Source organism: Hyla sarda, chromosome 10 (genome assembly GCF_029499605.1).
Source record: "Hyla sarda isolate aHylSar1 chromosome 10, aHylSar1.hap1, whole genome shotgun sequence".
NCBI lineage: Eukaryota > Metazoa > Chordata > Amphibia > Anura > Hylidae > Hyla > Hyla sarda.
In genome coordinates this window covers 135,632,690-135,704,778 of record NC_079198.1, presented here as the reverse complement: position 1 = coordinate 135,704,778, position 72,089 = coordinate 135,632,690, and the positions used below count along the sequence as shown (strand labels likewise).

At 44.8% G+C, this 72,089-nt stretch overlaps 1 protein-coding gene and 11 non-coding genes across 13 annotated transcripts; 6 read left to right on the top strand and 6 right to left on the bottom strand.

Annotated features, from left to right (window-relative positions):
* Positions 1–2,167: 2,167 nt before the first annotated feature.
* TRNAF-GAA (transfer RNA phenylalanine (anticodon GAA)) lies at positions 2,168–2,240 on the top strand. The gene has a single exon. It is a non-coding gene; the product is annotated as a tRNA-Phe (tRNA).
* Positions 2,241–6,084: 3,844 nt separating this feature from the next.
* Positions 6,085–6,157, top strand: TRNAF-GAA (transfer RNA phenylalanine (anticodon GAA)). Its single transcript has one exon. It is a non-coding gene; the product is annotated as a tRNA-Phe (tRNA).
* Positions 6,158–8,999: 2,842 nt separating this feature from the next.
* On the bottom strand, positions 9,000–9,082 carry TRNAL-CAG (transfer RNA leucine (anticodon CAG)). The gene has a single exon. It is a non-coding gene; the product is annotated as a tRNA-Leu (tRNA).
* A 263-nt stretch (positions 9,083–9,345) lies between these two features.
* TRNAR-CCU (transfer RNA arginine (anticodon CCU)) lies at positions 9,346–9,418 on the bottom strand. Its single transcript has one exon. It is a non-coding gene; the product is annotated as a tRNA-Arg (tRNA).
* A 3,242-nt stretch (positions 9,419–12,660) lies between these two features.
* Positions 12,661–12,733, top strand: TRNAF-GAA (transfer RNA phenylalanine (anticodon GAA)). The gene has a single exon. It is a non-coding gene; the product is annotated as a tRNA-Phe (tRNA).
* Positions 12,734–20,025: 7,292 nt separating this feature from the next.
* On the bottom strand, positions 20,026–20,108 carry TRNAL-CAG (transfer RNA leucine (anticodon CAG)). Its single transcript has one exon. It is a non-coding gene; the product is annotated as a tRNA-Leu (tRNA).
* A 4,014-nt stretch (positions 20,109–24,122) lies between these two features.
* Positions 24,123–24,195, top strand: TRNAF-GAA (transfer RNA phenylalanine (anticodon GAA)). The gene has a single exon. It is a non-coding gene; the product is annotated as a tRNA-Phe (tRNA).
* A 3,533-nt stretch (positions 24,196–27,728) lies between these two features.
* On the bottom strand, positions 27,729–27,811 carry TRNAL-CAG (transfer RNA leucine (anticodon CAG)). Its single transcript has one exon. It is a non-coding gene; the product is annotated as a tRNA-Leu (tRNA).
* Positions 27,812–33,158: 5,347 nt separating this feature from the next.
* Positions 33,159–33,241, bottom strand: TRNAL-CAG (transfer RNA leucine (anticodon CAG)). Its single transcript has one exon. It is a non-coding gene; the product is annotated as a tRNA-Leu (tRNA).
* A 5,392-nt stretch (positions 33,242–38,633) lies between these two features.
* TRNAL-CAG (transfer RNA leucine (anticodon CAG)) lies at positions 38,634–38,716 on the bottom strand. The gene has a single exon. It is a non-coding gene; the product is annotated as a tRNA-Leu (tRNA).
* A 429-nt stretch (positions 38,717–39,145) lies between these two features.
* On the top strand, positions 39,146–39,218 carry TRNAF-GAA (transfer RNA phenylalanine (anticodon GAA)). Its single transcript has one exon. It is a non-coding gene; the product is annotated as a tRNA-Phe (tRNA).
* Positions 39,219–49,512: 10,294 nt separating this feature from the next.
* Positions 49,513–68,776, top strand: PRXL2B (peroxiredoxin like 2B). 2 transcript variants are annotated; one of them, XM_056542568.1, is made up of 7 exons: positions 49,513–49,667; positions 57,712–57,916; positions 60,385–60,436; positions 61,900–61,963; positions 62,053–62,128; positions 65,026–65,144; positions 68,145–68,776. In XM_056542568.1, the coding sequence occupies exons 1-7, from the start codon at positions 49,641–49,643 to the stop codon at positions 68,169–68,171; spliced, it is 570 nt and encodes a 189-aa protein (XP_056398543.1). In that variant the 5' UTR covers positions 49,513–49,640; the 3' UTR covers positions 68,172–68,776. The 2 variants fall into 2 exon arrangements, with proteins under 2 accessions (XP_056398543.1, XP_056398542.1); XM_056542567.1 differs by having other exon boundaries at positions 49,667–49,798.
* Positions 68,777–72,089: the final 3,313 nt, after the last annotated feature.

Genomic DNA, 72,089 nt, shown 5'->3' with positions numbered 1-72,089 from the left:
TTGTTACGTTCCTCAAGGGGTCTAGTTTCCAAAATGGTATGGCATGTGGGTATTTTTTGCTGTCCTGGCACCATAGGGGCTTCCTAAATGCGACATGCCCCCGAGCAAAATTTGCTCTCAAAAAGCCAAATATGACTCCTTCTCTTCTGAGCATTGTAGTTCGCCCATAGTGCACTTCAGGTCAACTTATGGGGTACCTCCATACTCAGAAGAGATGGGGTTACAAATTTTGGGGGGTATTTTCTGCTATTAACCCTTGCAAAAATGTGAAATTTGGGGGGAAACACACATTTTAGTGAAAAAAAATATTTTTTTTTTTACATATGCAAAAGTCGTGAAACACCTGTGGGGTATTAAGGCTCACTTTATTCCTTGTTACGTTCCTCAAGGGGTATAGTTTCCAAAATGGTATGCCATGTGTTTTTTTTCCTGTTCTGGCACCATAGGGGCTTCCTAAATGCAACATGCCCCCCAAAAACCATTTCAGAAAAACGTACGCTCCAAAATCCCCTTGTCGCTCCTTCCCTTCTGAGCCCTCTACTGTGCCCGCCGAACACTTCACATAGACATATGAGGTATGTGCTTACTCGAGAGAAATTGGGCTACAAATAGAAGTATACATTTTCTCCTTTTACCCCTTATAAAAATTTAAAAATTGGGTCTACAAGAACATGCGAGTGTAAAAAATGAAGATTGTGAATTTTCTCCTTCACTTTGCTGCTATTCCTGTGAAACACCTAAAGGGTTAAAATGCTGACTGAATGTCATTTTGAATACTTTGGGGGGTGCAATTTTTATAATGGGGTCTTTTGTGGGGTATTTCTAAGATGAAGACCCTTCAAATCCACTTCAAACCTGAACTGGTCCCGTAAAAATTGTGATTTTGGAAATTTTGTGAAAAATTGGAAAATTGCTGCTGAACTTTGAAGCCCTCTGATGTCTTCCAAAAGTAAAAACTCGTCAATTTTATGATGCAAACATAAAGTAGACATATTGTATATGTGAATAAAATAAAATAATATTTGTAATATCCATTTTCATTACAAGCAGAGAGCTTCAAAGTTAGAATAATGCTAAATTTTCAAATTTTTCATCAAATTTTGGGATTTTTCACCAAGAAAGGATGCAAGTTACCATAAAATTTTACCACTAAGTTAAAGTAGAATATGTCACGAAAAAACAATCTCGGAATCAGAATGATAAGTAAAAGCATCCCAGAGTTATTAATGTTTAAAGTGACAGTGGTCAGATGTTCAAAAAATGGCCGGGTCCTAAGGTGTAAAATGGCTGGGTCCTTAAGGGGTTAATACCACCGCCTAATATGTTTCATCAGCCATAAAATAATTACCAGCTCCTAATATTGTGTCCCATGAGCTATAATATTAACACTAGAGATGAGCGAACTTACAGTAAATTAGATTCGTCACGAACTTCTCGGCTCGGCAGTTGATGTCTTTTCCTGCATAAATTAGTTCAACTTTCCGGTGCTCCCATGGGCTGGAAAAGGTGGACACAGTCCTAGGAGACTCTTTCCTAGGACTGTATCCACCTTTTCCAGCTCACTGGACCCCCTGAAGGCTGAACTAATTTATGCAGGAAAAGTCATCAACTGCCGAGCCGAGAAGTTCGTGACGAATCGAATTTACTGAAGGTTCTCTCATCTCTTATAACACCACTGCACAATATTGTGTCTCTGGACTCAATAGCCTCTTGTCTTTTTTCAACCTTACAAACTGTTACTATGTTTCCCTTTGGGAAACAGCATAAAGATCTGCAGACAATGGTTAACTCCTTGAGGACCAAGACAATTTTTATCTATCATGGCTGATAATGTTATTTGCACTGTTATACTCGGGGTTGTACCATAAGGATTTATTACAAAACTCCAGATTGGCTGTAAAGATCTACACTACATGTAAAGCAGCGTTTTCCAAATAGTGTGTCTCCAGCTGTTGCAAAACTACAACTCCCAGCATGCCCGGACAGCCAAAGGCTGTCCGGGCATGCTGGGAGTTGTAGTTTTGCAACAGCTGGAGACACACTGTTTGGAAAACACTGATGTAAAGACTGTTCCGGAAATAATAGATAAGAAGTTCCCTCTAGGGCTACATGTGAGCTGGTTGTATATTTTTGAGCTTTTCCACTGTCCCTTTAAGAAAAACACTCAGCCGAAATAGCTCAGTTGGGAGAGCGTTAGACTGAAGATCTAAAGGTCCCTGGTTCGATCCCGGGTTTCGGCAGATTGTATTTTTCTCAACCTTTAGAGATGTATAAAGTCCAGATGAGTATAATTGATCTGCAGGCGATGAACAGTTAACTCCTTCAGGGCATAAGCAATTTAGAATTTATAGTATAATAGTATTCTGGGGGTCATTACTTTTTATGTCGCTGTATGAGGCCTTTTTTCTTCTTTCTCTTTTTTTCTTTCTTCTTTTGCAGGAGCTGTAATTATGGTTTAGAAAATGTTTTCAAATCAACTGGTGCCAGAAAGTTAAACAGATTTGTAAATTACTTCTATAAAAAAAAATCTTAATCCTTTCAGTACTTATGAGCTTCTGAAGTTAAGGTTGTTCTTTTCTGTCTAAGTCCTCTCTGATGACACGTGTCTCGGGAAACGCCCAGTTTAGAAGCAAATCCCCATAGCAAACCTCTTCTAAACTGGGCGTTTCCCGAGACACGTGTCATCAGAGAGCACTTAGACAGAAAAGAACAACCTTAACTTCAGAAGCTCATAAGTACTGAAAGGATTAAGATTTTTAAATAGAAGTAATTTACAAATCTGTTTAACTTTCTGGAGCCAGTTGAGATATATATATATATATATATATATATATATATATATATATATATATATAAAAAGTTTTTTCCTTGATAACCCCTTTAATTTTATGGCTGCTGGGACACAATTTTAGGCGGTGGTATTGCTGTTATGTATGATGGGACATAACATTAGGCTTTGGTATTAAAGTTATGTCTGATGGGTTTATAAAGCTTTATTAATAGAACTAATCATGTATTCAAGCACATTTCATAGAATAATTATTTATATAGCTAAATGTATTATAGAAATCAAGAGATGCAACGCGCCACAAATCTCTTTTTCAATTAGGTGTATAGGGCTCTATAGTATAAATGCAACATTTACCTAATTTTAAATTTTAATCTAGTTTTAGGAATGGGGCATATTGTAAAGTGTATGGTAAGAAATGACAGAGAGCTAAATAAATACCAGATGTTTAATTATAGCACAAGGCGCGTAGTATAGCATCAAGCATTCATTGTATACTGTGAAAAATGACAGAAGCGAGAACAGCTGCCGTAGAAGTATTGTAGTCTGCTGCATGTCCACATATTACACTTGGGGCCCCACACTATAAACAGTCACATCCATTTAGGAGTCTATGTCAGTGAATGTGGGAGAAAGGGGGGGGAAGCTATGCAAGGAAGGGGGTACATATTACTCGGGGGGCCCCACACTATAAACATTCACATCCATTTAGGAGTCTATGTCAGTGAATGTGGGAGAAAGGGGGGGGGGGAAGCTATGCAAGGAAGGGGGTACATATTACTCGGGGGGCCCCACACTATAAACATTCACATCCATTTAGGAGTCTATGTCAGTGAATGTGGGAGAAAGGGGGGGGGAAGCTATGCAAGGAAGGGGGTACATATTACTCGGGGGGCCCCACACTATAAACATTCATATCCATTTAGGAGTCTATGTCAGTGAATGTGGGAGAAAGGGGGGGGAAGCTATGCAAGGAAAGGGGTACATATTACTCGGGGGGCCCCATACTATAAACATTCACATCCATTTAGGAGACTACATCGGTGACTATGGGAGAAAGGGGGGCGAAGCTATGCAGGGAAGGGGGCATGGCCTAGGGATGGAAGGGGGCGTGGTCTAATGAGGCTCTGCTAGAAAAGGGGATGTGGCACCTGTCCCTTTACTTCCGGTGGGCGGTTTGACGAAAGGTATCCCCCCCCTCACTACTCCAGGGATTAAGCATACTCCAGGAACAGATGAAGAAAGGAAAAGGGGACAACTCTGATCAGAGAAAACACCCCCGGTCAGTTACTGTTTGTACCTGCACTGTAATCACTTACATAATCTGCAGAGCCTGTGTAGGGCTTATATCTACTTCTATATGGTCCCTGTATGTGAGAATATAAATCTTTGTATAATAGATGTTATTCAGTAACAGTGTAGCAGTATTAGTCAGTCATTAGTCAGTGGTAATGGTTGTGGTCATGGTGTGGCAGTATTATTTGTCCCTTATTAATAACACACAAAGCTAGCAGTGTGCCCCTGAAGTTTTGTGTGTGCGGGTATGTTCACACGGTAGTAAAATGTGCGAAATGTCCACCCGGAAAACACGGGCAGACATTCTGCACATTTGCACGATCCGGCGGGCAACTAGGACTGTTTGGAAATGTGCCGTATCATAGACACCAATAGATTTCCCATTAAAATCAATGGGACCATGCTGCAGCGGAATGTCTGTGCGGAATGTTCCGGCGGAATTCCGCACTGACATTCTGCCGCGTGAACATACCCTTAGAATTTTCCCTGGGGCCCAGGGGACTCTACTTACACCCCTCAGGGTATTCCTCATAATGCGGCCAATGCATGAACCCAAAAAGTTTCTTCAGTCTTAAAGGGGTTGTGCGCTGCCCTAATTTTCGGAGCTCCCCCTTCCCATAGACTTTCGTTGAGGGGGCGGGCGAGGCGTCACGAGGGGGCGGGCGAGACGTCGTGAGGGGGCGGGCGTGACGTCACGGAAGCCCGCACACAGCGTTCGGAGTAATGAACTTCCGGACGCTGTGAGCGGAGCTCCGAAAGTCAGGGCAGCGCACAACCCCTTTAAGTGCTAAAGACAATAAACTCTACAGCTTAAAGGGGTACTCCGGTAGAAAACCTTTCTTTCTTTAAATAAACTGGTGCCAGAAAGTTAAACAGATTTGTAAATTACTTCTATTAAAAAAAATCTTAATCCTTCCAGTACTTATTAGCTGCTGAATACTATAGAGGAAATTATTTTCTTTTTGGAACACAGAGCTTTCTGCTGACATCACGAGCACAGTGCTCTCTGCTGACATCTCTGTCCATTTCAGAGATGTCAGCAGAGAGCACTGTGCTTGTGATGTCAGCAGAGAGCTCTGTGTTCCAAAAAGGAAAGAACTTCTTCTGTAGTATTCAGCAGCTAATAAGTACTGGAAGGATTAAGATTTTTTAATAGAAATAATTTACAAATCTGTTTAACTTTCTGGCACCAGTTGATTTAAAAAAAAAAAATGTTTCCGACGGAGTACCCCTTTAAAGCAGTACTCCACAACTAGACATGTTATCCCCTATCAAAAGGATAGGGGATAACATGTCTGATCGCGGGGGTCCGGCAGTTGGGGACCACCGCGATCTCCTCCGCGGCACCCCAGTCATCCGGCGTGGCATGACATCACGGAAGCCCCAGACTTCTGTGACCGTAACGCCTCAGCGTCGGCACAGAGATCGCGGAGGATCCCAATGGCCGGGACCCCCCCCCCCCCCTGCAATCAGACATGTTATCCCCTATACTTTGAATAGGGGATAACATGTCTAGGGGTGGAGTACCGCTTTAACATTAGAGTCTATTGAAATAAGAATCATATTGTATATAAAAAGACCTAACCAGCATAAAGATCTGCAGACAATGGTTAACTCCTTGAAGACCAAGACAATTTTTATCTATCATGGCTGATAATGTTATTTGCACTGTTATACTCGGGGTTGTACCATAAGTCCCAAAAGGATTTATTACAAAACTCCTGTCTGGCTGTAAAGATCTACACTACATGTAAAGCAGTGTTTTCCAAACAGTGTGTCTCCAGCTGTTGCAAAACTACAACTCCCAGCATGCCCGGACAGCCTTTGGCTGTCCGGGCATGCTGTGAGTTGTAGTTTTGCAACAGCTGGAGACACACTGTTTGGAAAACACTGATGTAAAGACTTCTGGAAATAATAGATAAGAAGTTCCCTCTATGGCTACATGTGAGCTTGTCGTATATTCTTGAGCTTTTACACTGTCCCTTTAAGAAAAACACACAGCCGAAATAGCTCAGTTGGGAGAGCGTTAGACTGAAGATCTAAAGGTCCCTGGTTCGATCCCGGGTTTCGGCAGATTGTGTTTTTCTCAACCTTTAGAGATGTATAAAGTCCATATATGTATAATTGATCTGCAGGCGATGAACAGTTAACTCCTTCAGGGCATAAGCAATTTTTTAATTTATGGTATAATAGTATTCTGGGGGTCATTACTTATTATGTCGCTGTATGAGGCCTTTTCTTTCCTTTCTCTTTTTTTTCTTCTTTTGCAGGAGCTGTAATTATGGTTTAGAAAATGTTTTCAAATTAACTGGTGCCAGAAAGTAAAACAGATTTGTAAATGACTTCTATATAAAAATATGAATCCTTCCAGTACTTATCAGCTGCTGTATGCTGCAGAGGAAGTTGTGTAGTTCTTTCCAGTCTGACCACAGTGCTCTCTGCTGACACCTCTGTCCATGTCAGGAACTGTCCAGAGTAGGAGAGGTTTGCTATGGGAATTTGCTCCTGCTCTGGACAGATCCTGACACAGACTGGAAAGAACTACACAACTTCCTCTAGAGCAGTACAGCAGCTCTACTGAAAGGGTTAAAGGGGTACTCTTTTTTTTTTTTTTTTAATCAATTGGTGCCAGAAAGTTAAACAGATTTGTAAATTACTTCTTTAAAAAAAATCTTAATCCTTCCAGTACTTTTTAGGGTCTGTATGCTACAGAGGAAATTATTTTCTTTTTGAAACACAGAGCTCTCTTCTGACATCATGACCACAGTTCTCTCTGCTGACATCATGAGCACAGTGCTCTCTGCTGACATCTCTGTCCATTTTAGGAACTGTCCAGAGCAGCATATGTTTGCTATGGGGATTTTCTCCTACTCTGGACAGTTCTTAAAATGGACAGATATGTCAGCAGAGAGCACTGTGCTCGTGATGTCAGCAGAGAGCTCTGTGTTCCAAAAAGAAAATAATTTCCTCTGTAGTATTCAGCAGCTGATAAGTACTGGAAGGATTATGATTTTTTTATAGAAGTAATTTACAAATCTGTTTAACTTTCTGGCACCAGTTGATTTAAAAAAACAGTTTTCCACCGGAGTACCCCTTTAAGATTATTAAATAGAAGTCATTTACAAATCTGTATAACTTTCTGCCGGCAGTTGATTTGAAAACATTTCTTTTTTTAATACATTGTGAGTATATTCCACATGATACAGATACAAGTATATTCCACATGATACAGATACAAGTATATTCCCCATGATACAGATACAAGTATATTCCACATGATACAGATACAAGTATATTCCACGTGATACAGATACAAGTATATTCCACGTGATACAGATACAAGTATATTCCTTATAATACAGATACAAGTATATTCCACATGATACAGATACAAGTATATTCCTTATAATACAGATACAAGTATATTCCACATGATACAGATACAAGTATATTCCACATGATACAGATACAAGTATATTCCACGTGATACAGATACAAGTATATTCCACGTGATACAGATACAAGTATATTCCCCATGATACAGATACAAGTATATTCCCCATGATACAGATACAAGTATATTCCCCATGATACAGATACAAGTATATTCCCCATGATACAGATACAAGTATATTCCTCATGATACAGATACAAGTATATTCCCCGTGATACAGATACAAGTATATTCCACGTGATACAGATACAAGTATATTCCACGTGATACAGATACAAGTATATTCCCCATGATACAGATACAAGTATATTCCACATGATACAGATACAAGTATATTCCACATGATACAGATACAAGTATATTCCACGTGATACAGATACAAGTATATTCCACATGATACAGATACAAGTATATTCCACATGATACAGATACAAATATATTCCACATGATACAGATACAAGTATATTCCCCATGATACAGATACAAGTATATTCCACATGATACAGATACAAGTATATTCCCCATGATACAGATACAAGTATATTCCTCATGATACAGATACAAGTATATTCCTCATGATACAGATACAAGTATATTCCTCATGATACAGATACAAGTATATTCCACATGATACAGATACAAGTATATTCCACATGATACAGATACAAGTATATTCCCCATGATACAGATACAAGTATATTCCACATGATACAGATACAAGTATATTCCCCATGATACAGATACAAGTATATTCCCCATGATGCAGATACAAGTATATTCCTCATGATACAGATACAAGTATATCCCACGTGATACAGATACAAGTATATTCCTCATGATACAGATACAAGTATATTCCTCATGATACAGATACAAGTATATTCCACATGATACAGATACAAGTATATTCCCCATGATACAGATACAAGTATATTCCACATGATACAGATACAAGTATATTCCACATGATACAGATACAAGTATATTCCTCATGATACAGATACAAGTATATTCCTCATGATACAGATACAAGTATATTCCTCATGCTACAGATACAAGTATATTCCACATGATACAGATACAAGTATATTCCCCATGATACAGATACAAGTATATTCCACATGATACAGATGCAAGTATATTCCACATGATCACAAGTATCTGTATACCAACCAAATACACAGTGTTGTTGCTGCAGTGTGTGAGGGGATGTGGTATTGTTACTTTTCCATGAACTCCCCACTGTATAGATTTTTTAATTTTGACAGTTGATCCTACATGTCACCCAGTCAGAGGTGTTATGTCCAGCAGAGGTGAGTACAGTAAGTGTGTTAGGGTTCCGTCTGAAGTGAGGCCGCCTCCGATTGTTGGATGTGGGACACGTTTTGATGAAAATATTTCCTTAGAGCCTTTTTTATCTTCCCTTATGATGCAGATACTCTGTGGGTTTAAAAATATTATTGTCAGAAGTGGGATTCGAACCCACACCTCCAGAGGAGACTGCGACCTGAACGCAGCGCCTTAGACCGCTCGGCCATCCTGACTTTACATTCACTTTTGTGTTTAACTCTTTCTAATCCAGGTGACAACACAAGTTTTCCCACATTTCACTTTTATTTTACTGTCATGTGACTGATATACACATGGGCAGCTATAATGGAACAATGGATAAAGCAACATTTCTTTTGAATCCTTTATAGTAAAAATAAACAGCGCCTCTTTATGTAGATGTCGTTGTTCCATAAAACATGTAAAGATTGCAATAAACAGCATAATGGGTGTACAAAAAAGTAGGGGAAATGCATTCTACCCCAGATGGGACTCGAACCCACAATCCCTGGCTTAGGAGGCCAGTGCCTTATCCATTAGGCCACTGGGGCACTGATTTTGTTGATGGGTATGTGTAGTTACACATGGATGTACAGACCACTGCTCGTTTCTGTGACTGGCTAAGTCTGAATCAGGAGTATGCCCAAGCACAGGACTACTGCCCCCTGTGGAGGACTACTGCCCCCTGTGGTTGGGAGTTGTAGTTTTTCAATAGCTAGAGGCACACTTGTTAGGAAACATATAGGCATAATAAACACATAATTTAAAGTCTGTGTACTGTGCCTTTAAAAATAGTACATACTTGTAATAGCTCAGTTGGAAGAGCGTTAGACTGCAGATCTGAAGGTCATTGGTTCGATTCTGGGAATTTACAGATTATCTATTCTTCATTCTTTAAACAATTATCTAGAAATGACAATGGATGGCAAGAGATTATTAATGAATTTTCAGTTGCACTGGCAATCAATTAACCCCTTGCATGTTATCATGATTTCATTACTTATACCTTATGTATTATCAATTGCATGTGAATTTCTGCCCCCCTGTTTTTAACGTTTACACAGGTATCTTGGTGGGTGTATAATCATGTTTCAATTAACTTTGACCTTATTTACATAAACTCTTGTTTTTTAATTGACAAGCAAATTCTTTTGGGATACCATATAATTTAGAGCCGGTGTATTGTACCATAAAAAAAGTAGTCCGCAGCTTAAATAGCTTCTTTGGGAGAATGCTAGTCTAAAGGTCCCTGGTTTGATCCTGGGTTTTGGCAGATTGTATTTTCTTAATCCTTTAAACCACACACTGTACCCCAGAATATAATACTGCCACACACTGTACCCCTGAATATAATACTGCCAAACACTGTACTCCTGAATATAATACTGCCACACACTGTACCCCAGAATATAATAGTGCCACACACTGTACCCCTGAATATAATACAGCCACACACTGTACCCCAGAATATAATACTGCCACACACTTTACCCCAGAATATAATACTGCCACACACTGTACCCCTGAAAATACTGCCACACACTGTACCCCAGAATATAATACTACCACACACTGTACCCCAGAATATAATACTGCCACACACTGTACCCCAGAATATAATACTGCCACACACTGTACCCCAGAATATAATACTGCCACACACTGTACCCCTGAAAATACTGCCACACACTGTACCCCAGAATATAATACTACCACACACTGTACCCCAGAATATAATACTGCCACACACTGTACCCCAGAATATAATACTGCCACACACTGTACCCCAGAATATAATACTGCCACACACTGTACCCCTGAATATAATACAGCCACACACTGTACCCCAGAATATAATACTGCCACACACTTTACCCCAGAATATAATACTGCCACACACTGTACCCCTGAAAATACTGCCACACACTGTACCCCAGAATATAATACTACCACACACTGTACCCCAGAATATAATACTGCCACACACTGTACCCCTGAATATAATACTGCCACACACTGTACCACAGAATATAAAACTGCCGCACACTGTACCTCAGAATATAATACTGCCACACACTGTACCCCAGAATATAATACTGCCACACACTGTACCCCTGAATATAATACTGCCACACACTGTACCCCTGAATATAATACTGCCACACACTGTACCCCAGAATATAATACTGCCACACACTGTACCCCAGAATATAATACTGCCACACACTGTACTTCAGAATATAATACTGCCACACACTGTACCCCTGAATATAATACTGCCACACACTGTACCCCTGAATATAATACTGCCACACACTGTACCCCAGAATATAATACTGCCACACACTGTACCCCAGAATATAATACTGCCACACACTGTACCCCAGAATATAATACTGCCAAACACTGTACCCCAGAATATAATACTGCCACACACTGTACCTCAGAATATAATACTGCCACACACTGTACCCCAGAATATAATACTGCCACACACTGTACCCCTGAATATAATACTGCCACACACTGTACCTCAGAATATAATACTTAATACTGCCACACACTGTACCCCTGAATATAATAGTGCCACACACTGTACCCCAGAATATAATACTGCCAAACACTGTACCCCTGAGAATAATACTGCCACACACTGTACCCCAGAATATAATACTGCCACACACTGTACCCCTGAAAATAATACTGCCACACACTGTACCCCAGAATATAATACTGCCAAACACTGTACCCCTGAATATAATACTGCCACATACTTTACCCCAGAATATAATACTGCCACACACTATACCCCTGAATATAATACTGCCACACACTGTACCCATGAATATAATACTGCCAGACACTGTACCTCAGAATATAATACTGCCACACACTGTACCCCTGAAAATAATACTGCCACACACTGTACCTCAGAATATAATACTGCCACACGCTGTACCCCTGAATATAATACTACCACACACTGTACCCCTGAATATAATACTGCCACATAGAGATGAGCGAACTTACAGTAAATTCGATACATCACGAACTTCTCCGCTCGGCAGTTGATGACTTTTCCTGCATAAATTAGTTCAGCTTTCCGGTGCTCTGGTGGGCTGGAAAAGGTGGATACAGTCCTAGGAGACTCTTTCCTAGGACTGTATCCACCTTTTCCAGCCCACCGGAGCACCTGAAGGCTGAACTAATTTACGCAGGAAAAGACATCAACTGCCGAGCCGAGAAGTTCGTGACGAATCGAATTTACTGTAAGTTCGCTCATCTCTACTGCCACACACTGTACCCCTGAATATAATGCTGCCGCACACTGTACCCTGAATATAATAATGCCCCTGAATATAACGCGGCCCCTGGAAGCTGCTGGAGGTCCTCTGTGGATGGAACCACGCTATCGAGGAGACAGTAGGATGTAATATGAAGAAGAATGAAGCGGAGCACTCACCAGGTAATATACAGGAGTATGGAGCTGGAGACGGACCGTTGAGCGCCGAAGAACTTCGTTAGGCCAGAACACTTTGAGTTGTAGGTTTGCAACATTGTGAGGCACACTGGTTGGAAAACACTGCATTAGAGTCTAGTACCCCGGGGCTGATAATTTTACCTGCCCTCTTGCACCCGGGGGTTGTACCATAAGTCACAAAAAGATTTGTCTGTTCAGTTCTAATCTACATGTAAGGGCTGTTCTGGAAATAAAAGATAAGAAGCTTCCTGCAACCTCTATGGTTGTACAATATTAGAGCCTGTGTACTGTCCCTTTAAGAAGTAAGGAACAGCCGAAATAGCTCAGTTGGGAGAGCATTAGACTGAAGATCTAAAGGTCCCTGGTTCGATCCCGGGTTTTGGCAAGATTTTTTATTTTTTAAACTGCTATATAGAAATGACAACCGGCGGGTCTGGATGATATGTAAGGCTATGTTCACACTGCCCTTGTGTTCTGGTTTGTTCGGCTCTTCTCTTTTTGCCTGTGATACATCTGAAGAGGTGGAGGGGTCTTTTCCTGTGTGTGCCAGAGACTGAAGAAATGGCGGATCATAGTATACAAAGAGTTAAACTGAAGAAATTAGAGATTTTTCTGATCTCCTGTTGTTTTCTGGAAGAGATATAATCCAGAGCTGTCTGGAAGCAGCTTACCCCTCCTCTCTCCATAGACAACATGTAAAGGAGTAGTCCAGTATTGAAAAACTTATCCCCTATCCTAAGTATAGGGGAAAAGTTATTGATTGCGGGGAGTCCGGCCGCTGGAACACCCTGCAATCTCCCTTACGTGCCCCGGGCTCTCCGCATCAAGCGGCGGTTGACACGCTCCCTCAATACAGCGCTATGGCAGAACTAGAGATTGCGGAATGAAGCGCTCCGGCTCTGCCATAGAGTTTATTGAGGGGGAGTGTCAGCCGCCGCTTTGTGAGGTGGTCGACACGCCCCCTACCCGCGGACTGCCAGGGCCCTGTACAGGTGATTGTGGGGGTCCCAGCGGTCGAACCCTCAAAATCTAAAAACGTTTTTCAATACTGGACTACTCCTTTATCCCCTTAAGGGGATTTTCCGTTTTTTCACTTTCGTTTTTCCTCCTCACCTTCTAAAAATCATAACGCTTTCAGTTTTCCACCAACAGACCTATATGAGGACTTGTTTTATGGGGTACCAATTTTATTTAGTAATGACATCCGTAATTTCACCACAAAATCTACAGCAAAACAAATAATTATTTGTGGGACAAAATTGAAAAAACAAACCAACGCCATTTTGTAATTTTGAGCGGCTTCAGTCTCTACGCAGTGAACTTTTCGGTAAAATGTACACCAATACCCAATTTATGTAGGTTTATTTTATTATACTACTAATAATTATAACTACGTGCACCAAAACATAGAATGTTTAAAATTGTCATCTTCTGACCCCTATAACTTTTATTATTTATTTTTGACAGTGGATCCTACATGTCACCCAGTCAGAGGCGTTATGTCCGGCAGAGGTGAGTACAGTAAGTGTGTTAGGGTCCCATCTGAAGTGAGGCCGCCTCCGATTGTTGGATGTGGGACACGTTTTGATGAAAATATTTGCTTAGAGCCTTTTCAGTCTTCCCTCATGATGCAGATACTCTGTGGGTTTTAAAACATTATTGTCAGAAGTGGGATTCGACCCCAGAGGAGACTGCGACCTGAACGCAACGCCTTAGACCGCTCGGCCATCCTGACTTGATATTCACTTTGGTGTTTACCGCTTTCTAATCCAGGTGAAAATACAAGGTTTCCCACGTTTCACTCACTGATACTATTATTTTACTGTCATGTGACTGATATACACATGGGCAGCTATAATGGAACAATGGATAATAATGGTACAGTGCAGAACTAGACATAATACAGGGGATGAGAGGGGGATACAAGATATAATACAGGGAATGAGAGGGGGATACATGATATAATACAGGAGATGAGAGGGGGATACATGATATAATACAGAGGATGAGAGGGGGATACATGATATAATACAGAGGATGAAAGGGGGATACATGATATAATACAGGGGATGAGAGGGGGATACATGATATAATACAGAGGATGAGAGGGGGATACATGATATAATACAGAGGATGAGAGGGGGATACATGATATAATACAGAGGATGAGAGGGGGATACATGATATAATACAGGGGATGAGAGGGGGATACATGATATAATACAGGAGATGAGAGGGGGATACATGATATAATACAGGAGATGAGAGGGGGATACATGATATAATACAGAGGATGAGAGGGGGATACATGATATAATACAGAGGATGAAAGGGGGATACATGATATAATACAGGGGATGAGAGGGGGATACATGATATAATACAGGAGATGAGAGGGGGATACATGATATAATACAGGGGATGAGAGGGGGATACATAGTTACATAGTTAGTACGGTCGAAAAAAGACATATGTCCATCAAGTTCAACCAGGGAATTAAGGGGTAGGGGTGTGGCGCGATATTGGGGAAGGGATGAGATTTTATATTTCTTCATAAGCATTAATCTTATTTTGTTCCAGGAATGTATCTAATCCTGTTTTAAAGCTGTTAATTGTTCCTGCTGTGACCAGTTCCTGAGGTAGACCGTTCCATAAATTCACAGTCCTCACGGTAAAGAAGGCATGTCGCCCCTTGAGACTAAACTTTTTTTTCTCCAGACGGAGGGAGTGCCCCCTCGTCCTTTGGGGGGGTTTAACCTGGAACAGTTTTTCTCCATATTTTTTGTATGGGCCATTAATATACTTATATATGTTTATCATATCCCCCCTTAAACGTCTCTTCTCAAGACTAAACAATTGTAACTCCTTTAATCGCTCCTCATAGCTAAGATGTTCCAAGCCCCATATTAGTTTAGTCGCGCGTCTCTGCACCCTTTCCAACTCCGCAGTGTCCCTTTTATGGACAGGTGCCCAAAACTGAACAGCATATTCCAGGTGAGGCCGTACCAATGATTTATAAAGGGGGAGTATTATGTCCCTGTCCCTTGAGTCCATGCCTCTTTTGATACATGACAATATCCTGCCGGCTTTGGAAGCAGCAGCCTGACATTGCATGCTATTCTGTAGTCTTTGATCTACAAGTCACCCAGATCCTTCTCTACCAGTGACTCTGCCAGTTTAATCCCCCCTAAGACATACGATGCATGCAGGTTATTAGTACCCAGATGCATAACTTTACATTTATCCACATTGAACCTCATTTGCCAAGTGGATGCCCAGACACTTAGTCTATCCAAGTCATCTTGTAACTTATACACATCCTCTATAGACTGTACCGTGCTACAAAGCTTGGTGTCATCTGCAAAGATAGAAACAGAGCTGTTAATACCATCCTCTATATCATTGATAAATAAATTAAACAACAGCGGTCCCAGTACTGAACCTTGGGGTACACCACTAATAACCGGGGACCAATCAGAGTACGAATCATTGACCACCACTCCCTGGGTACGATCCATGAGCCAGTGTTCAATCCAGTTACAAACTAAAATTTCCAAACCCAAAGACCTTAACTTACCTGTCAGACGTCTATGAGGGACAGTATCAAATGCTTTAGCAAAATCCAGAAACACTATATCCACAGCCAATCCTCTATATACACAGCCCCCCTCTATATACACAGCCCCCCCTCTATATCCACAGCCCCCCTCTATATCCACAGCCATTCCTCTGTCAAGGCTTCTACTCACCTCTTCATAAAAGCAAATTAGATTGGTTTGACAACTTCTATCCTTAGTAAACCCATGCTGGCTATCACTTATAATACAATTATCCCCTATGTATTCCTGTATGTAATCCCTTATAAGTCCTTCAAACAATTTACCCACAATGCACGTTAAACTTACCGGTCTATAGTTTCCTGGGGAAGACCTAGAGCCCTTTTTGAAGATTGGCACCACATTCGCCTTGCGCCAGTCCCTTGGCACAATAACAGACACCAGAGAATCTCTAAATATCATGAACAGGGGTACAGATATTACTGAACTTACCTCTCTAAGAACTCTTGGGTGTAGTCCATCCGGTCCTGGGGATTTGCTTACATTTATATCACTTAACTTACCTTGTACCATCTCTACATTAAGCCAGTTCAGTACATTACATGATGTGTTACCAGCACTGACCTGTACATGATGTGTTACCAGCACTGACCTGTACATGATGTGTTACCAGCACTGACCTGTACATGATGTGTTACCAGCACTGACCTGGCCAATGTCAGCTCCTTCTTCCATAGTGTATACAGAACTAAAGAACCCATTCAGTAGCTCCGCCTTCTCTTGATCGCCTGTGACAACCTCCCCATTATCATTATTAAGGGGTCCTACATGCTCTGTCCTTGGTTTTTTTGCATTTATATATCTAAAAAAATATTTAGGATTAGTTTTGCTTTCTTTGGCCACCTGTCTCTCATTTTGAATTTTTGCTGTTTTTATTACATTTTTACAGATTTTATTAAGCTCCTTGTACTGTTTAAATGTTATCGCTGACCCATCAGATTTGTATTTTTTGAAGGCTATTTTTTTGCTGTTTATTGCTCTTTTAACATCATTTGTCAGCCATGTAGGATTTAGTTTCAATCGTTTATATTTGTTCCCCTTTGGTATATATTTAGCTGTATAGTTATCTAGAGTTAATTTAAAGATGTCCCATTTACCTTCTGTATCAGTATTTGAGAACACCTCCCCCCAGTCTATGTCCTGTAGTGCAGCCCTCAGCCCAGGGAAATTTGCCTTTTTAAAGTTATATGTTTTTGCCTTCCCCGCCTGTCTTTGTTTTCTACATTTTAAGTCCAAAGTAACTATATTGTGGTCGCTATTACCAAGGTTTTCCCGCACAGTTACATTACCAACCAGCTCTGCGTTGTTGGAAATGATCAGATCCAACAAGGCATCACTTCTGGTTGGGTCCTCCACAAACTGGCCCATAAAATTATCCCGCAATAAATTTAGGAATTGTCGCCCCTTTGTAGTTTTAGCCAACCCCGGACCCCAATCTATATCTGGATAGTTAAAATCTCCCATTATTACCACTGTACCTGCCCGGGCGGCCCTCTCTATTTGTTTATGAAGCCGAACTTCTATCTCTTCAGTGATATTAGGGGGTCTGTAGATTACCCCAAATATAATTTTTTCAGTATTTCCCTCCTTTTGTAATTCTACCCACAATGATTCCACATCCTCAGAATCATCACACACTATGGCATCGTTCACACTGACTTTCATACCACTTCTTACATACAGACAGACTCCACCACCTTTTCTGTTCATTCTATCCTTGCGAAACAATGTAAACCCCTGCAGATTGACAGCCCAGTCATGCGAGGAGTCCAGCCATGTCTCAGTGACCCCAACTATATCAATATGTTCCTCCAGTATCAAGGCCTCAAGCTCCCCCATTTTATTTGCTAGGCTTCTGGCATTTGTGAACATACACTTTACATTTCCATCCTTTATGTTATTGGGGTTAATGGGATTCAAGGGTGTAAGTTTTATTTTCCTATGAAGCCTATTCCTATTAACTATTCTAACCCCTCCCTCCGCTCCACCCCCAGGTACAATTATAATTCCCACCTCTCTATCTACACTTTCTTCCCCCTCTTTGCTGTAGGTTCCCTCCCCCCAAGTCCCTAGTTTAAACACTCCTCCACCCTTCTAGCCATCTTCTCCCCAAGCAAAGCTGCACCCTCCCCATTGAGGTGCAGCCCGTCCCTACGGTAGAGCCGGTAACCGACAGCGAAGTCAGCCCAGTTCTCCATGAACCCAAACCCTTCCTTCCTACACCAGCTTCTGAGCCACTTGTTTACCTCCCTGATCTCCCGCTGCCTCTCTGGTGCGGCTCGTGGTACTGATAGTATTTCAGAAAAGACTACCTTGGAGGTCCTTGCCTTAAGCTTGCGGCCTAAGTCCCTGAAATCATTTTTAAGGACACTCCACCTACCTCTTACTTTGTCATTGGTGCCAATATGTACCATGACTGCTGGGTCCTCTCCAGCCCCGCCCAACAACCTGTCAACCCGATCCGCGATGTGCCGAACTCGTGCGCCAGGCAGACAGCACACTGTTCGGCGATCCCGGTCTTTGTGACAGATTGCCCTGTCTGTCCCCCTAATAATTGAGTCCCCCACCACTAGTACCTGTCTGGCCTGCCCTGTACTCCTCCCTCCCTCCTTACTGGAGCAGACACCCCCCTGGCGGTCAGAGGCGGTATCCTGCTGCAGTTCTGCTAGCTCTGTAATGGCATCCCCCTCATCTGCCAAGCGGGCAAACTTGTTGGGGTGTGCCAGTTCAGGACTAGCCTCCCTGACACTTTTTCCCCTACCCCTCTTTCTAACTGTAACCCAGCTAACTGCCTGACTGTCCTGCAACTCCGTCCCACTGTCCTCCCCCACCTCTATTCCCGAGAGTGCCTGCTCAGTGAGCAGGAGACTCCTCTCCATGTTGTTAATGCTTCTCATTGTTGCCAGTCGCCCCTCTAGATGCAGGATCTGGGCTTCCAAACGGACAACTAGCACACATCTCGCACAACAATATGCACCCTCAAACTGTTGTTCAAGGATTGCATACATTGAACAGGATGTACATTGGACTGCATTTTCCAACATGGAGGCCATCTAATTATGGGGATTTCACAAATGTATAGGAAAAAACAGACAGTCAAAATGACACTTAAAATTTTTTGTAGACCCTGTGGGTTCAAAAATGAAAACTCACAGCGATCTCAACCTCCTGCTTTCAAACTCCAGTTTTTGAAACTCCTCTTTCACGCCCCCTCTTACACAGCAACACTCAAAGAGAGCAAGCTCTCAATAAGAGTCCCAAGCTAAGATTTATACACCTGTGCCCAATCTACTCCTCCTCCCCCTAGAGGTGGAACAGAGAAAAAAAAAAAAAAAAATGAAAAAGGGTGTTTAAACTCTAACAGTTATCCCACTATGTGCAAAAGAGAAAAACTTACCCAAAATAAGAATGTGGGCTATAGGCAGTCGCACCCACTCCACAGATTCACTCCGCACAACAGATAATCACAGTTTTTGAAACTCCTCTTTCACGCCCCCTCTTACACAGCAACACTCAAAAAGAGCAAGCTATAATACAGAGGATGAGAGGGGGATACATGATATAATACAGAGGATGAGAGGGGGATACATGATATAATACAGAGGATGAGAGGGGGATACATGATATAATACAGGGGATGAGAGGCGGATACATGATATAATACAGGAGATGAGAGGGGGATACATGATATAATACAGGGGATGAGAGGGGGATACATGATATAATACAGGAGATATGAGGGGGATACATGATATAATACAGAGGATGAGAGGGGAATACATGATATAATACAGAGGATGAGAGGGGGATACATGATATAATACAGGAGATGAGAGGGGGATACATGATATAATACAGGAGATGAGAGGGGGATACATGATATAATACAGGAGATATGAGGGGGATACATGATATAATACAGGGGATGAGAGGGGGATACATGATATAATACAGAGGATGAGAGGGGGATACATGATATAATACAGGGGGATACATGATATCATACAGAGGATTGAGAGTAAACACAGATTCCTCATGATTCAGAAGTTAAAAACATTATTGTCAGAAGTGGGATTCGAACCCACGCCTCCAGAGGAGACTGCGACCTGAACGCAGCGCCTTAGACCGCTCGGCCATCCTGACTTGATGTTCTTTTTGTGTTTAACTCTTTCCAATCCAGGTGACAACACAAGTTTTCCCACCTTTCACTTTTATTTTACTGTCATGTGACTGATATACACATGGGCAGCTATAATGGAACAATGGATAAAACAACATTTCTTTTGAATCCTTTATAGTAAAAATAAACAGCGCCTCTTTATGTAGATGTCGTTGTTCCATAAAACATGTAAGGATTGCAATAAACAGCATAATGGGTGTACAAAAAAGTAGGGGAAATGCATTCTACCCCAGATGGGACTCAAACCCACAATCCCTGGCTCAGGAGGCCAGTGCCTTATCCATTAGGCCCCTGAGGCACTAAAGATATAATCATTCTGTGGGTCACCATGATTATGGCGATACCCATGTTATATCGCTTTCTATGTTCTTTTTCTGCCATTCATTTTCCAACAACCGCAACTTTTACATTTTTTGTCCGACGCCATTGAGTAAGGGCTTATTTTTTGCGGGATGATCTCTACTTTTTTTGGTATAATTTTTGTGAGTATAAGAAATAAAGAGAATCGGAAGAATCTGGTGAGTGCCGACTTATCTTCTTCATTTTATGGATTTACTTCGCTATGTAACTAAGTCAGAGCACCGGCACAGACTTCCAACACAGCTGTCATACCGAGGCTACTCACCCTAACCAGCCACTTCATCAGGATGTAGCAGTGCCGGACTTGTGTTCGTTTCTTTTTGTTTGCATGTCTATGCTGTAATACATTTGTACTGCAGCACAGTATGACCTGATGAGCTGCAGACACTACAGCCTCTGGCTGGATCTCACAGGCTTCCGTAGCAGGCAGACAGGAGATCATGATCTGACCTCCTGCTACCATAGCAACCAACGGTGACCCGCAATCATGTCACGGCGCCGCCATTGGAGAACAGGGGGAGAGCGTAGGGACCAGCGTGATCGCAGCATCCAGCAGCTGAGGCGGGACTCCGGCTGTGATTAACAGCCGGGTCCTGTCGCCAATCCCCTGCACTGCCCGCGGCAGTGCCGGAGATCGCTAGGACGTATGCATACATCCAAATGCGCGAACATGTCGGATGATTGGACGTATGCATACGTCCTATAGTTGGAAGGGGTTAAACCAGGGGTACTCAACAATTTTTAGCGAGAGTCCGCTGAACCAGGTCTGCCATCCGGTGAAGGTCCGAGCTGAACACTAAGGCCTGGTTCACAAATAGCGGCTTCAGTGCCAAGAAGGAAAGAGCAACTGAAGTGTGGAGGATGTATGACCTAAATACTACCACACACTGTACCCATGAATAGAATACTACCACACACTGTACCCCTGAATATAATACTGCCACACACTGTACCCATGAATATAATACTGCCACACACTGTACCCCTGAATATAATACTGCCACACACTGTACCCCAGAATATGATACTGCCACACACTGTACCCCTGAATATAATACTGCCACACACTTTACCCCAGAATATAATACTGCCACACACTGTACCCCTGAAAATAATACTGCCACACACTGTACCCCATAATATAATACTGCCACACACTGTACCCCAGAATATAATACTGCCACACACTGTACCCCTGAATATAATACTGCCACACACTGTACCTCAGAATATAATACTGCCACACACTGTACCCCTGAATATAATACTGCCACACACTGTACCCCTGAATATAATACTGCCACACACTGTACCCCAGAATACAATACTGCCACACACTGTAACCCAGAATATAATACTGCCACACACTGAACCTCAGAATATAATACTGCCACACACTGTACCCCTGAATATAATACTGCCACACACTGTACCCCTGAATATAATAATGCCACACACTGTACCCCAGAATATAATACTGCCACACACTGTACCCCTGAATATAATACTGCCACACACTGTACCCCTTAATATAATACAGCCACACACTGTACCCCTGAATATAATACAGCCACACACTGTACCCCAGAATATAATACTGCCACACACTGTACCCCAGAATATAATACTGCCAAACACTGTACCCCTGAATATAATACTGCCACACACTGTACCCCAGAATATAATACTGCCAAACACTGTACCCCAGAATATAATACTGCCAAACACTGTACCCCTGAATATAATACAGCCACACACTGTACCCCAGAATATAATACTGCCACACACTGTACCCCAGAATATAATACTGCCACACACTGTACCCCTGAATATAATACAGCCACACACTGCACCCCTGAATATAATACTGCCACACACTTTACCCTAGAACATAATACTGCCACACACTGTACCCCTGAAAATAATACTGCCACACACTGTACCCCAGAATATAATACTACCACACACTGTACCCCAGAATATAATACTGCCACACACTGTACCCCTGAATATAATACTGCCACACACTGTACCTCAGAATATAATACTGCCACACACTGTACCTCAGAATATAATACTGCCACACACTGTACCCCTGAATATAATACTGCCACACACTGTACCCCTGAATATAATGCTGCCACACACTGTACCCCAGAATATAATACTGCCACACACTGTACCCCTGAATATAATACTGCCACACACTGTACCCCAGAATATAATACTGCCACACACTGTACCCCAGAATATAATACTGCCACACACTGTACCCCAGAATATAATACTGCCACACACTGTACCCCTGAATATAATACTGCCACACACTGTACCCCAGAATATAATACTGCCACACACTGTACCCATGAATATAATGCTGCCACACACTGTACCTCAGAATATAATACTGCCACACACTGTACCCCAGAATATAATACTGCCAAACACTGTACCCCTGAGAATAATACTGCCACACACTGTACCCCAGAATATAATACTGCCACACACTGTACCCCTGAAAATAATACTGCCACACACTGTACCCCAGAATATAATACTGCCAAACACTGTATCCCTGAATATAATACTGCCATATACTTTACCCCAGAATATAATACTGCCACACACTATACCCCTGAATATAATACTGCCACACACTGTACCCATGAGTATAATACTGCCAGACACTGTACCCCAGAATATAATACTGCCGCACACTGTACCCCTGAAAATAATACTGTCACACACTGTACCTCAGAATATAATACTGCCACACACTGTACCCCTGAATATAATACTACCACACACTGTACCCCTGAATATAATATTGCCACATAGAGATGAGCGAACTTACAGTAAATTCGATACATCACGAACTTCTCGGCTCGGCAGTTGATGACTTTTCCTGCATAAATTAGTTCAGCTTACCGGTGCTCTGGTGGGCTGGAAAAGGTGGATACAGTCCTAGGAGACTCTTTCCTAGGACTGTATCCACCTTTTCCAGCCCACCGGAGCACCTGAAGGCTGAACTAATTTACGCAGGAAAAGACATCAACTGCCGAGCCGAGAAGTTCGTGACGAATCGAATTTACTGTAAGTTCGCTCATCTCTACTGCCACACACTGTACCCCTGAATATAATGCTGCCGCACACTGTACCCTGAATATAATAATGCCCCTGAATATAACGCGGCCCCTGGAAGCTGCTGGAGGTCCTCTGTGGATGGAACCACGCTATCGAGGAGACAGTAGGATGTAATATGAAGAAGAATGAAGCGGAGCACTCACCAGGTAATATACAGGAGTATGGAGCTGGAGACGGACCGTTGAGCGCCGAAGAACTTCGTCAGGCCAGAACACTTTGAGTTGTAGGTTTGCAACATTGTGAGGCACACTGGTTGGAAAACACTGCATTAGAGTCTAGTACCCCGGGGCTGATAATTTTACCTGCCCTCTTGCACCCGGGGGTTGTACCATAAGTCACAAAAAGATTTGTCTGTTCAGTTCTAATCTACATGTAAGGACTGTTCTGGAAATAAAAGATAAGAAGCTTCCTGCAACCTCTATGGTTGTACAATATTAGATCCTGTGTACTGTCCCTTTAAGAAGTAAAGAACAGCCGAAATAGCTCAGTTGGGAGAGCGTTAGACTGAAGATCTAAAGGTCCCTGGTTCGATCCCGGGTTTCGGCAGATTGTATTTTTTAAACTGCCATATAGAAATGACAACCGGCGGGTCTGGATGATATGTAAGGCTATGTTCACATTGCCCTTGTGTTCTGGTTTGTTCGGCTCTTCTCTTTTTGCCTGTGATACATCTGAAGAGGTGGAGGGGTCTTTTCCTGTGTGTGCCAGAGACTGAAGAAATGGCGGATCATAGTATACAAAGAGTTAAACTGAAGAAATTAGAGATTTTTCTGATCTCCTGTTGTTTTCTGGAAGAGATATAATCCAGAGCTGTCTGGTAGCATCTTACCCCTCCTCTCTCCATAGACAACATGTAAAGGAGTAGTCCAGTATTGAAAAACTTATCCCCTATCCTAAGTATAGGGGAAAAGTTATTGATTGCGGGGAGTCCGGCCGCTGGAACACCCTGCAATCTCCCTTACGTGCCCCGGGCTCTCTGCATCAAGCGGCGGTTGACACGCTCCCTCAATACAGCGCTATGGCAGAACTAGAGATTGCGGAATGAAGCGCTCCGGCTCTGCCATAGAGTTTATTGAGGGGGAGTGTCAGCCGCCGCTTTGTGAGGTGGTCGACACGCCCCCTACCCGCGGACTGCCAGGGCCCTGTACAGGTGATTGTGGGGGTCCCAGCGGTCGAACCCTCAAAATCTAAAAACGTTTTTCAATACTGGATTACTCCTTTATCCCCTTAAGGGGATTTTCCGTTTTTTCACTTTCGTTTTTCCTCCTCACCTTCTAAAAATCATAACGCTTTCAGTTTTCCACCAACAGACCTATATGAGGACTTGTTTTATGGGGTACCAATTTTATTTAGTAATGACATCCGTAATTTCACCACAAAATCTACAGCAAAACAAAAAATTATTTGTGGGACAAAATTGAAAAAACAAACCAACGCCATTTTGTAATTTTGAGCGGCTTCAGTCTCTACGCAGGGCACTTTTCGGTAAAATGTACACCAATACCCAATTTATGTAGGTTTATTTTATTATACTACTAATAATTATAACTACGTGCACCAAAACATAGAATGTTTAAAATTGTCATCTTCTGACCCCTATAACTTTTATTATTTATTTTTGACAGTGGATCCTACATGTCACCCAGTCAGAGGCGTTATGTCCAGCAGAGGTGAGTACAGTAAGTGTGTTAGGGTCCCATCTGAAGTGAGGCCGCCTCCGATTGTTGGATGTGGGACACGTTTTGATGAAAATATTTGCTTAGAGCCTTTTTCGTCTTCCCTCATGATGCAGATACTCTGTGGGTTTTAAAAGAAGTGGGATTCGACCCCAGAGGAGACTGCGACCTGAACGCAGCGCCTTAGACCGCTCGGCCATCCTGACTTGATATTCCCTTTGGTGTTTACCTCTTTCTAATCCAGGTGAAAATACAAGGTTTCCCACATTTCCCTCACTGATACTATTATTTTACTGTCATGTGACTGATATACACATGGGCAGCTATAATGGAACAATGGATAATAATGGTACAGTGCAGAACTAGACATAATACAGAGGATGAGAGGGGGATATATGATATAATACAGGGGATGAGAGGGGGATACATGATATAATACAGGGGATGAGAGGGGGATATATGATATAATACAGGGAATGAGAGGGGGATACATGATATAATACAGGAGATGAGAGGGGGATACATGATATAATACAGAGGATGAGAGGGGGATACATGATATAATACAGGGGATGAGAGAGGGATACATGATATAATACAGAGGATGAGAGGGGGATACATGATATAATACAGAGGATGAGAGGGGGATACATGATATAATACAGAGGATGAGAGGGGGATACATGATATAATACAGGAGATGAGAGGGGGATACATGATATAATACAGGGAATGAGAGGGGGATACATGATATAATACAGGGGATGAGAGGGGGATACATGATATAATACAGAGGATGAGAGGGGGATACATGATATAATACAGAGGATGAGAGGGGGATACATGATATAATACAGGGGATGAGAGGGGGATACATGATATAATACAGGAGATGAGAGGGGGATACATGATATAATACAGGGAATGAGAGGGGGATACATGATATAATACAGGAGATGAGAGGGGGATACATGATATAATACAGAGGATGAGAGGGGGATACATGATATAATACAGAGGATGAGAGCGGGATACATGATATAATACAGGGGATGAGAGGGGGATACATGATATAATACAGGGGATGAGAGGGGGATACATGATATAATACAGAGGATGAGAGGGGGATTCATGATATAATACAGAGGATGAGAGAAGGATACATGATATAATACATAGTGTTGAGCGGCATAGGCCATATTCGAATTCGCGAATATTCGCGAATATGTGGAAGAATATTCGCATATTCGTAATATCCTCATTTTATTTTCGCATATGCGAATATTCGCGCATGCGAAAATTACATATGCGAAAATCTGCATATGCGAAAATTGCTTTAGTGAAAATTTGCATATGCGAAAATTAGCATATGCAAATTTTCGTATATGCGAAAATTCGCACACCAGTCTCACACAGTAGGTATTACAGCCTTCTTTACACCACACAAGCTGGAAGCAGAAAGGGATGATCACTGTGAAAAAAAAACAAAACAAAAAAAAAAAACGAATATTCGTAATTACGAATATATAGCGCTATATTCGCGAATATTCGCGAATTCGCGAATATGCGATATTCGCGAAAAAATTCGAATTGCGAATATTCGCGAGCAACACTAATAATACAGAGAATGAGAGGGGGATACATGATATAATACAGGAGATGAGAGGGGGATACATGATATAATACAGGGGATGAGACGGGGATACATGATATAATACAGGGGATGAGAGGGGGATACATGATATAATACAGGGGATTAGAGGGGGATACATGATATAATACAGGGGATGAGATGGGGATACATGATATAATACAGGGGGTACATGATATAATACAGGGGATGAGAGGAGGATGAGAGGGGGATACATGATATAATACAGGGGATGAGAGGGGGATACATGATATAATACAGGAGATGAGAGGGGGATACATGGTATAATACAGGGGATGAGAGGGGGACACATGATATAATACAGGAGATGAGAGGGGGATACATGGTATAATACAGGAGATGAGAGGGGGATACATGATATAATACAGGAGATGAGAGGGGGATACATGATATAATACAGAGGATGAGAGGGGGATACATGATATAATACAGAGGATGAGAGGGGGATACATGATATAATACAGGGGGTACATGATATAATACAGAGGATGAGAGGGGGATACATGATATAATACAGGGGGATACATGATATAATACAGGGGATGAGAGGGGGATACATGATATAATACAGGGGATGAGAGGGGGATACATGATATAATACAGGGGGATACATGATATAATACAGGGGATGAGAGGGGGATACATGATATAATACAGGGGGATACATGATATCATACAGAGGATTGAGAGTAAACACAGATTCCTCATGATTCAGAAGTTAAAAACATTATTGTCAGAAGTGGGATTCGAACCCACGCCTCCAGAGGAGACTGCGACCTGAACGCAGCGCCTTAGACCGCTCGGCCATCCTGACTTGATGTTCTTTTTGTGTTTAACTCTTTCCAATCCAGGTGACAACACAAGTTTTCCCACCTTTCACTTTTATTTTACTGTCATGTGACTGATATACACATGGGCAGCTATAATGGAACAATGGATAAAACAACATTTCTTTTGAATCCTTTATAGTAAAAATAAACAGCGCCTCTTTATGTAGATGTCGTTGTTCCATAAAACATGTAAGGATTGCAATAAACAGCATAATGGGTGTACAAAAAAGTAGGGGAAATGCATTCTACCCCAGATGGGACTCAAACCCACAATCCCTGGCTCAGGAGGCCAGTGCCTTATCCATTAGGCCCCTGAGGCACTAAAGATATAATCATTCTGTGGGTCACCATGATTATGGCGATACCCATGTTATATCGCTTTCTATGTTCTTTTTCTGCCATTCATTTTCCAACAACCGCAACTTTTACATTTTTTGTCCGACGCCATTGAGTAAGGGCTTATTTTTTGCGGGATGAGCTCTACTTTTTTTTGGTATAATTTTTGTGAGTATAAGAAATAAAGAGAATTGGAAGAATCTGGTGAGTGCCGACTTATCTTCTTCATTTTATGGATTTACTTCGCTATGTAACTAAGTCAGAGCACCGGCACAGACTTCCAACACAGCTGTCATACCGAGGCTACTCACCCTAACCAGCCACTTCATCAGGATGTAGCAGTGCCGGACTTGTGTTCGTTTCTTTTTGTTTGCATGTCTATGCTGTAATACATTTGTACTGCAGCACAGTATGACCTGATGAGCTGCAGACACTACAGCCTCTGGCTGGATCACACAGGCTTCCGTAGCAGGCAGACAGGAGATCATGATCTGACCTCCTGCTACCATAGCAACCAAAGGTGACCCGCAATCATGTCGCGGCGCCGCCATTGGAGAACAGGGGGAGAGCGTAGGGACCAGCGTGATCGCAGCATCCAGCAGCTGAGGCGGGAATCCGGCTGTGATTAACAGCCGGGTCCTGTCGCCGATCCCCTGCACTGCTCGCGGCAGTGCCGGAGATCGCTAGGACGTATGCATACATCCAAATGCGCGAACATGTCGGATGATTGGACGTATGCATACGTCCTATAGTTGGAAGGGGTTAAACCAGGGGTACTCAACAATTTTTAGCGAGGGTCCGCTGAACCAGGTCTGCCATCCGGTGAAGGTCCGAGCTGAACGCTAAGGCCTGGTTCACAAATAGCGGCTTCAGTGCCAAGAAGGAAAGAGCAACTGAAGTGTGGAGGATGTATGACCTAAATACTACCACACACTGTACCCATGAATAGAATACTACCACACACTGTACCCCTGAATATAATACTGCCACACACTGTACCCCTGAATATAATACTACCACACACTGTACGCATGAATAGAATACTGCCACACACTGTACCCCTGAATATAATACTGCCACACACTGTACCCCTGAATATAATACTACCACACACTGTACCGCTGAATATACTACCACACACTGTATCCCTGAATATAATACTGCCACACACTGTACCCCTGAATATACTACCACACACTGTATCCCTGAATATAATACTGCCATACACTGCACCCTGAATATAATACTGCCACACACTGTACCCCTGAATATAATACTACCACACACTGTACCCCTGAATATAATACCACCACACACTGTACCCCTGAATATAATACCGCAACACACTGTACCACTGAATATAATACTGCCACACACTGTACCCCTGAATATAATACAGCCACACATTGTTCCCCTGAATATAATACTGCCACACACTATACCCCTGAATATAATACAGCCACACACTGAACCCCAGAATACAATACAGCCACACACTGTACCCCTGAATATAATACATCCACACACTGTACCCCTGAATATACTACCACACACTGTACCCCTGAATATAATAATGCCACACACTGCACCCCTGAATATAATGCTGCCACACACTGTACCCTAGAATATAATACAGCCACACACTGTACCCTTGAATATAATACTGCCTTACACTGTACCCTTGAATATAATCCTGCCTCACACTGTACCCTTGAATATAATCCTGCCACACACTGTACCCCTGAATATAATCCTGCCACACACTGTACCCCTGAATATAATACAGCCACATACTGTACCCCTGAATATAATACAGCCACACACTATACCCCTGAATATAATACTACCACACACTGTACCCCTGAATATAATCCTGCCACACACTATACCCCTGAATATAATACAGCCACACACTGTACCCCTGAATATAATACAGCCACACACTATACCCCTGAATATAATACAGCCACACACTGTACCCTTGAATACTGCCACACACTGTACCCCTGAATATAATACAGCCACACATTGTACCCCTGAATATAATACAGCTGCACACTGTACCCCTGAATATAATACTACCACACACTGTACCCCAGAATATAATACAGCCACACACTATACCCCTGAATATAATACTGCCACACACTGTACCCCTGAATATACTACCCCACACTGTACCCCTGAATACTGTAATAATGCCACACACTGTACCCCTGAATATAATACTGCCACACACTGCACCCCTGAATATAATGCTGCCACACACTGTACCCCTGAATATAATACAGCCACACACTGTACCCTTGAATATAATACTGCCTTACACTGTACCCTTGAATATAATCCTGCCTCACACTGTACCCTTGAATATAATACTGCCACACACTGTACCCCTGAATATAATCCTGCCACACACTGTACCCCTGAATATAATACAGCCACATACTGTACCCCTGAATATAATACAGCCACACACTATACCCCTGAATATAATACTACCACACACTGTACCCCTGAATATAATCCTGCCACACACTATACCCCTGAATATAATACAGCCACACACTGTACCCCTGAATATAATACAGCCACACACTATACCCCTGAATATAATACAGCCACACACTGTACCCCTGAATATAATACAGCTGCACACTGTACCCCTGAATATAATACTACCACACACTGTACCCCAGAATATAATACAGCCACACACTATACCCCTGAATATAATACTGCCACACACTGTACCCCTGAATATACTACCCCACACTGTACCCCTGAATATAATACTGCCACACACTGTACCACAGAATATAATACTGCCACACATTGTACCCCTGAATATAATACAGCCACACACTGTACCCCTGAATATAATACTACCACACACTGTGCCCCGGAATATAATACTGCCACACACTGTACCCCTGAATGTACTACCCCACACTGTACCCCTGAATATGATACTGCCACACACTGTACCCCTGACTATAATATAGCCACACATTGTACCCCTGAATATAATACAGCTGCACATTGTACCCCTGAATATAATACTGCCACACACTGTACCCCTGTATATAATACTTCCACACACTGTACCCCTGAATATAATACTACCACACACTGTGCCCCTGAATATAATACTGCCATACACTGTACCCCTGAGTATAATACAACCCCTCACTGTACCCCTGAATACTGCCTACCCCTGAATATAATACTGCCACACACTGTACTCCAGAATATAATGCTGCCACACATTGTACCCCTGAATATAATACAACCCCTCACTGTACCCCTGAATACTGCCACACACTGTACCCCTGAATATAATACTGCCACAGACTGTACCACAGAATATAATACTACCACACACTGTACCCTCTGAATATAATGCTACCACACACTGTACCCTCTGAATATAACACGGCCTCTGGAAGCTGCTGGAGGTCCTCTGTGGATGGGACCATGCTATCGAGGCGACAGTAGTATGTAATATGAAAAAGAATGAAGCGGAGCACTCACCAGGTAATATGTAGGTGCTTCTTTATTGCTTAGCAAGCAAAATGGGGTGAAACATTAAGGGGACCTGATGGACGAGACGCAGGAGTATGGAGCTGGCGACGGACCGTTGCGCGCCGAAGCACTTCGTCAGGTCAAAACGCTTTGATTTCTAGTTTACAACACCTCGAGGCACACAGGTTGGAAAACACTGCATTAGAGTCTTGTACCCCGGGGCTGATAATTTTACCTGCCCTCTTGCACCTGGGGGTTGTACCATAAGTCACAAAAAGATTTGTCTGTTCAGTTCTGTTCTACATGTAAGGAAAAGATAAGAAGCTTCCTGTAACCTCTATAGTTGCACAATATTAGACCCTGTGTACTGTCCACTGTCCCTTTAAGAAGTAGAGAACAGCCGAAATAGCTCAGTTGGGAGAGCGTTAGACTGAAGATCTAAAGGTCCCGGGTTTCGGCAGGTTTTATTTTTATTATTATTATATATTTTTTTAAACTGCTATATAGAAATGACAACCGGCGGGTCTGGATGATATGTAAGGCTATGTTCACACTGCACTTGTGTTCTGGTTTGTTCGACTCTTCTCTTTTTGCCTGTGATACATCTGAAGAGGTGGAGGGGTCATTTCCTGTGTGTGCCAGAGACTGAAGAAATGGCGGATCATAGTATACAAAGAGTTAAACTGAAGAAATTAGAGATTTTTCTGATCTCCTCTTGTTCTGGAAGAGATATAATCCAGAGCTGTCTGGTAGCAGTTTACCCCTCTTCTCTCCATAGACAACATGTAAAGGAGTAGTCCAGTATTGAAAAACACCCTGCATTCTCCCTTACGTGCCCCGGGCTCTCCGCACAAAGTGGCGGTTGACACGCTCCCTCAATACAGCGCTATGGCAGAGCTAGAGATTGCGGAATGCAGCGCTCCGGCTCTGCCATAGAGTTTATTGAGGGGATGTGTCAGCCGCCGCTTCATGAGGTGGTCGACACGCCCCCTACCGCAGACTGCCAGGGCCCTGTACAGGTGATTGTGGGGGCCCCAGAGGTCGGACCCTCAAGATCTGAAACTTATACCCTATCCTTAGGATAGGGGATACGTTTTTCAATACTGGACTACTCTTTTATCCCCTTAAGGTGTTTTTCCGTTTTTTTGTTTTTTCACTTTCGTTTTTTCCTCCCTCACCTTCATAACGCTTTCAGTTTTCCACCTACAGACCTATATGAGGGATTGTTTTATGGTTTACCAATTTAACTTTGTAATGACATCAGCCATTTCACCACAAAATCTATGGTGAAACAAATAATTATTTGTAGGACAAAATTGAAAAAACAAAAAAACGCCATTATGTAAATTTGAGCGGTTTCAGTCTCTGCGCAGTGCACTTTTCAGTAACATTTACACCCAATACTCAATTTATGTAGGGTTTTTTATATTATACTACTTAAAAAAAATAAAAACTACTTGAAAAAATTTATGTCAGAAGTGGGATTCGAACCCACGCCTCCAGAGGAGACTGCGACCTGAACGCAGCACCTTAGACCGCTCGGCCATCCTGACTTGAAATCCTCCTGTGTGTTTAACTCTTTCCAATCCAGCTGACAGTAAAGGTTTCCCACATTTCACTCACTGATACTTTTATTTTACTGTCATGTGACTGATATACACATGGGCAGCTATAATGGAACAATGGATAATAATGGTACAGTGCAGAACTAGACATAATACAGGGGATGAGAGGGGGATACATGATATAATACAGGGGATGAGAGGGGGATACATGATATAATACAGGAGATGAGAGGGGGATACAAGATATAATACAGGGGATGAGAGGGGGATACATGATATAATACAGGAGATGAGAGGGGGATACATGATATAATACAGGGGATGAGAGGGGGATACATGATATAATACAGGGGATGAGAGGGGGATACATGATATAATACAGGGGATGAGAGGGGGATACATGATATAATACAGGGGATGAGAGGGGGATACATGATATAATACAGGGGATGAGAGGGGGATACATGATATAATACAGGGGATGAGAGGGGGATACATGATATAATACAGGGGATGAGAGGGGGATACATGATATAATACAGGAGATGAGAGGGGGATACATGATATAATACAGAGGAGCCAGGGTAGTCCTAATAGTAGTTCAGAGGTGCAGTGGGGAAGCACGAAGAACTCCAACTTCTCAGAATGAAGAACCCCAATATCCATCTAGATGGGCTCAGTACGGAATTGCACGGTACCGTCAAGCCTCTCTCCGTTGACAGTGGAGATATAGAATGACTTGTGAAGACGAACTACCGGGATGCTGTACTTGTGAATAAGTGAAGCGTCAATGAAGTTGCCGGCAGAGCTGGAATCCAGAAAGGCAACCGCAGTGAAAGATGTCTTGGCAGGAGTGGAGATCCGCACGGATACGGTGAGGCCTAGTAACGCCTCTCCCACGTTTACTGGGTGCGTGCCATTCCCTGATGCGGAGGACGAAGAGGACAGTCCTTTAGCAAATGCTCCATACTAGCGCAGTACAGACAGAGATTCTCATTTCTGCGGCGACTCCTCTCTTGTGGGGTCAGGCGAGACCGGTCCACCTTCAAGGCTTCCTCGGCGGGAGGCCCAGTAGACAGCTGCGGTGGATGCTGGAAGACAGGAGCCAAACGAGGATTGCGCTTGGAGCGAGCACTTCCTACTTCTTGTAGCAGTTCCTCACGTCTCTCGGCGAAACGCATATCAATCCTGGTGGCCAAGTGGATGAGGTCACTCAGGGTAGAAGGCATTTCCCGTGCGGCAAGAACATCTTTTATGTCATTGGACAGACCATTCTTGAACGTGGCACAGAGCGCTTCATTATTCCAGGACAGTTCCGAGGCCAGAGTGCGAAAACGGATGGCGTATTCGCCCACAGAAGAATTTCCCTGATTCAGGGTCAACAAGGCAGTCTCTGCTGAGGCAACCCTTCTGGTTCCTCAAAAACACTCCGGAATTCTTGGCAGAAGGACTGGGCAGTAGCAAGGGCGGTATCTGGAGCTGGAAACGGAAGCAGGCTGAGTGGGTGGCATAGGAGCAGGCGGTGGAGATGGTTGCTGCTGGGCTGTCAGAAGTTGCTGCATCATGGCGGACATCTGGTTCAGTTGACCTTGCTGAGTGATCTGCTGAGATTGCTGGGCCACAATGGTGGTAAGGTCAGCGACACTTGACAAAGGCACCTCAGCGGGATCCATGGCCGGATCTTACTGTCAGGATCTTTGCTGGTAGTGGAGGCTGGTGGTGGATCCGCTGAGCCAGAGAGGTGATGACGTGGGCCGTACCAGGGGAACGGTGTCTAAGGAGTTACTGGTCTTCACCAGAGCCCGCCGCAAAGCGGGATGGACTTGCTGCGGCAGGTAACCCCCAGGTCGTTACACCCAGTAACGACTCAACCTCTCTGGCTGCTGAGATAAGGCAAGGTACAAGAGGATCAGGCAAACGCGTAGTCAGACGGAGCAAATGGTCAGGGCAGGCAGCAACGGTTCACAGGCGGTAGTCAATAGCAACGGGTACGGACACAGGCAGGGAACACAGGAACAAAGACCGCTTTCACTCAGGCTCAAGGCAACAAAGATCCGGCAGGAGGCTGTGGGAGGAGATGGTACTTATAGGCAGTGCACAGGTGAGGCCTAATAAAGTCCAAACAGCACTCCCTCTCACAAAGCTTAACCCTTAATTAAACAACTTGGGCAAGGCCCCAATCACCGGTTCACTGGCCCTTTAGATCTAAGAGTCCCGATGCGCGCGCACCCTGGAGAGCGGGGGCGCACACGCTGAGACGCCAGAGCGTTGCCTGGGGACACACGCCGTAAGCGCTCCGGTCCAGGAGCGGGGACCGGAGCGCTCGGCATTACAACACGTTTAAAAATGTCCTCTTCTGACCCCTATAACTTTTTTATTTTTCCACGTACAGGGCGGTATGAGGACTCATTTTGTGCGCCATGATCTGAAGTTTTCATCGGTATGATTTTTGTTTTGATAGGACTTTTTGATCACTTTTTAATGGTATAAAAAGTGACCAAAAATAAGCTTTTTTGGACTTTGGAATTTTTTTACCTGTACGCCATTGACCGTGAGGTTTAACCCCTTAACGACGCAGGACGTATATTTGCGTCCTGCGCCGGCTCCCGCGATATGAAGCTGGATCGCGCCGCGATCCTGCATCATATCGCGTCGGTCCCGGCGCTAATCAACGGCCGGAACCCGCAGCTAATACCACACATCGCCGATCGCGGCGATGTGCGGTATTAACCCTTTAGAAGCGGCGGTCAAAGCTGACCGCCGCTTCTAAAGTGAAACTGAAAGTGACCCGGCTGCTCAGTCGGGCTGTTCGGGACCGCCGCGGTGAAATCGCGGCGTCCCGAACAGCTGATCGGACACCGGGAGGGCCCTTACCTGCCTCCTCGGTGTCCGATCCTCGGTGTCCAGACAGGAGCAGTCAAGCGCCAATAATGCTGATCACAGGCGTGTTAATACACGCCAGTGATCAGCATAGGAGATCAGTGTGTTCAGTGTTATAGGTCCCTATGGGATAACAATGATCAGTATAAGAGATCAGTGTGTTCAGTGTTATAGGTCCCTATGGGACCTATAACACTGCAAAAAAAATGTAAAAAAAAAGTGTTAATAAAGGTCATTTAACCCCTTCCCTAATAAAAGTTTGAATCCCCCCCCTTTTCCCATAAAAAAAATAAAACAGTGTAAAAAAAATAAAATAAATAAACATATGTGGTATCGCCGCGTGCGTAAATGTCCGAACTATAAAAATATATCATTAATTAAACTGCACGGTCAATGGCGTATGCGCAAAAAAATTCCAAAGTCCAAAAAAGCGTATTATGGTCACTTTTTATACCATTAAAAAAATGAATAAAAAGTGATCAAAAAGTCCGATCAAAACAAAAATCATACCGATAAAAACTTCAGATCACGGCGCAAAAAATGAGTCCTCATACCACCCTGAACATGGAAAAATAAAAAAGTTATAGGGGTCAGAAGATGACAATTTTAAACGTATAAATTTTCCTGAATGTAGTTATGATTTTTTCCAGAAGTACGACAAAATCAAACCTATATAAGTAGGGTATTATTTTAACCGTATGGACCTACAGAATAATGATAAGGTGTAATTTTTACCGAAATATGCACTGCGTAGAAACGGAAGCCCCCAAAAGTTACAAAATGGCGTTTTTTTTTCCGATTTTGTCGCACAAAATTTTTTTTTTGTTTCGCCGTGCATTTTTGGGTAAAATGACTAATGTCACTGCAAAGTAGAATTGGCGACGCAAAAAATAAGCCATAATATGGATTTTTAGGTGGAAAATTGAAAGGGTTATGATTTTTAAAAGGTAAGGAGGAAAAAACGAAAGTGCAAAAACGGAAAAACCCGAGTCCTTAAGGGGTTAATTATCACTATATTTTTATAGTTCGGACATTTATGCACGCGGCGATACCACATATGTTTAATTCTATTTACACTGTTTTATTTTTTTTTATGGGAAAAGGGGGGTGATTCAAACTTTTATTAGGGAAGGAGTTAAATGACCTTTATTAACACTTTTTTTTAAACTTTTTTTTCCAGTGTTATAGGTCCCATAGGGACCTATAACACTGCACACACTGATCTCTTATACTGATCATTGTTATCCCATAGGGACCTATAACACTGCACACACTGATCTCTTATACTGATCATTGTTATCCCATAGGGACCTATAACACTGCACACACTGATCTCTTATACTGATCATTATTATCCCATAGGGACCTATAACACTGCACACACTGATCTCTTATACTGATCATTATTATCCCATAGGGACCTATAACACTGCACACACTAATCTCTTATACTGATCATTGTTATCCCATAGGGACCTATAACACTGCACACACTGATCTTTGTTATCCCATAGGGACCTATAACACTGCACACACTGATCTCTTATACTGATCATTGTTATCCCATAGGGACCTATAACACTGCACACACTGATCTCTCATGCTGATCACTGGCGTGTATTAACACGCCTGCGATCAGTGTTATCGGCGCTTGAATGCTCCTGCCTGGATCTCAGGCACGGAGCAGTCATTTGTCGATCGGACACCAAGGAGGCAGGTAAGGGCCCTTCCGGTGTCCTGTAAGCTGTTTGGGTCCCGAACAGCCCGACTGAGCAGCTGGGTTACTTTCACTTCAAACGTGACGGTCAGCTTTGATCGCCGCGTCTGAAGGGTTAATACAGGGCATCACCGCGATCGCTGATGTCCTCTATTAGCCGCGGGTCCCGGGCGTTGATAGCCGCTGGGACCGACCCGATAGGACGTGGGAACACCGCGGCATATCGCGGGAGCCGGCTGAGGACGTAAATATACGTCCTTCATCGTTAAGGGGTTAAAAAAAAAAAAGTAGAATGAGCGTTAGGGTCCCGTCTGAAGTGAGGCCACCTCCGATTGTTGGATGTGGGACACGTTTGGATCAAAATATTTGCTTAGAGCCTTTTTTGTCTTCCCTCATGATGCAGATACCGGCCCTCATTTTCTTAGAAAATCGGGTTGTAAGTCTATGTTGCTTTTTCCCCTAATATTTATTATTATGTCGCATCCTGTTTGTCGCACGTGGGTTTTGTTGGTTTTGGTTTCCAACTCCTCTGAGTTGTCGGGAAAAAATCCACAACAATTCAACAAATTTGGGTTGGAAACCTTTCTAAATACGTGGGAAAGCTCAGAAATGTCGGGTTACGCCCCTTTTTCGGGTTTGGGAGAAACCACATCGGGTCCGTCGGGAAAAAAATGTCGCATCGTGTCGCAGACTGGTGGACGATGTCTGCGACATGACACCCGACAAAACAAGTCGGGTTTAGAATAGTAAATGAGGGCCATTGTGTGAGATCAAAAACATTATTGTCAGAAGTGGGATTCGAACCCACGCCTCCAGAGGAGACTGCGACCTGAACGCAGCGCCTTAGACCGCTCGGCCATCCTGACATCTGACTGCACTGTTCATTAACTATTTACAAACCGGTAGGTTGTAACGGCAAACCCTTTTCAGCTCAGACATACATGTTTTTCTTTCTTTATTTTTTTATCCATGGCAAAGATATGGTTACAGTAGGTAATTTTTATAATTAATTTATTATTTAAGGTCAAAAGAAGCAAAATAATTTTTCAATGTCCCTGTCGTCCTTCCTTAGGCCAAATGACCAAAAGCTTCTACCCTCCATAGCTAAAACAATAGACCAGTGTTTCCCAACCAATGTGCCTCCAGCTGTTGCAAAACTACAACTCCCTGCACGCCCGGACAGCCGTTGGCTGTCCGGGCATGCTGGGAGTTGTAGTTTTGCAACAGCAGGAGGCACACCGGTTGGTGTCTTTCCTTTAGAGACTGTGTACTGTCCCTTTAAATAAAAACGTACAGCCGAAATAGCTCAGTTGGGAGAGCGTTAGACTGAAGATCTAAAGGTCCCTGGTTCGATCCCGGGTTTCGGCAGATTGTGTTTTCTTTACCCTTTAAACATCTAAAATGAAATGTAAAAAGTCCAAACAGGTCTAAAAATCTGCAGACGATGAAAGGTTAACTCCTTCAGGGCAGGAGCAGTTTTTTTGGACTTTGCCTCTTCGTCTTAACTTTTTAAATTTTGTTCGTAGCTACAGTATATGAGGCTATATGTGTTTTTATTTTATTTATTATCATTATTAATTCATTGCTTTTCTTTTGTAAAAAAAAAATGTGTTATATTTAACATATTTTCTTTATTATGAAGTTTTTCTTGCATTGAGCAGAAATGTATGTGGGGAACTAAAAAATCACAACTTTACACATAAGAATACGGAGTCGTCCGACTATTTGTGCTGTGGCTGTAACTGTCGGCTATATTAGGATATTGGAGCGGCCCTCGAATGGAACACGGGTACAATGGACTGGTCAGTGCTGTCTTCTATGGTTCTACTTCCTTATAATACAGATACAAGTATATACCACATGATACAAGTATATTCCTCGTGATACAGATACAAGTATATTCCTCCTGATACAGATACAAGTATATTCCTCATGATACAGATACAAGTATATTCCTCATGATACAGCTACAAGTATATACCACATGATACAAGTATATTCCTCCTGATACAGATACAAGTATATTCCTTATAATACAGATACAAGTATATTCCACGTGATACAGATACAAGTATATTCCTCGTGATACAGATACAAGTATATTCCTCGTGATACAGATACAAGTATATTCCTCCTGATACAAATACAAGTATATTACACATGATACAGATACAAGTATATTCCTCATGATACAGATACAAGTATATTCCCCATGATACAGATACAAGTATATTCCTCATGATACAGATACAAGTATATTCCTCCTGATACAGATACAAGTATATTCTCCATGATACAGATACAAGTATATTCTCCATGATACAGATACAAGTATATTCCCCATGATACAGATACAAGTATATTCCACATGATACAGATACAAGTATATTCCCCATGATACAGATACAAGTATATTCCTCATGATACAGATACAAGTATATTCCCCATGATACAGATACAAGTATATTCCACATGATACAGATACAAGTATATTCCCCATGATACAGATACAAGTATATTCCCCATGATACAGATACAAGTATATTCCCCATGATACAGATACAAGTATATTCCCCATGATACAGATACAAGTATATTCCCCATGATACAGATACAAGTATATTCCACATGATACAGATACAAGTATATTCCTCATGATACAGATACAAGTATATTCCTCATGATACAGATACAAGTATATTCCTCATGATACAGATACAAGTATATTCCTCCTGATACAGATACAAGTATATTCCACATGATACAGATACAAGTATATTCCTCATGATACAGATACAAGTATATTCCACATGATACAGATACAAGTATATTCCTCCTGATACAGATACAAGTATATTCCTCATGACATGATACAAGTATATTCCTCATGATACAGATACAAGTATATTCCTCATGATACAGATACAAGTATATTCCACATGATACAGATACAAGTATATTCCTCCTGATACAGATACAAGTATATTCCCCCTGATACAGATACAAGTATATTCCTCCTGATACAGATACAAGTATATTCCCCATGATACAGATACAAGTATATTCCTCCTGATACAGATACAAGTATATTCCACATGATACAGATACAAGTATATTCCTCATGATACAGATACAAGTATATTCCTCATGATACAGATACAAGTATATTCCACATGATACAGATACAAGTATATTCCACATGATACAGATACAAGTATATTCCACATGATACAGATACAAGTATATTCCCCATGATACAGATACAAGTATATTCCCCATGATACAGATACAAGTATATTCCCCATGATACAAATACAAGTATATTCCCCATGATACAGATACAAGTATATTCCCCCTGATACAAAGACAATTATATTCCCCCTGATACAGATACAAGTATATTCCTCCTGATACAGATACAAGTATATTCCCCCTGATACAGATACAAGTATATTCCACATGATACAGATACAAGTATATTCCCCCTGATACAGATACAATTATATTCCTCCTGATACAGATACAAGTATATTCCTCATGATACAGATACAAATATATTCCTCCTGATACAGACACAAGTATATTCCACATGATACAGATACAAGTACATTCCCCATGATACAGATACAAGTATATTCCCCATGATATAGATACAAGTATATTCCTCATGATACAGATACAAGTATATTCCTCATGATACAGATACAAGTATATTCCTCATGATACATATACAAGTATATTCCCCATGATACAGATACAAGTATATTCCTCATGATACAGATACAAGTATATTCCTCATGATACAGATACAAGTATATTCCTCATGATACAGATACAAGTATATTCCACATGATACAGATACAAGTACATTCCACATGATACAGATACAAGTATATTCCCCATGATACAAGTATATTCCACATGATACAGATACAAGTATATTCCTCATGATACAGATACAAATATATTCCTCATGATACAGATACAAGTATATTCCCTATGATACAGATACAAGTATATTCCTCATGATACAGATACAAGTTTCCTCATCGTCCCTCTGGCAGCACAGAAGGGATATTCTTAGTTCGCCATCCCAAATCAGGACCATCCCCTAGAATAAAACTCATTAACATAATTACTGGGCTGGGCCAGAGGCCCTATATAGGTACCCAGGACATACTGCACCTTGTGTTTTTTTTAGTCCTCCTTCCAGATGTGGATCATCCCTACTTCCAAGAGGATTTCTTAGCCTTGCGGGGTCTCGGCTACTACTATACCAGTGCGGGGTCCCTGGTTATTTCGGATACCAGTGCGGTGTCCTGGTAAAGAGTTAAGGCCGGTGCGGGGTCTCTGGCCTGGTCACCACCAGTGCGGTAGTCCTGGTAAGTGACTTTTTTTAGTAGGGTCATTGCGGGGCTCTGACCTGCTATACAGTACAGTAAGCCTGAGTGGAGTCACTGCGGGGCTGTGGCTTCGGTGTAGCAGTCCTGCTACCGCTGGAGTCAATGCGGGGCATCAGACTCACGGTATCAGCAGATGTGTATTTAGTTACATTTGGGCCGGTATTATGCGGCCGTCTATGGCTATTCCTGTACTGTAGGATTCTAAATTTTTCAGTGTGGTTCACCTGTTAGGTCCTTCTGCTGTCCGGATACGGCTCGGTCCGCTGTTCTGGCTTATTCAGCTCTTCTGCTAGTGTCCTGCGTGCAGGATGCGCGCGCGCTTCCTGTACAGGGCAGTGGTACGGGGCGCGCGGCTCCAGCTGTTTTCCTTGTACTGCTGGAAGGCGCGCGCTTGTGACGTCAGCAGGGTGGTCCAGCACTGCGGGGGGCCGGCGCCAAGCCCTTATCAGGCCGGTTCCTGTGCTGCCTCAGTCTCTTTGAGCTGGGCAGCCGGGTTCAGGTTCTGATAAGGTAGGTGAAGGGCTCAGTTGCTCTTGTTACAGTTGTACACTTGTAATAAAAATACTCAGTTGCGCCTTTATATGCTCTTTTCCCAGATGTCGTCTGAGAGGAGTGCTACATCTGGGAAAAGAATCTCAAAGTCCAAGCATAGGTGCTGCATGGCCTGTGAACAACCGTTACCCGACGATTGTCCGTATGAGGATTGTGATCGCTGTGCTTCAAAGAAAAAGGCTGCGTCAGTAGTTAAGAAATGTATTAGCTGCCTGCAGAATCTGCAGGATGGATGGCCGTCAAACCTATGTGAGGTGTGTGCGCCCCCAGAGGAATCGCCAACCTTGGCTTCTGAGGCAAAATCTTTTTTCTCTTGGTTCCGTAAAAAATATGCGGACGACAGCGGGGCTGTGCAGCTTGGGTCTAAAAAAGCGAAGCGGCCTAGAAAGGAGTCTTCTTCCTCTGAGTCCTCATCAGTGTCTCTTAGACCGAAACGTGTCGGGCATAAGAGAAAGAGGAGCAAGAGGTACACAAAAAAATTATTGTCATCCTCCTCGGTTGAGTCAGCTTCTTCTATGGCAGGACCGTCTAATAAAAAGAAAAAGAAGAGTTATAAGAAGAAGTATTCTTCTTCATCTTCATCGGAGTCAGAATCTTCGGAATCCTCCTCAGATACTGAGTTTATTACTGAAGATTTCTTCCTGTTTAAGAAAGAGAATGCGGAAGGTCTAATTAAGAAGGTGAAAGGCTGTGTGGAGTCTGGAAGACATGAGAAGTCCAGCCAGGATAAGGAAGCATTATTTTACTTCCCAAAAAAGAGGGCGGCTGTGCTCCCTGGGCATCAAGTGCTTGATAGCATTATGCAGAGAGAATGGAAGAAGCCGGACAAACGGCTAGACCTCGGGTCAAGATTCAAGGCGATGTACAGACTGGATCCGGCGATCTCAGAAGAATGGGATCAGCCAGCAGCAGTGGATCCGGCCATTGCCAGGGTTTCAAAGGATTCTTTTTTCCCGGCAGAGGAATCCATCCTATTAAAAGACCCGATGGATAGAAAGGCGGACATGTTCCTTAAGAGGTCTCACATTAACCTAGCCTCACTTAGTAAGGCCGCATTATCTTCAGTGCCGGTGTCCAGGGCATTGAGGTTGTGGCTGAGTCAGCTTTCTCAGGATATACAGTCCGGAGTGTCCAGACAGGAGTTGATGCATCAGCTTGCATCAATGAAGTCTGCTGCGGAATATCTTTGCGATTTTTCCTTAGATGCCTTGAAGATCACAGCTAGAAATATGGCCATCGCTAATTCCACTCGCAGGGCAATTTGGTTAAAACCTTGGTCGGGAGATAATTCATCTAAGTCTCATTTTTGTGCCTTACCATTTCAGCCGGGCAAGCTTATCGGGAAACGTCTTGACAAGGTCCTGAAACAGAAGAACAGGGATAAGCAACTTGCTTTACCACAGTCCTTTCGGAAGCCTTTCCGTAAATTTCAGGGCCAACGCTCAAGAACTGGTTTTCGAAAAAAACAGTTCTATAAGGGAAAGAAGTTCCAGCCAAAGTACCAGGACAGGAACAGGAAGAGACAGACAGGAGCCGCTAACGTCAAACCGGAGTTCTGACGCCAGAACCTTGGGTCTGGTGGGAGCAAGATTGCTGCAGTTCTCCAGGGAATGGGAGACTGTGACATCAGATCCATGGGTTCTTCGGATTGTTCGTATGGGCTACGCCCTAGAATTATTGCACATGCCAAGAGACAGAGTTCTAATAAACAAGGAACAGGATCAGAGAGTCCTCTCTCTCCTTTCAGAGTTCCAGCAGAAGGGTGCACTGGAGCCTGTTCCCCCCGAAGAAGAATTCCTTGGGGTATACTCCCGCGTATTCCCAGTACCAAAGCCGGGTGGCAGATGGCGTCTAATTATAGATCTTCGATATCTCAACAAGCATCTCCAGAAATCAAAATTCAAAATGGACAATATCAGGTCCCTCTACAGTATTGTCCAGAAGGGGGATGTAATGGTTTGTCTCGACCTGAGGGACGCATATCTCCATGTCCCAATCAAAGTAGAGCACAGAAAATTTCTCAGAGTGGCTGTACAGTCGAAACAACGGATTCTCCATTACCAATTCCGAGCACTGCCCTTTGGATTAACAGCTGCACCAAGGGTATTCACAAAACTGGTGGTAGTGCTAGTTGCTTTTCTCCGACTGCAAAAGATTCGCATTGTGCCATATCTAGACGATTGGCTGATCATAGCCAGCAGCCCAGAGGTCTTGAAGGAACATCTGCGGATCTGTTTGAAGCTATTACAGGATGTGGGGTTCCTTGTGAACTTTCAAAAGTCCAGACTAATACCTTCGTCTCGCACTCAGTTTTTAGGTCTAATTGTGGACTTAATACAGATGAAAATCTACTTGCCGGGGGAAAAGATTTCCCACATAAGAAATGCGGTTTTGGGATTATATCACAAGCCAAGAGTGTCCGTGAAAAGGGCTATGAGTATTCTAGGGTTGTTGACAGCAACCATCGAGGCAGTGCCTTGGGCAAAGGCGCACTTCAGAGAGTTACAGAGCGAAATTCTCAGTATGTGGAACAAGGATTGGACGTCTCTAGCATCCTGCATTACGGTGTCTGCCAAGGTGCGTCTAAGTCTTCTATGGTGGACGGTCAGAGAAAACCTGTGCCGGGGAAAAAGTTTCATAATCATGCAGCAAATATCGATCACCACAGATGCCTCTGCCATCGGGTGGGGTGCCCATTTAGGGGAGAGGTGGATCCAAGGATTGTGGTCAAGAGAAGTAACGTCAAGATCCTCAAATTTTCGAGAGTTACTGGCCATAGATTTGGCCCTGCGCCACTTCGAGTGTTATGTCAAAGGAAGATCGGTGTTGGTAAGGACGGACAATGCAACAGCAGCTTTTTATGTGAACAAGCAGGGAGGCACACGGTGTCTTCCCCTGCAGAAGCTTTGCGCCAGGATCATGGTCTGGGCGGAGAAAAGTATAACAGATTTGAAAGCGGTTCACATCAAAGGAGTCCTGAATCAGCAGGCAGACCTGTTGAGTCGGGAAGCTCTCTTACCAACAGAATGGTCCCTAAATCCAGTTTATTTCAAAAACCTTGTGGAGAAATGGGGTTACCCGGAACTGGACCTAATGGCGACGAGGGACAATCGTCAGTTAAAGAGGTTTGGCTCTCTAAGGACATGGGATCGTCCGGAAGTCCTGGATGCATTTTCCATTCAGTGGAACAAGAGGTTCCTCTACATTTTTCCACCACTACCAGTGCTGCCGAGGGTCCTCAGCAAGATTTTGATAGAGCGTCCTACAGTGATCCTTGTGACACCCTTTTGGCCCCGCAGAGCGTGGTTTCCAGTAGTTCTGCAACTGGCGGACGGGGACTTCTTCAGGTTCCCAGAAGTTCAAGATCTGCTTCTACAGAAAGGATTCCAGCATCCGCATCCGGAGAAGTTGCATCTTGTGGCTTGGTTCCTGAAAGGGAAAGATTGATGCAGCAAGGCTTCTCAGAACAAGTAGTGGAGACCCTTATGGCTTCCAGAAGGTCATCTACTAACTTCGTGTACTCCAGATTATGGAAGAAATTCCAGAATTGGCTCAGTCAGTCTAGCGGTCACATCTCGGTTAGAACCATTCTGCAGTTCCTGCAAGAAGGGTTTGAGAAGGGGCTGAAGCCTAACACACTTAAGGTACACATGACAGCAATCAACGCTATGACAGATGGAAAATTTGCTGGAGAACCACTCATCACCAGGTTTTTTAAGGCTCTAGGCAAATTAAGACCCTCCGTACGTACGCCAGTGGCACCCTGGGACCTAGGCTTAGTATTAAATGCTTTAACCAGAACTCCATTTGAGCCCATTGAGGATGTCGACCTTAAGTGGCTGTCGATGAAGTTGTTATTTCTCATCGCTGTAACGTCAGCTAAGAGAGTCGGAGAACTCCAAGCTCTCTCTTCTAGAGAGCCTTACCTCAGGATTCTACCAGAAGGGGTAAAGTTGAGAACATTGCCTTTGTTCCGGCCAAAGGTGGCCACAGCTGCTAACATCAATAGGGAAGTATTTCTGCCTGTCTTCCATCCGGATCCTGGTTCTGAGGAGCAGCAGAGGTTGCATTGTTTGGATGTAAAAAGAGCATTATCCTGTTATCTGCAGAGAGTACAGGAGTTTAGAAGGGAAGAGAATCTGTTTGTCTTGCCTGCAGGAGTCAACAAGGGAAAAAAGGCCTCGAAGGATACACTAGCCAGATGGATCCGGACAACAATTTTGGAGGCATATGCTGGTGAGGGAAAAGATCCCCCAGCACCATTAAGGGCGCATTCAACGCGATCCACTTCCACCTCATGGGCCGAGAGAGAAGAAGTACCATTAATGGACATTTGTAATGCAGCGTCCTGGTCTTCAGCCTCGACCTTCGCAAGACATTACAGGCTGGATTGTCAGAACCCGAGCCCAGCCTTCAGCATCGGGGTATTGTCCGCGGCATGTAAAGAATAATCCCCCCCTTTGGTTTCTATGTTAGATCCCTTCTGTGCTGCCAGAGGGACGATGAGGAAAGTGGGTATTTTACTTACCGTAATTCTACTTTCCTCGAGTCCCGAAGGCAGCACAATACCCACCCAATAAATAAGTTTGTTTTGCAGTCTATCGGTCTATTTTATTACACAAGGTGCAGTATGTCCTGGGTACCTATATAGGGCCTCTGGCCCAGCCCAGTAATTATGTTAATGAGTTTTATTCTAGGGGATGGTCCTGATTTGGGATGGCGAACTAAGAATATCCCTTCTGTGCTGCCTTCGGGACTCGAGGAAAGTAGAATTACGGTAAGTAAAATACCCACTATATTCCCTATGATACAGATACAAGTATATTCCCCATGATACAGATACAAGTATATTCCCCATGATACAGATACAAGTATATTCCCCATGATACAGACACAAGTATATTCCACATGATACAGATACAAGTATATTCCACATGATACAGATACAAGTATATTCCACATGATACAGATACAAGTATATTCCTCATGATACAGATACAAGTATATTCCACATGATACAGATATAAGTATATTCCCCATGATACAGATACAAGTATATTCCTCATGATACAGATACAAGTATATTCCACATGATACAGATACAAGTATATTCCCCATGATACAGATACAAGTATATTCCTCATGATACAGATACAAGTATATTCCCCATGATACAGATACAAGTATACATACAGTACAGTCACACTCCTGTATACACACAATACAGTAACACATCCCTGTATACACACAGTACAGTCACACACACACCCCTGTATACACATAGTACAGTCACACACACCCCTGTATACACACAGTGCAGTCACATATCCCTGTATACACACAGTGCAGTCACATATCCCTGTATACACACAGTGCAGTCACATATCCCTGTATATACACAGTGCAGTCACATATCCCTGTATATACACAGTGCAGTCACCCCTCCCCTGTATATATACACAGTACAGTCACATATCCCTGTATATACACAGTGCAGTCACCCCTCCCCCTGTATATACACAGTGCAGTCACATATCCCTGTATATACACAGTGCAGTCACCCCTCCCCCTGTATACACACAGTAAAGTCACATATCCCTGTATATACACGGTGCAGTCACCCCCCCATATATACACAGTACAGTCACATATCCCTGTATATACACAGTGCAGTCACCCCCCTGTATATACACAGTGCAGTCACCCCACCATACATACACAGTGCAGTCACCCCCCTGTATATACACAGTGCAGTCACCCCCCTGTATATACACAGTGCAGTCACCCCCCTGTATATACACAGTGCAGTCACATATCCCTGTATATATATATATATATATATATATATACACACAGTGCAGTCACCCCTCCCCCTGTATACACACAGTACAGTCACATATCCCTGTATATACACAGTACAGTCACATATCCCTGTATATACACACAGTACAGTCACATATCCCTGTATATACACAGTGCAGTCACCCCTCCCCCTGTATATACACAGTACAGTCACATATCCCTGTATATACACAGTGCAGTCACATATCCCTGTGTATACACAGTGCAGTCACCCCTCCCCTGTATATATACACAGTACAGTCACATATCCCTGTATATACACAGTGCAGTCACATATCCCTGTATATACACAGTGCAGTCACATATCCCTGTATATACACAGTGCAGTCACCCCTCCCCCTGTATATACACAGTACAGTCACATACCCCTGTATATACACAGTGCAGTCACCCCTCCCCCTGTATATACACAGTACAGTCACATATCCCTGTATATACACAGTGCAGTCACATATCCCTGTATATATACACAGTACAGTCACATATCCCTGTATATACACAGTACAGTCACCCCTCCCCTGTATATATACAGTGCAGTCACCCCTCCCCCTGTATATACACAGTACAGTCACATATCCCTGTATATATACACAGTACAGTCACATATCCCTGTATATACACAGTACAGTCACATATCCCTGTATATACACAGTGCAGTCACATATCCCTGTATATACACAGTGCAGTCACCCCTCCCCTGTATATATACAGTGCAGTCACCCCTCCCCCTGTATATACACAGTACAGTCACATATCCCTGTATATACACAGTGCAGTCACACGTTCACTATATACATCTTTCAGTCCCGGCCGCACTGTTACCGGTCACGTGGGACCTCAGCCCAGTTCATTGAACGGTTATGAAAGATACAATATAGCGACTTATGCAACTAGGCCCCGCCTACATAACCATATAAGGCTCCGGAGTCCCTCCCTATAGCCACACCCTGACGAGCTCCTGCGCTGTGATTTGATGAACGGTTTAAGGGCAGGAAATGTGGTAACGATAGAGGAAGTCATCGTCCTGATCTAGTGACCCAAACCGGGAGCGGAGATCACTGGGGCGACATGGGCAGCGTGGACCTGGTGAAGCTGGGGGGAGTGCTGGTGAAGAATGCCCTGAGCGGGGAGGTGAGGAGCCGGGGGGAGTGCTGGTGAGGAGCTGGGGGGAGTGCTGGTGAGGAGCCGGGGGGAGTGCTGGTGAGGAGCCGGGGGGAGTGCTGGTGAGGAGCCGGGGGGAGTGCTGGTGAGGAGCCGGGGGGAGTGCTGGTGAGGAGCCGGGGGGAGTGCTGGTGAGGACCTGGGGGGAGTGCTGGTGAGGAGCCGGGGGGAGTGCTGGTGAGGACCTGGGGGGAGTGCTGGTGAGCCGGGGGGAGTGCTGGTGAAGAGCCGGGGGGAGTGCTGGTGAAGAATGCCCTGAGCGGGGAGGTGAGGAGCCGGGGGGAGTGCTGGTGAGGAGCCGGGGGGAGTGCTGGTGAGGAGCCGGGGGGAGTGCTGGTGAGGAGCCGGGGGGAGTGCTGGTGAGGAGCCGGGGGGAGTGCTGGTGAGGAGCCGGGGGGGAGTGCTGGTGAGGAGCCGGGGGGAGTGCTGGTGAGGACCTGGGGGGAGTGCTGGTGAGGAGCCGGGGGGAGTGCTGGTGAAGAATGCCCTGAGCGGGGAGGTGAGGAGCCGGGGGGAGTGCTGGTGAGGAGCTGGGGGGAGTGCTGGTGAGGAGCCGGGGGGAGTGCTGGTGAGGAGCCGGGGGGAGTGCTGGTGAGGAGCCGGGGGGAGTGCTGGTGAGGACCTGGGGGGAGTGCTGGTGAGGAGCCGGGGGGAGTGCTGGTGAGGACCTGGGGGGAGTGCTGGTGAGCCGGGGGGAGTGCTGGTGAGGAGCCGGGGGGAGTGCTGGTGAAGAATGCCCTGAGCGGGGAGGTGAGGAGCCGGGGGGAGTGCTGGTGAGGAGCCGGGGGGAGTGCTGGTGAGGAGCCGGGGGGAGTGCTGGTGAGGAGCCGGGGGGAGTGCTGGTGAGGAGCCGGGGGGAGTGCTGGTGAGGAGCCGGGGGGAGTGCTGGTGAGGAGCCGGGGGGAGTGCTGGTGAGGAGCCGGGGGGAGTGCTGGTGAGGACCTGGGGGGAGTGCTGGTGAGGACCTGGGGGGAGTGCTGGTGAGGACCTGGGGGGAGTGCTGGTGAGGACCTGGGGGGAGTGCTGGTGAGGACCTGGGGGGAGTGCTGGTGAGGAGCCGGGGGGAGTGCTGGTGAGGAGCCGGGGGGAGTGCTGGTGAGGAGCCGGGGGGAGTGCTGGTGAGGAGCCGGGGGGAGTGCTGGTGAGGACCTGGGGGGAGTGCTGGTGAGGACCTGGGGGGAGTGCTGGTGAGGAGCCGGGGGGAGTGCTGGTGAGGACCTGGGGGGAGTGCTGGTGAGGAGCCGGGGGGAGTGCTGGTGAGGAGCCGGGGGGAGTGCTGGTGAGGAGCCGGGGGGAGTGCTGGTGAGGAGCCGGGGGGAGTGCTGGTGAAGAATGCCCTGGGAGTGCTGGTGAGGAGCCGGGGGGAGTGCTGGTGAGGAGCCGGGGGGAGTGCTGGTGAGGAGCCGGGGGGAGTGCTGGTGAGGAGCCGGGGGGAGTGCTGGTGAGGAGCCGGGGGGAGTGCTGGTGAAGAATGCCCTGAGCGGGGAGGTGAGGAGCTGGGGGGAGTGCTGGTGAGGAGCCGGGGGGAGTGCTGGTGAAGAATGCCCTGAGCGGGGAGGTGAGGAGCCGGGGGAGTGCTGGTGAAGAGTGCCCTGAGCGGGGAGGGTGAGGAGCTGGGGGGGGGAGTGCTGGTGAGGAGCTGGGGGGGGGGGAGTGCTGGTGAGGAGCTGGGGGGGGAGTGCTGGTGTGGAGCTGGGGGGGGAGTGCTGGTGAGGAGCTGGGGGGGGAGTGCTGGTGAGGAGCTGGGGGGGGGAGTGCTGGTGAGGAGCTGGGGGGGGGAGTGCTGGTGAGGAGCTGGGGGGGGGAGTGCTGGTGAGGAGCTGGGGGGGGGAGTGCTGGTGAGGAGCTGGGGGGGGGGAGTGCTGGTGAGGAGCTGGGGGGGAGTGCTGGTGAGGAGCTGGGGGGGGGAGTGCTGGTGAGGAGCTGGGGGGGGAGTGCTGGTGAGGAGCTGGGGGGGGAGTGCTGGTGAGGAGCTGGGGGGGGGAGTGCTGGTGAGGAGCTGGGGGGGAGTGCTGGTGAGGAGCTGGGGGGAGTGCTGGTGAGGAGCTGGGGGGGGGGGAGTGCTGGTGAGGAGCTGGGGGGAGTGCTGGTGAGAGCTGGGGGGAGTGCTGGTGAGGAGCCGGGGGGGAGTGCTGGTGAAGAATGCCCTGAGCGGGGAGGTGAGGAGCGGGGGGAGTGCTGGTGAAGAGCTGGGGGGAGTGCTGGTGAAGAGCTGGGGGGAGTGCTGGTGAGGAGCTGGGGGGAGTGCTGGTGAGGAGCCGGGGGGAGTGCTGGTGAAGAATGCCCTGAGCGGGGAGGTGAGGAGCCGGGGGAGTGCTGGTGAAGAGTGCCCTGAGCGGGGAGGTGAGCAGCCGGGGGGAGTGCTGGTGAAGAGCCGGGGGGAGTGCTGGTGAAGAGTGCCCTGAGCGGGGAGGAGTGTCGGAGCCGGGGAGGGAGGGAGCTGTGTGAAGAGTGCCTGGGGTGAGGTGAGAGCCGGGGGGAGCTGGTGAAGAGTGCCTGAGCTGGTGAGGGGTGAGGAGCCGGGGGGAGTGCTGGTGAAGAGCCGGGGGGAGTGCTGGTGAAGAGTGCCCTGAGCGGGGAGGTGAAGAGCCGGGGGTGGGAGAGCGGGGAGTGCTGGTGAAGAGCCGGGGGGGCTGGTGAAGGTGCCTGGCGGGAGTGAGTGAGCCGGGAGCTGGAGAAGAGTGCCTGAGTGGGAGGTAAGGAGCCGGGGGGAGTGCTGGTGAAGAGTGCCCTGAGCGGGGAGGTGAGCAGCCGGGGGAGTGCTGGTGAAGAGCCGGGGGGAGTGCTGGTGAAGAGCCGGGGGGAGTGCTGGTGAAGAGTGCCCTGAGCGGGGAGGGGAGAGCCGGGGGGAGTGCTGGTGAGAGGTGAAGAGCCGGGGGGAGTGCTGGTGAAGAGTGCCCTGAGCGGGGAGGTGAGGAGCCGGGGGGAGTGCTGGTGAAGAGTGCCCTGAGTGGGAGAGGTAAGGAGCCGGGGGGAGTGCTGGTGAAGAGTGCCCTGAGGCGGGGAGGTAAGGAGCGGGGAGGTGAGGAGCCGGGGGGAGTGCTGGTGAAGAGTGCCCTGAGTGGGGAGGTAAGGAGCCGGGGGGGAGTGCTGGTGAAGAGCCGTGGGGAGTGCTGGTGGAGAGTGCCCTGAGCGGGAAGGTGAGGAGCTGGGGGTGAGGAGTCGGGGGAGCTGCCCTCTGCCCATTAGTAGTAATGATCCCAGCATGCCCCAACTAATGCAGACTGTCAAGGCACAAGGCATGCTGGTTGTTGTAGTTTTACAACGATTGGAGGACACTGCCCTAAATGTAAACTGGGGGGTGTACACATTACATAGGGGGGGGGGGGTGTACACATTACATAGGGGGGGGGGTGTACACATTACATAGGGGGGGGGGGGTGCACATTACATAGGGGGGGGGGTGTACACATTACATAGGGGGGGGTGTACACATAGGGGGGGGTGTACACATTACATAGGGGGGGGTGTACACATTACATAGGGGGGGGGTGTACACATTACATAGGGGGGGGGTGTACACATTACATAGGGGGGGGGTGTACACATTACATAGGGGGGGGGTGTACACATTACATAGGGGGGGGGGTGTACACATTACATAGGGGGGGGTGTACACATTACATAGGAGGGGGGGTACACATTACATAGGAGGGGGGGGTGTACACATTACATAGGAGGGGGGGGTGTACACATTACATAGGAGGGGGGGGGTACACATTACATAGGGGGGGGTACACATTACATAGGGGGGGGGGGTGTACACATTACATAGGGGGGGGGGTGTACACATTACATAGGGGGGGGGGGTGTACACATTACATAGGGGGGGGGGTGTACACATTACATAGGGGGGGGGGGTGTACACATTACATAGGGGGGGGGTGTACACATTACATAGGGGGGGGGTGTACATACATAGGGGGGGGTGTACACATTACATAGGGGGGGGGGTGTACACATTACATAGGGGGGGGGTGTACACATTACATAGGGGGGGGGGGTGTACACATTACATAGGGGGGGGGTGTACACATTACATAGGGGGGGTGTACACATTACATAGGGGGGGGGTGTACACATTACATAGGGGGGGGGGGTGTACACATTACATAGGGGGGGGGTGTACACATTACATAGGGGGGGGGTGTACACATTACATAGGGGGCGGGGTGTACACATTACATAGGGGGGGGTGTACACATTACTAAGGGGGGGGGGGTGTACACATTACATAGGGGGGGGGGTGTACACATTACATAGGGGGGGGGTGTACACATTACATAGGGGGGGGGGTGTACACATTACATAGGGGGGGGGGGTGTACACATTACATAGGGGGGGGGGTGTACACATTACATAGGGGGGGGGTGTACACATTACATAGGGGGGGTGTACACATTACATAGGGGGTGTGTGGGGGGATGGGTCCACATTACATAGGGGGGGGTGGGTCCACATTACATAGGGGGGGGTGTACACATTACATAGGGGGGGGTGTACACATTACATAGGGGTGTGTGGGGGGATGGGTCCACATTACATAGGGGGGGTGGGTCCACATTACATAGGGGGGGTGTACACATTACATAGGGGGGGGGGGTGTACACATTACATAGGGGGGGGTGTACACATTACATAGGGGTGTGTGGGGGGATGGGTCCACATTACATAGGGGGGATGGGTCCACATTACATAGGGGGGGTGGGTCCACATTACATAGGGGGGGTGGGTCCACATTACATAGGGGGGGGTGTACACATTACATAGGGGCGGGGGTGTACACATTACATAGGGGGGGGGTGTACACATTACATAGGGGGGGGGGTGTACACATTACATAGGGGGGGGGGTGTACACATTACATAGGGGGGGGTGTACACATTACATAGGGGGGGGGGGTGTACACATTACATAGGGGGCGGGTGTACACATTACATAGGGGGGGGGTGTACACATTACATAGGGGGGGGGTGTACACATTACATAGGGGGGGGGTGTACACATTACATAGGGGGGGGGGTGTACACATTACATAGGGGGGGTGTACACATTACATAGGGGGGGGGGTGTACACATTACATAGGGGGGGGGTGTACACATTACATAGGGGGGGGGTGTACACATTACATAGGGGTGTGTGGGGGGATGGGTCCACATTACATAGGGGGGGTGGGTCCACATTACATAGGGGGGGGGTGTACACATTACATAGGGGGGGGTGTACACATTACATAGGGGTGTGTGGGGGGATGGGTCCACATTACATAGGGGGGGTGGGTCCACATTACATAGGGGGGGGGTGTACACATTACATAGGGGCGGGGGTGTACACATTACATAGGGGGGGTGTACACATTACATGGGGGGGGGGGTGTACACATAGGGGGTGTGTGGGGGGATGGGTCCACATTACATAGGGGGGGTGTACACATTACATAGGAGGGGGGGGTGTACACATTACATAGGAGGGGGGGGGTGTGCACATTACATAGGAGGGGGGGGGGGTGTGCACATTACATAGGAGGGGGGGGGGTGTGCACATTACATAGGAGGGGGGGGGTGTGCACATTACATAGGAGGGGGGGGTGTACACATTACATAGGAGGGGGGGTGTACACATTACATAGGAGGGGGGGGTGTACACATTACATAGGAGGGGGGGGTGTGCACATTACATAGGAGGGGGGGTGTGCACATTACATAGGAGGGGGGGGTGTGCACATTACATAGGAGGGGGGGGTGCACATTACATAGGAGGGGGGAGGGGTGTGCACATTACATAGGAGGGGGGGGTGTACACATTACATAGGAGGGGGGGGTGTACACATTACATAGGAGGGGGGGGTGTACACATTACATAGGAGGGGGGGGTGTACACATTACATAGGAGGGGGGGTGTACACATTACATAGGAGGGGGGGGTGTACACATTACATAGGAGGGGGGGGTGTACACATTACATAGGAGGGGGGGGTGTACACATTACATAGGAGGGGGGTGTACACATTACATAGGAGGGGGGGGTGTACACATTACATAGGAGGGGGGGGGTGTACACATTACATAGGAGGGGGGGGTGTACACATTACATAGGAGGGGGGGGTGTACACATTACATAGGAGGGGGGGGTGTACACATTACATAGGAGGGGGGGGGTGTACACATTACATAGGGGGGGGGTGTACACATTACATAGGAGGGGGGTGTACACATTACATAGGGGCTGGGGGTGTACACATTACATAGGGGCGGGGGGTGTACACATTACATAGGGGGCGGGGGTGTACACATTACATAGGGGGGGTGTAGCACATTACATAAGGGGGGGGGGTGTACACATTACATGGGGGGGGTGTACACATAGGGGTGTGTGGGGGGATGGGTCCACATTACATAGGGGGGGTGTACACATTACATAGGGGGGGTGTACACATTACATAGGGGGGGTGTACACATTACATAGGGGGGGGGTGTACACATTACATAGGGGGGGGGTGTACACATTACATAGGGGGGGGGTGTACACATTACATAGGGGGGGGTGTACACATTACATAGGGGGGTGGGTCCACATTACATAGGGGGGGGGGGTTGTTCACATTACATAGGGGGGGGGGGTTGTTCACATTACATAGGGGGGGGGGGTTGTTCACATTACATAGGGGCGGGGGTGTACACATTACATAGGGGCGGGGGTGTACACATTACATAGGGGCGGGGGTGTACACATTACATAGGGGCGGGGGTGTACACATTACATAGGGGGGGGGGTACACATTACATAGGGGGGGGGGTACACATTACATAGGGGGGGGGTGTACACATTACATAGGGGGGTGTGTACACATTACATAGGGGGGTGTACACATTACATAGGGGGGGGTGTACACATTACATAGGGGGTGTGTGGGGGGATGGGTCCACATTACATAGGGGGGGTGGTGTACACATTACATAGGGGGGTGGTGTACACATTACATAGGGGGGGGTGTACACATTACATAGGGGGGGGTGTACACATTACATAGGGGGGGTTGTACACATTACATAGGGGGGGTTGTACACATTACATAGGGGGGGTTGTTCACATTACATAGGGGGGGGTTGTTCACATTACATAGGGGGGGGGTGTTCACATTACATAGGGGGGGGGTGTTCACATTACATAGGGGGGGGGGTGTCCACATTACATAGGGGGGGGTGTCCACATTATATAGGGGGGGGTTACACATTACATAGGGGGGGTGTACACATTACATAGGGGGGGGGTGTACACATTACATAGGGGGGGGTGTACACATTACATAGGGGGGGGTGTACACATTACATAGGGGGGGGGGTGTACACATTACATAGGGGGGGGGGTGTACACATTACATAGGGGGGTGTGTACACATTACATAGGGGGGGTGTACACATTACATAGGGGGGGTGTACACATTACATAGGGGGTGTGTGGGGGGATGGGTCCACATTACATAGGGGGGGGTGTACACATTACATAGGGGGGGGTGTACACATTACATAGGGGGGGGTGTACACATTACATAGGGGGGGGGTGTACACATTACATAGGGGGGTGGTGTACACATTACATATGGGGGGGTTGTTCACATTACATAGGGGGGGGTGTTCACATTACATAGGGGGGGGGGTGTCCACATTACATAGGGGGGTGTACACATTACATAGGGGGGGTGGGTCCACATTATATAGGGGGGGGGTTACACATTACATAGGGGGGGTGTACACATTACATGGGGGTGTGTGTGGGGGGGTGTACACATTACATAGGGGGGGGTGTACACTTTACATAGGGGTGTGTGTGTGGGGGGGGGGTAGTTTATGGTGACATTAGATCTGACATTTTCTTCCCCCAGGCAGTGGAGCTGCAGTCTCTGTGGAGGGACAGCGCCACCATCCTGTTCTTCCTGAGAAGGTTCGGCTGCCAGATCTGCCGCTGGACGGCAAAAGAAATCTCCAAGCTTCAAGAATCTCTCAGCGCCAACCAGATCCGTCTGATCGGGATCGGACCAGAGAGTGCGGGGCTGCAGGAGTTTGTGGACGGGAAATATTTTACAGGGGGTAAGGGGACAAAAACAAGTGGCGCATTAAAGGTTAATGTGGGGTCATGGGCGCTAGGATTTGGTCATAGTCGTGCAGACAGTCTGATGTATGTCTTAATCATTTCTGACACTCCAGATCCGTGCCTAAGTGGGTGGAGCATCTAGTGACTCCGCCCCTCAGTGCCCGCCCAGTGTGCCGGTATTACCCTGACTGTTTCTTTAAATGCTTCAATAATCGTCCGTTCTTCTGTCTTCAGATCTACCGGAAAATTCCCTGAATACGACAATTGGAATTTCTGTATAATTAAAGGGGTACTCCGGGGGAAAACAAACATATTGAAATCAACTGGTGCCAGAAAGTTATACAGATTTGTAAATTACTTCTATATAAAAATCTTAACCCTTCCAGTACTTATCAGCTGCTGTATACTACAGAGGAAGTTGTGTAGTTCTTTCCAGTCTGACCACAGTGCTCTCTGCTGACACCTCTGTCCGTGTTTTGCTTCTGCTCTATACAGTTCCTGACATGGACAGAGGTGTCAGCAGAGAGCACTGTGGTCAGACAGGAAAGAACTACACAACTTCCTGTGGGGCATACAGCAGCTAATAAGTACTGGAAGGATTGAGATTTTTATATAGAAGTAATTTACAAATCTGTAGAACTTTCTGGCACCAGCTGATTTGAAAACATTTCTTTCCCTTTTGGAGTACCCCTTTAAACAGTTAGGCTGCTTTCGCATTATGAAAAGTACCCGTTATCGCTCGTTATTTTATGACTGGATGTAGTAACGGGAGAATCGGTGCGTTATTTCTTCCGTTCAGTCGTCTGTCATAAATTAACGTCCGTTATGAATAACGGGTTAAAACGGCTATTCGAAAAATCCCATAGACTATAATGGGATTTTCTACCGTCCGTTAATGGCCATTTAACCCCGCGATTTTATAACTGGTACTTTTCATAGTGTGAGAGCAGCCTAAGAAGAATTCTCTCTGCTCTTGTTTGGTTAAACTTTATTAAGATTCTCATTGTTGGATACAAGCGCCGGATTATTAAACATTTTGGATTGTTAGTATTTTGGGTTTATAAGACTTTGTCTTTAACTTGTTTTTGCCTTTTTGATTTACTAGACTTTTTTACCTTTTGGTTTGTTTGACTTCTTGACTTCATCTTTCTGGTTTATTTGACCTTTTGATTTGACTTTTGGGATTGTTAGATTTATTTCTTTAGTAAACTATTTGGATTGTTATTTTTTTGTTTGTTAGGTTTGTGTTTTGTATGTTTTTTTTCTTTTTCTTCTTTTTTTTTTTTTTTTTTTTTATTTTATTTTTATTTTTATTTTTTTTAATCATTTATTTTCTTCCAACTTTTAATTCTTTTTGTTTTTACTAAACTGTTTTATTAGTTCATTATTTTATTTTATTATATATATATATATATATATATATATATATATATATATATATATATATTTTTTTTTTTTTTTGGTTTTCCCCCAGCTTTGGAGTAAAGGAATTTCCCTGTTTATTGCAGTAAAGCTCTGGTTTGGATTCATTATTTTCCTTCTTAGTATGGGGCCATGTTCACGCGGCTGATTCCATGCGGAATGTCCGCTAGGGAAACATAGGGCGGACATTCCGCACATTTGAATGCTCTGGGCAGTGGATTGGAGACAAACAGCAATTCTCAGCAGTGCTTCCCAACTATGGTGCCTCCAGCTGTTGCAAAACTACAACTCCCAGCATGCTAAGCATCAGGTATCATGGTCTGGGCATTGGATGGGAGACCAATAGCAATTCTCATAGCAGTGTATTTCCCAACTGGGGTGCCACCAGCTGTCGAAAAACTACAACTCCCAGCATGCCCGGACAGCTGAAAGCTGTCCGGGCATGCTGGGAGTTGTAGTTTTGCAACAGCTGGTGGCACCCCAGTTGGGAAATACACTGATATAAGGGCTTATATGATGGGGGATCTACTCAGTAAACTATGCTGAGAGTTGTAGTTTTGTAACAGCTGGAGGCACCCTGGTTGGGAAGCACTGCTGAGAATTGCTGTTGGTCTCCCATCCACTGCCCAGACCATGATACCTGCTGTTTAGCCTGCTGGGAGTTGTAGTTTTGCAACAGCTGGTGGCACCCTGGTTGGGAAATACACTGATATAAGGGCTTATATGATGGGGGATCTGCTCAGTAAACCATGCTGAGAGTTGTAGTTTTTCAACAGCTGGAGGCACCCTTGTTGGGGAAACAGTGCTCTAGAGTAATGGTTGTGGTGATAACATTATATTGGGGGGTTTGTTAGTTCTGCAGTTACAGCAAATTTAGCAGAATCTATTTATGGCATTTTGTATAACCCCGTGTACCGCACCCCCATCCTGTTAATAAACAGCCCACCGCCATATAGGTGTAATCTCCATCACCCAATGCATCTGTTATCTGCAGGTTTACAGCCGTGAAGTTGTGTAATGAGGATTTTCTTCTTTGTTATAGAACTGTATCTGGATGAATCGAAGCAAAGCTACAAGATGCTGGGGTTCAAGAGGTCAGTGTCGGAAGAGTCCAGAAATTTAGACCAGGACATAGTTTTAACCCTCTAATAACTGGGCCTAATTTTTGAGTTTTTCATTTTTTAAAAGCCAGAACGTTTATATATATATATATATATATATATATATATATATATATATATATATATATATAATATATATTTTTTTTTTTTTTTTTTTCTCCATCTACTGGGGCTTTGTGTAACTAATGCCATCTTTTATTTTCCCATAAAAAGACGGAAAATGGAGTAAAAAAAAATTTAAAATAAAAAATTATTTAAAAAAAGCATTTTTTGCAACTTCTGGGGGATTTTGCTTTCTATACTGTGCAAGTTAAAGTAAAACAGACACTTACAGTATTCGGTGGATCAATACGATTACAAGGACACCAAATTTATATAGACCTTTTTAAAAAAAAAAAAAAAAATATCTATACTTACCCCTGCCTGTAACTTTTTATTTATTTTTTATTTTTATTTTTTTCTAATCTAATGGAATGTGTGAGGGCTCTTTATTTTAATTAATGAATTAATTATTTTAATTTTTTTAATGATTTTTTATTTATTTACTTATTTGTGCCCTGATCAGTAGATTTTGATTTACATTACATTTTATTTATAAAAAAAACTAAAATTTTTTGCCCCCTAATATATGATGTGACTGAAAAATCATCAATTTTGGCGTTTCTGCAGCATGTAGATGAGATTAGTTTTATTTTTTTATTCATATATTTTCTTGCTGCGGCTGCTAATGATGTGGATTTGAAGCTGCAGACTCGTGAATGCGGCTCTGGAGTATCCATTTTTAAAATTGACTTGCGTTTCGGTTTCTAATCTACCACGTCAGTTTTGTCGTGCATATTTTTTCTTTTGCGGCATTTGCCCATTGGCTTCAATGGGAAATTTAAACCCCATAATACATTTTTAACTGTGGATATTTAAACATATATATATTTTAACATTATTTGCCTAATCCTCACCACCATCAGTGGTTTAAAGATCCACAAAAAATTTACATCTACAGTGTAGGGTCACGCGTAAGGGGTTCCACAATGATGACCAATGACCCGACCCTATAGTGTGCCTCCAGCTGTTTTTCCTCCTGTGTCCTGCTTGCAGTAGCAATCCGCTGCTACATGCAGCCACACAGGGACATATAGGTCGCAATGCGACTAGCAAGTCCCTGTGTGGCTGCTCTTAGTGGCGGATTGCTGCTGCGAGCAGGACACAGGAGGAAAAACAGCTGGAGGCACACTATAGGGTTGGGTTATTGGCAGATCAGCCATGTAAAATGCGCTGCAGATCCGTTACGTGTGACCCTACCCATGTGTAGAATTTGGTGAAGATTTTCTGCTTTAAATGTTAGTGCATAATCTGCATCATATCCTCTGTGTGACACTTACTTAGCTAAATGCTTTTCCTGCGCACTTTTCATGCTTTTTTGTTTTCTTTCATTACAGGTACAATGCTCTTTCTGTTGTTCCTGCAGCTCTTGGGAAGAAAGTCAGAGATATTGTCACCTTGGTGAGAAAATATTCACACGTGAAGGTCGTATGGCGGAATTATATATATTTTTTTTATGTTAACGTGTTCTCGTACTTCTGTTTTTCCAGGCAAATGCAGATGGGGTGCAAGGAAACTTCAGTGGAGATCTCCTGCAGAGCGGGGGGATGCTGATCGTCAGTAAGGGTGTGAAGATTTTATATTTCCTACAAAATCCCTTTCCCCACGTGGGATTGTATAGTAAAGTAGCAATCTCTGCAGATGATGCTCAACTCTGTAAAGGGGTTAACACAATAGAGGACAGTGCACTGTATATAGTAGATAACACAATAGAGGACAGTGCACTGTTACAAATGGATCTGGATAGGTTGGAGGTTTGGGCTGGGAAGTGGCAGATGAGGTTCAACACTGATAAATGTAAGGTAATGCACATGGGGAGGAAAAATTCGGGCTGGGATTATGTATTAAATGGGAGAACACTTGGGACGACTGACATGGAAAAGGACTTAGAAGTCTTTGTTAACAGTAAATTTAGCTTTAGTGACCAGTGTCGGGTAGCTGCTGCCAAGGCAAATAAAATCATGGGGTGCATCAATAGGGGCATAGATGCCCACGACAAGGAAATAATTCTACCGCTGTACAAATCACTAGTCAGACCACACATAGAATACTGTGTACAGTACTGGTCAGACCACACATGGAATACTGTGTACAGTACTGGTCAGACCACACATGGAATACTGTGTACAGTACTGGTCAGACCACACATGGAATACTGTGTACAGTACTGGTCAGACCACACATGGAATACTGTGTACAGTACTGGTCAGACCACACATGGAATACTCTGTACAGTACTGGTCAGACCACACATGGAATACTGTGTACAGTACTGGCCAGATCACACATAGAATACTGTGTACAGTACTGGTCAGACCACACATGGAATACTCTGTACAGTACTGGTCAGACCACACATGGAATACTCTGTACAGTACTGGTCAGACCACACATGGAATACTCTGTACAGTACTGGTCAGACCACACATGGAATACTCTGTACAGTACTGGTCAGACCACACATGGAATACTGTGTACAGTACTGGTCAGACCACACATGGAATACTCTGTACAGTACTGGTCAGACCACACATGGAATACTCTGTACAGTACTGGTCAGACCACACATGGAATACTCTGTACAGTACTGGTCAGAGAACACATGGAATACTGTGCACAGTACTGGTCAGACCACACATAGAATACTGTGTACAGTACTGGTCAGACCACACATGGAATACTGTGTACAGTACTGGTCAGAGAACACATGGAATACTGTGCACAGTACTGGTCAGACCACACATGGAATACTGTGTACAGTACTGGTCAGACCACACATGGAATACTGTGTACAGTACTGGTCAGACCACACATGGAATACTGTGTACAGTACTGGTCAGACCACACATGGAATACTGTGTACAGTACTGGTCAGACCACACATGGAATACTCTGTACAGTACTGGTCAGACCACACATGGAATACTCTGTACAGTACTGGTCAGACCACACATGGAATACTCTGTACAGTACTGGTCAGACCACACATGGAATACTCTGTACAGTACTGGTCAGACCACACATGGAATACTCTGTACAGTACTGGTCAGACCACACATGGAATACTGTGTACAGTACTGGTCAGACCACACATGGAATACTGTGTACAGTACTGGTCAGACCACACATGGAATACTGTGTACAGTACTGGTCAGACCACACATGGAATACTGTGTACAGTACTGGTCAGACCACACATGGAATACTGTGTACAGTACTGGTCAGACCACACATGGAATACTGTGTACAGTACTGGTCAGACCACACATGGAATACTGTGTACAGTACTGGGCACCAGTGTACAAGAAAGATATAGTGGAGCTGGAGGGGGTTCAAAGATGGGCAACCAGAGTAATACGGGGAATGGGAGGACTACAGTACCCAGAAAGATTATCAGAATTAGGGTTATTTAGTTTAGAAAGAAGAAGGCTTAGGGGCGACCTAATAACTATGTATAAATATATCAGGGACCGTACAGAGATCTCTCCATGATCTATTTATACCCAGGACTGTATATATAACTAGGGGGCATCCTATTCATCTAGAGGAAAGAAGGTTTCTACACCAGCACAGACGGGGGTTCTTTACTGTAAGAGCAGTGAAACTGTGGAATTCTCTCCCTGTGGAGGTGTCATGGTGAACTCTGTAAAAGAATATAAAAGGGGTCTGGATGCATTTTTGGAGAATAATAACATTGCTGGTTATGTATAGTAGATTTATAGGAACAGAACGTTGATCCAGGGATTTATTCCGATGCCATATTTGGAGTCGGGAAAGAAACAAAAACAAAACTCACACACGTCTCCATAGAGGGAAAAACAAGATGTTATAAGGGTCAGAATTAGACCATGTAAAACATTATTTATCTATTTAAATAAATAAATTAAAGAACTAACTTGCTGTATTTGTACTAACCCCCAGAATAAAACCTAATTTATTTATTAACCGCCTGGAATAGATATACTTTTTTTTTTATTTTTATTTTTTTTCATTTCACACAATATTGCATGAAAAAATAAAAGGTGCTCCTATACGGCTCAATCAGTGGTAAAAAAAACAAAAAAACTGACAAACAAAAAATATAATTGAAAAAATGCTATATTATATTTTATCTGCAGAAATGGAGCAATTCTTGATTGTACCCAAAGTTGCCACAAGGTGTCAGCAGTGAACGGGTGCAGAATAGAGCAGTGTTTCCCGACCAGGGTGCCTCCAGCTGTTGCAAAACTACAACTCCCAGCATGCCTGGAAAGTCAAAGGCTGTCCGGGCATGCTGTAAGTAGTAGTTTTGCAACATCTGGAGGCACCCTGGTTGGGAAACACTGGAGTAAGGACTAGTAAAGCATAAGAGGGAGGGGGGGGGGGGGGGGTGTTCACGTCCCAGCATAATAAGAGATCCATTACTACATTCTATAGATAAAATCATCTTCTATAAATTATTATTTTTTTTTTTCTTTTACTAGGAGGAGAAAAAGTTTTACTGCATTTTGTACAGGATTCCCCTGGTGACCACGTTCCTCTGGATACCATAGTGAAAACTCTAGGAATCTCCGCGAATGTGACTGAAGGACAGCGCCCACAGGTGGGAGCCAATATATACTGTTCATATTATTTATATATCCTGTTACATATATAATGCTTTGTTTGTATTATTGATATATATATTGTTATATATATATATTATACAGCTAGGAACAACATGATCATCAAAGGGGCAGACAGTATATATAAGTAATCCAAACAATATACCGTATTTATCGGCGTATAACACGCACCTTTTAGGCTAAAAATTTTAGCCTAAAGTCTGTGTGCGTGTTATACGCCGATACACCCCCAGGAAAGGCAGGGGGAGAGAGGCCGTTGCTGCCCGCTTCTCTCCCCCTGCCTTTCCTGGGGTCTAGAGCGCTGCTGTCGGCCCTTTTCACCCCCTGGTTATCGGCGCCGCTGCCCGTTCTGTCCCCCTGACTATCGGTGCCGGCGCCGATAGCCAGGGGGAGAGAAGGGGCAGCGGCACCCATTGCCGGCGCCGCTGCCCCGTTGCCTCCCCCCATCCCCGGTGGCATAATTACCTGAGTCGGGTCCGCGCTGCTCCAGGCCTCCGTCGTGCGTCCCCGGCGTCATTGCTATGCGCTGAACGGCGCGGCGCATGACGTCAGAGCGCCGCGCCGTGCATAGCAACGACGCTGGGGACGCACGACCGAGGCCTGGAGCAGCGCGGACCGGACTCAGGTAATTATGCCACCGGGGATGGGGGGAGGCAACGGGGGCAGCGGCGCCGGCAATGGGTGCCGCTGCCCCTTCTCTCCCCCTGGCCGATAACCAGGGGGTGAGAAGGGCCGACAGCAGCGCTCTAGACCCCAGGGAAGGCAGGGGGAGAGAAGCGGGCAGCGACGGCCTCTCTCCCCCTGCCTTTCCTGGGGGTATATCGGGGTATACACGCGCACACACGCACCCTAATTTTATCATGGATATTTGGGTAAAAAACTTTTTTTACCCAAATATCCTTGGTAAAATGAGGGTGCGTGTTATAGGCCGGTGCGTGGTATACCCCGATAAATACAGTATTAATTAATACACACACACACACACACACACACACACACGTGTGTGTATGTGTATATATATATATATATATATATATATATATATATATATATATATATATATATATATATATATATAATGTGTGTGTGTGTATTAATTAATATATTGTTTGGATTACTTATATATACTGTCTGCCCCTTTTGATGATAATGTTGTTCCTAGCTGTAATATATATATAATTTTACCCTACAGCAGGTGGCGCTCTGTTTTCTAAAGCAAAGATCTAAATCTATTTGATTTAAAGGGAAACTGACAGCTGGATTAGGCTGGGTTCACACTACGTTTTCTCCCATACGGGAGCGCATACGGCAGGGGGGAGCTAAAACCTCGCGCTCCCGTATGTCATTCATTTCAATGAGCCGGCCGGAGTGAAACGTCCGGTCGGCTCATTTTTGCGCCGTATGCGCTTTTACAACCGGACCTCAAGCCGTGGTTGACCACAGTTTTAGGTCCGGTTGTAAAAGCGCATACGGCGCAAAAATGAGCCGACCGAACGTTTCACTCCGGCCGGCTCATTGAAATGAATGACATACGGGAGCGCGAGGTTTTAGCTCCCCCCTGCCGTATGCGCTCCCGTATGGGAGAAAACGTAGTGTGAACCCAGCCTTACAATGATGTCTCTCTTACCCCGTCCCTGAACTGTGTTTGGTCACCTTGCCGCAATTGCTGGCTTAAGCCGATACTTTTATCATGTGTATGGGCAGCTATAGCTTCTTACTTGCCCTTTTACAAAGGTGATGACTTAAAGGGGAACTCCGGTGGAAACTTATTATTATTATTTTTTTTTATTAACTGATGTCAGAAAGTTTAACAGATTTGTAAATGACTTCTTCTGTTAAAAAAAATCTTAATCCTTCCAGTACTTTAAAGCAGCTGTATGCTACAGAGAAAATTCTGTTCTTTTTGAATTTATTTTTTGTCTTGTCGACAGTGCTCTCTGCTGACACCTCTGTCCGTGTCAGGAACTGTCCAGAGCAGCGTAGGTTTGCTGTGGGGATTTTCTCCTGCTCTGGACAGTTATTGATATGGGCATCAGGTGTCAGTAGAGAGCACTGTGGACAAGACAAAAAAGAAATCAAAAAGAAAAGAATTTCCTCTGTAGCATACAGCTGCTAATAATTAATGGAAGGGGAAATATTTCTTATATAGAAGTAAATTACAAATCTGTTTAACTTTCTGCCCCCAGTTGATTTGATTGGAAAACTTTTTTTATTTTTTTATTTTTTTTAATCAAATCAACTGGTGGCAGAAAGTTAAACAGCTTTGTAAATTACTTCTATATAAAAAATCTTAATCCTTCCAGTACTTATCAGCTGCTGAAGTTGCGTTGTTCTTTTCTGTCTGACCACAGTGCTCCCTGCTGACACCTCTGTCAGTGTCAGGAACTGTCCAGAGCAGGAGAGGTTTGCTATGGGGATTTGCTTCAGCTCTGGACAGTTCCTCACATGGACAGAGGTGTCAGCCGAGAGCATAACTCAATTTCCTCTGTATTATACAGCAGCTGATAAGTACTGGAAGGATTATTATTTTTTAATAGATGCAAATTAAAAATCTGTTTAACTTTCTGGCACCAGTTGATTTGAAAATATTTTTCCTCTGGGGTGCCCCTTTAAGCATGCCCTCTAGAGCCGTGTTTCCCAACTCATGCTCCTGCAGCTGTTGCAAAACTAAAACTCCAAGCCTGATGGGAGTTTTAGTTTTGCAACAGCTGAAGGCGCATGGGTTGTGAAACACGGCTATAGAGCAGTGGTCCCCAAACGGAGGCCCTTCAGATGTTGCAAATCTACAACTCTCAGCATGCCCGGACAGCCAACGGCTGTCCGGGCATGCTGGGAGTTGTAGTTTTGCAACATCTGAAGGGCTGCATGCTGTCCAGGCATGCTGGGAGTTGTAGTTTTGCAATCTCTCCAGTAAAGGAATTGTTCCGCCCTGTACTGTGTATAGTGAATAATCTTCTCTTATAACTTTCCTTCCTTAGTGTAATGATGATGTCTGCACTCGATGAATGAAGAATTTGCCGGCCTCCCTGTTCATTGTCTTCTCTCTCCGCTCCCCATGAACCTTCGTTGCCTGCGCCATAACCACAGGGGCGTTTGTAGGATTATTATAGGACCTAAGGGGCTCCCCCGACCTTCCTGTAATTGAAGCCTAATCTCTGTGTAATGAAACAATATGCAACTTCTGACACAGATTTTCAAGATCTCTGCTTGCTGTCACATCGTTCTTGACACCCAGAGGCTGAAAACCTTGTCCTGGTCACGTCCAGACGACACAGCTGTAGGACTCGTTCCATTGTATCAGGGCAGTGGATTCAGATTCAGATTGGTCTCCATTTTCTTCAATGTTATAATAATCTTTATTGACCTACAACTTAAAGCCTCCTAATAGTAATTCACCCCCCCCCCCAATTTGGGAACCTAGGATCCTGCAATAAAGCCCCCTATTAGTAATTCACACTCCCCCCTTTAGGATCTTGCACTAAAGCCCCTTATAAGTAATTAACCCCCCTTTCTGATCAGGAGTTAAAGCTTCCTATTAGTAATTAACCCCTGCCCGTTTGGGATTCTGCACTAAAGCCCCCTATTAGTAATTCACTCCCCCCCCCCCCCCCCCCTTTAAGATCCTGCACTAAAGCCCCTTAGAAGTAATTAACCCCCCTTTCTGATCAGGAGTTAAAGCTTCCTATTATTAATTAACCCCTGCCCATTTGGGATCCTGCACTAAAGTCCCCTATTAATAATTCCCCGCCCCCTATTAGTAATTCACAACCACCCCCAAAGCCCCTTATTAGTAATTCACCCCCTTTTAGGATCCTGCACTGATGAATACACACAAGTCTATGTAGTCGGGTACATTTTATTGACATTCTTTTTTTCCTTTATACAATTGATTGTGATTAATTAACATTGTATAATAGTAATTAATTTATATTACACTCTGGTGTCTGTTTCTTGTCTCTATTGTGCATTTACACATTCTATGCTGCTAAAAGACAGTGTTTCCCAACCAGAGTGTCTCCCGTTGCTGCAAAACTACAACTCCCAGCATGGCTGTCCGGGCATTCTGGAATTTGTTGTTTTGCAATAGCTGGAGGCATCCTGGTTGGCAAACGCTGCTCTAAGAGCTGTCAGTTCCATGTCCAGTCATTAAAGAAGCAATAAACAGCACCTACCACCACTCGTCACAGCTGTACACAGACATGGCGGTCTCCAAGGATAGAAGAAAGCTGGTCGTCCAGCAACAGGATGTGCGGTAAAACAGTGCATTTTAATTCCAACCAAGTGCGCGTTAGTACAGAGCAATAACACCGACGCGTTTTGTATCTTAGCCATCCTAACACATTGCATCAGAACACCATGACTAAGGGTCACTAAGATCTGAAATGCGCCCTTGTGGGATATTGACTGTATGTGGATACAAGAAAGTAGGCAGAAAGATGTATGGAAAAATAATCCTCCTTCATTCCCTCCTAATGCACGGTAGTACAGAGCAATAACACCGACAAGTTTTGTATCTTAGCCATCCTAATTGCATCAGAACACCACGACTAAGGATCGCTATGCTCTGAAACACGTCTGTCTTATTGCTCTGTACTACAATGCATTAGGAAGAAATTAAGAAGGATTGTTTAACTGCACATCATGCTGCTGGACAACTTGTTTTCTTCTATCAAAAAATAAATAAAAATATATATAAAATGATTTTAATTTTAAAGGAAACCTGTCAACAAGTCACCTACACTAAACCTAATACACTGGATTATAGTGTGGGTGAACAGGAGTTCATACAAGGGTCACTTACTTTTTCTTTTGGTCCATCAGCTTCCGAATTCCGGCCGGACTGTATTGCCGTCGGTGGGGGTGGCGTATAATATTCTTAAAGGGGTATTCCAAGAAAAAACTTTTTTATATATATTAACTGGCTCCAGAAAGTTAAACAGATTTGTAAATTACTTCTATTAAAAAATCTTAATCCTTTCAGTACTTATGAGCTTCTGAAGTTAAGGTTGTTCTTTTCTGTCTAAGTCCTCTCTGTTGACACGTGTTTCGGGAAACGCCCAATTTAGAAGCAAATCCCCATAGCAAACCTCTTCTAAACTGGGCGTTTCCCGAGACACGTGTCATCAGAGAGCACTTAGACAGAAAAGAACAACCTTAACTTCAGAAGCTCATAAGTACTGAAAGGATTAAGATTTTTTTTTAATAGAAGTTATTTACAAATCTGTTTAACTTTCTGGAGCCAGTTGATATATATAAAAAATTTTTTTCTGGATAACCCCTTTAACTTTGTGCACGTACTCTAAAAGAAGCAGCCCAAAACAAATGAGACATCTTATCATCAGGACGGAATATTTAAATTCAGTGATTTCTTTATTCTGATACAATGAAGTAAATTACAAAGTTGCTCTATTTCATGTGCCGTGCAGCATCAGTTCTCACCACTAGATGGCGCCTCTGTAAAGGAAAATTCAACGCAGAAAGACATCTTATTAGCAGCTGCCATACCGTATAGCTGGCGCCGGCAGAGGTCAATGCTGTCGGGAAAGATCTTTCCTATAAAAAGATGTCGAGTATCAAGACTGGGGGGGGGGGGCAAGGGGGCACGAAACGGGAGGGAGGTGTTGGTACGGAAAACATTAAAAATTAGTAATATTCATCTAATGTGTATGAGCTGATAGGATTCCCCATAGTCCAGTATGCAAAAGGTGCAGAGGGGGAGGGTTTAGCTCTGTGATGGGATTTGGAAAGATTCTAGATGGTGGCCTTCTTTAAACCGGGGACCTCTAGATGATGCAAAACTTCAGCTCCCAGCATGCTCTGTAGTATACAGCAGCTAAAAAGTATTGGAAGGATTAAGATCTCCAAACTGTGGATATCGAGGTAAAGCAAAACTACAACTCCCAGCATGCCTGGGCATGCTGGGAGTTATAGTTTTGCTTTACCTCGATATCCACAGTTTGGAGATCTTAATCCTTCCAGTACTTATTAGCTGCTGTATACTACAGAGGAAATTGTTTTCTTTTTGGATTTCTTTTCTGACACGAACACAGTGCTCTCTGCTCCTCTGTCCATTTTAGGAACTGTCCAGAGCAGGAGATGTTTGCTATGGGAATTTTCCTCCTGATCTGGACAGAGGTGTCAGCAGAGAGCACTGTGTCCGTGATAGAAAAGAAATCCAAAAAGAAAAGAATTTCCTCTGTAGTATACAGCCGCTAATAAGTACTGGAAGGATTAAGATTTTTTTCATAGAAGTAATTTACAAATCTGTGTAACTTTCTGGCACCGGTTGATTTAAAAAATAAATAAATAAAAAAGTTTTCCACCGGAGTACCTCTTTAAGGCAGGATGGATGACGCTTCTAGTAAATGCCAGGAAGACGTTCCCCAGACCATGACACCACCACAACGGGCCTGTTGAGCCACACCGGTCCGGTGCATCCAGGGCTTATGGCTTCATTCTGTTTACGTCAGATGCAGAACCGGGTGACCCAACCTTCCATATCGTTCAGCAGGGAATGGCACTCGTCTGTCCAGATGATCTTCTTGGGCCACTTGACGTCTTTCCCCGGCTCGTGGGACGTATGGTTCGCCATGATGCAGGGTTGTCATGGGCACCCTTGTTGGTCTTCGGCTATTAACTCCTTAAGGACCGAGAGTTTTTCAGTTTTTGCACTTTCGTTTTTTCCTCTTTACCTTTTAAAAATCATAACCCTTTCAATTTCGCACCTAAATATTCATATGATGCTTATTTTTGGCGCCACCAATTCTACTTTGTGATGACATCAGTCATTTTACCCAAAAATCTACGGCGAAACGGAAAAAAATAATAATTGTGTGACAAAATTTTAAGAAAAAACGCCATTTTGTAACTTGGGGCTTCCTTTTCTACACAGTGCGTTTTTCAGTAAAAATAACACCTTATCA

Excerpts from the sequence above, each read along its gene's own strand:
- PRXL2B (XM_056542567.1), top strand. The coding sequence starts at position 49,736 with ATGGGCAGCGTGGACCTGGTGAAGCTGGGGGGAGTGCTGGTGAAGAAT. Across the intron at positions 49,799-57,711 it reads AGAATGCCCTGAGCGGGGAG|GCAGTGGAGCTGCAGTCTCT; the intron begins GTGAGGAGCCGG and ends TTCTTCCCCCAG. Across the intron at positions 61,964-62,052 it reads TCAGAGATATTGTCACCTTG|GCAAATGCAGATGGGGTGCA; the intron begins GTGAGAAAATAT and ends CTGTTTTTCCAG.